Here is a 62,660-nt window from a genome sequence, read left to right on the forward strand (position 1 = left end):
ACCCCCTCAAAAAGTGAAAATTTTAACATGCTATAAATAATATCTGTGGTATTTTGAGCTAAAACTACACACACACACACACACACACTCTGGGGACATCAGAGACTTATTTCACATCTTGTGAAAAGGGCATTATATGAGCCCTTTAAAGTTTTTAGGTAAAAGTAAATCCTCTCCAGCTAGTAGTAATGTACATGACATCTCTAAAATGAGATTTAAATCAGATTTTATTCAAGTCTTCAACATCAGATAAAGCTTTGAGACATGAACATGTCAGATCAAGGCCACAGTCGAGCAAACCCCAAGTAACGTGCTTTAATGATTATAGTGGGTTCTCGGCTTCATCTCCACAAGAGAAAGTCTTCATGGAAGCAAGGATCTGCTCAAACGCATCACAGCTCTGGTTTAGTCAGAAGAGTGTTTTCTTAATCCAGATTGACACTGGGTTTGACTCCAGTTCCGGCTGATTCGAGTGTCTTCACTTCTTCTCTGGTTTGGCCTCCAGCGGCTGCCCGATGTCTTTCCCTCGCAGCTTCAGACCTGGATCAACAAGTCGAGTCTCTGTCATTTATACAGCGCTTTAACAATATAGAGGTTTCACAGCAGCTTTACAGTGATAATAGGAGATTACAGTAATAATTATACTATATTAATATACTTATACTAATATTTATGACATAATTTATACTTTTTATCTCATAATTATGTCTTTGTGTGTCATAAAAAAATTTGTCATAACTTTGACTTGTTTATCATTATTTTGACTCAATTTCAACTGTCATATAATTATGACTTAGTATGTCATGAATTAAGTAATAATTTAGACTCAATTATGAGTCTAAATTATTACTTAATTCATGACATACTAAGTCATAATTATATGACTTAGTATGTCATAATTTTAAAAAATGTGTCACAATTTTGTCTTGGCATGTCAATTTCAACATTTTGTCATAATTTTGACTTTTTATCTCATAATTTATTTCTTTTCCATAATTTTGACTTGCTTATCATTATTTTGACTGTCAATTTTAACTTTATCATATAATTATGACTTAGTCTGTCATTAATGAAGTAATTTCAACTTTGTCATAATTTTGACTTAGAAAGACATAAGTCACTCATGAGTCATGACTTTAAGTATTTATACTTTTTATCTCATAATTATTTTTATATGTCATGTCTACATATAATTATTTTTATGTCATAATTTCAACTTTTTATCATGACTTGGTATATCAATTTTAAAAAAAAATCCAATTTTGATTTGTTTATCATTATTTTGACTGTCAATTTCAACTTTATCATATAATTATGACTTAGAATGTCATGAATTAAGTAATAATTTATACTTTTTATATCAAAATTATGACTTAGTATGTCAAAAGTTTTTAATGAAATTATTTTTTGTCATAATTTTGACTTATCTCATAAAACAGTGTCTGGATGATCTGCTTACCAATGGCTCTCTCGATTTTGCCCATGACTTGGTTATTGGGGATGGCCTTCCCACACTCGTAGTCGGCGATGACCTGAGGCTTCTCACTGATTTTCTGGTGAACAAACACACAGAACATATTTCTGAAGGAGCATTTCTGATCAACTTGATAAAAAAAGGGCAGAATTTTTCAGATTGCGAATTACGCATAACTTTAAGCCTTAATATAATTTAAACGGATGAGTTATAAAAACATTCACCCCCCTCACAGTCGTCATGAAGGGCAACATTAGCGATATAGACCAACAACAGGCTATAAACATGTTTTGTTCTGCTGTAAAGTTGGGCATTTTAACATGAGGGATTATGGGATTGAGTCTCTTCTGCAGCCGGCCTCTAGTGGCCAGTGGAGGAACTGCAGGTTAAGTCTCTTCAGTGTGGATTCGAGAGAGAGAGACTGAAGGTTGCGTTTGCATTAAACACACGAGTCGTGACAGAGACGGCTCGGGTCGCTCAGGCTTACAGTGGCGAGATCTTTCTGCGTCAGACCCTGGTTTTGTCGGCCTTTCTGGATCACTTTCCCCACTTCCAGTGGCACTCGCTGGTGATGGAGCTCCTCCGTCTCGTGGTCCAGTTTGGCCGTGTTCTTGGTCACCAGATGCTGCTTGTTCTGACCCGCCGACCCTGAGACCACAACAAGTCAAATCTGGGAATACTGCATATATTATATATCTGTGCACATCATGATTGTGTTAATAATGTTGAATAAGTTCCATCTCTTCTCTGATGATGTGGGCGGGGCTTTAACCTGTCACTCACATGAGATCAGCCAATAGCAAACCACAACCAGCCAATCAATCCCCCACAGACACAACCAAGCCCCGCCCACATGTGTTCTTGTTCCTGAAGAGTTTCTCTCAGATATACGACACAATAGAGGAGAGAAGACCAGCACAACTTCACTTTCATGAGGTCTTTAAACACGGACACAAGAGAAGACGTCTAACCATGATGATGTTGTTTTCTATATAAGATTAGACATACGCAATATTCTAATGATATGAACTGTCATCTTTATGTCACACAAAATATAATGCCGTTCTGAAAAAGACGACAAAGGGGAAAAACACAGATATATATATATACCTAAACATGTTCACTAAAACCACACTTATAATCTCTGAATGTGTTTGATTCAGTTCACAGCAGAGGAAGCACTTTTTATTTATTTTTATTTATGGGTCAATTTGTATTGAATATACTGTGAAAAGCGCGATATAAATAACTCTGAGCTTTCGGAAACACTGGAGCTTTTGTGACTTTCTCTCACTGAGGATCATGAACATCTACAGAACTGAACCATCATGGATCTGGTCATAAGTCAAGTTTATTTGTATAGCGCTTTTCACAATACAGATTGTATCAAAGCAGCTTCACAGTATTAAATTTAAATAATACAACAAAGTTTGTTTCAAGAGGAATTTATTGATTGATAAAATTAGATTAAATATCCCCAAAATATCCCCAACTGAGCAAGCCAAAGGCAACAGTGGCAAGGAACCGAAAAACTCCAAGTGACCTAATGGTGTCCTAAAACTCCATCAAGTGACCTAATGGTGTCCTAAAACTCCATCAAGTGACCTAATGGTGTCCTAAAACTCCATCAAGTGACCTAATGGTGTCCTAAAACTCCATCAAGTGACCTAATGGTGTCCTAAAACTCCATCAGGTGACCTAATGGTGTCCTAAAACTCCATCAGGTGACCTAATGGTGTCCTAAAACTCCATCAAGTGACCTAATGGTGTCCTAAAACTCCTAAAACTCCATCAGGTGACCTAATGGTGTCCTAAAACTCCATCAAGTGACCTAATGGTGTCCTAAAACTCCTAAAACTCCATCAAGTGACCTAATGGTGTCCTAAAACTCCATCAAGTGACCTAATGGTGTCCTAAAACTCCATCAAGTGACCTAATGGTGTCCTAAAACTCCTAAAACTCCATCAGGTGACCTAATGGTGTCCTAAAACTCCATCAAGTGACCTAATGGTGTCCTAAAACTCCATCAAGTGACCTAATGGTGTCCTAAAACTCCATCAAGTGACCTAATGGTGTCCTAAAACTCCATCAAGTGACCTAATGGTGTCCTAAAACTCCATCAGGTGACCTAATGGTGTCCTAAAACTCCATCAGGTGACCTAATGGTGTCCTAAAACTCCATCAAGTGACCTAATGGTGTCCTAAAACTCCATCAAGTGACCTAATGGTGTCCTAAAACTCCATCAGGTGACCTAATGGTGTCCTAAAACTCCATCAAGTGACCTAATGGTGTCCTAAAACTCCTAAAACTCCATCAGGTGACCTAATGGTGTCCTAAAACTCCTAAAACTCCAAGTGACCTAATGGTGTCCTAAAACTCCTAAAACTCCATCAAGTGACCTAATGGTGTCCTAAAACTCCATCAAGTGACCTAATGGTGTCCTAAAACTCCTAAAACTCCATCAGGTGACCTAATGGTGTCCTAAAACTCCATCAAGTGACCTAATGGTGTCCTAAAACTCCATCAAGTGACCTAATGGTGTCCTAAAACTCCATCAAGTGACCTAATGGTGTCCTAAAACTCCATCAAGTGACCTAATGGTGTCCTAAAACTCCTAAAACTCCATCAGGTGACCTAATGGTGTCCTAAAACTCCATCAAGTGACCTAATGGTGTCCTAAAACTCCATCAAGTGACCTAATGGTGTCCTAAAACTCCATCAAGTGACCTAATGGTGTCCTAAAACTCCATCAAGTGACCTAATGGTGTCCTAAAACTCCATCAAGTGACCTAATGGTGTCCTAAAACTCCATCAGGTGACCTAATGGTGTCCTAAAACTCCATCAGGTGACCTAATGGAGAAAAAAAACCTTGGGAGAACCCAGGCTCAGTCGGGGGCCAGTTCTCCTCTGGCATTTATGAGCTAGAGGCCGGATTGTAGTTTGAACTGTAGGATTATATGAATTTTATAAGAACCTGAAACACATTCTCACACTTTTACTAATGACAACATTACAAACTAAAGCTCATTTCTTGAGATAACCTCAAATTTGGATCAACTCAGTGAAAAAATTTGGACTTTTGAGGGTTAAATGTAAAATAAGTGTCCGAATAGGAAATAGATAAAATACATAAGCATACTAATATGATTAAAGATAAAGATGATTCCTCTGAGTCACAGCAGTTTTACTGTAGATGATGATGATGATGATGATGTGTGAGGTTAAAGGTTAAAGGTTCATTAGTTGTTGTTGTCAAACACACTCCAGTATTAGAAACTGCATATGCATTAAAGTATTATATTTCTTACATTTTTTGGTGGTCTCCACATCATCTCCTCTCCTCTGAGCGGCAGCGACCGCCTGGAACACACACACACACACACACACACACACACACACACACACACAGTCAGTCTATCCCCAGGCTTCACCTTTCCCTGATACTGTACTTCATTATATTTGAAATATATTCCCTTTTTCAATATTATATTGCAAATATACTAACAAAAATGTTTACCATCTTTAAATACATTAAAAGCATCTAAATAGTTACAAGCATTATTAGCTTTTACCCATTTATACACAATACAACTTTTAACACACTTTAAAAATAAAATATGAAAAATATACTTGAAGTGAACATTGTTTATTTTTTAAAAGTGTATTTATTTGCACTTTATTAAAAATATATTTTAGGTATATTTTTAACTGTGCGCTGGAAATGATCACCGTAAGTGTACTTTCAAAATACATTATAGTATACAATAGTATTTTGTACAAAGTAATAATTGTTTGTTAATGTGCATGTGTTATTGAAGACAGAGTGTGCCATGAGTGATATTTGGAGTAAGTCAAAGGTATTATTGAGCATATACTTTTCACTCAAATATAATACACTTATGGTCTATCGCTAGTATGTTTCGAAGACACTCGTAATGAATTTTTAATGTACTTGTAACACAAATAAAGTACACTTTAATATCACTAATCAAGCAAGTAATTAGTCCATACAGGCATATACTTAAAGTATACTAGAAGTTGTTCCAATTTACTTAGTACACAAAAGTACACTAAACACACTTAAAGTTATGCTTTACTACAATGTAATAATCACAACTAAAATATACTTAAATAATACTTAATCATACTATAAAATAAACAGCACACTTCAAGTGAACTAAGTATGGCTGCAAGAAACTTGTACTTGTTTTAAATTTCAGACACTGTTTCTGTTTGTCCAGACATGAAGATGAAGATGAAGATGAAGATGAAACACGTGACTCTATAGAGTTGTTGTGGATCGAGAGAATATTCTATTTTCGGTTATAATTAGTTAACATGAACTAAGAATGAGCAATACTTCTACAGCATTTAATAATCTTAGTTAATATTAATTTCAACATTTACTAATACGTTATTAAAATCAAAGGTTGTGTTTGTTTAACATTAGTACTAACATGAACAAACAATGAACAGCTGGACTTAAATTAACTAACATTAACAAAGATAAAGACTGTAACAAATGTATTGCTCATTGTTAGTTCATACATTAACTAATGAAGCTTATGGTAAAGTGTTAACGTTACGCATATTTCATTAGTCATTTTATTGCCATGCTTCGCATTTGCTTTCAATGCAAATTCAGTTTATTTTGTAAAGCACTTTCCACATTACATCTTGTTTCACAGCACTTGTTTCACATTTCAGACATTGTTTCTGTTTGTCCAAACAACAAGAACAAGAAAAAATGAACATGTAACTTTGTTGTGGATCGAGGGAATATTCTAGATTCCAGCGCGCGCCACGTGTTGGCCAGCCGAACCCGAACCGGAACCCGAACCGTGATCCGGATCATCAGAACACACTCACCTGTCTGGATTTGGACTGAGAGGCAGAGGGGTTCTTCTTCCTCAACACGGTCACTGTGTCCCAGTCGCTCTCGGCCATGCTGTCTCTCTGTGTGTGTGTGTGTGTGTGTGTGTGTGTGTGTGTGTGTGTGAGATTAGAACCAGATCCGCTGGAGCAGAGAGTCTCTGAACGCCAACAGCGACACCAGCAGTTCCAGCCGTCAGTCAGCGTGACATCACAAGACACTTCCTGGAATATTGCAGTAATTATTATAAATGAGGTGTTTTTAATCTGCTTTAAGACAAACCGTGTGTAAGTTCATAAGTCGACAGCATTGCTGAGTATTTCCTCCTTAAAACTGCAGTGAACCAAAGACAGTCTCAAACACACGCTTTGAAATCGCTGGTGTTTCTGACGTCACAAACTACCTTTTAACCAATCAGATCAACGTGTGATCGTCAACCAGTGGATCTCTGAGCTGAGTGAGTGAGTGGAGGCGGGGCTCATTTGCATATTCATACAACCGTCCATACTAAATAAGGCAAGGGTGTTCAAGATATTAATTTTCAAGTAAAAAACATTTAAATATGTAATTTTAGTGATCAAAGATGAGTTTTAAGGGAAAATATTATTGACGACAGGGGGACTTTAATAGAGAGCCTAAAGGGGGTCGCACACCGGACGCGCAGCTCAGCGGCGCGCCGCGCAGCGCCACGTCTTTTAAATTCGAACACACTATTCTCTATGAGAGTACACACACCGGCGGCGCCTTTCGGCGTCTGTCCGCGGCGGCTCAGGACCGTGTTCAAAATCCTGCCGCGCCACAGAGCGCCATTTACATAGTTTTATATTAAATTTACATGTATGTGTCTCAAATCGTAGTTAATATATATACGGACCTCACCCTGTGCTGCAATATACATTTAGTTTTATATTTATTTACAGAAATCAGAAAATTGCTGATGTTATCGGATTTTCAGGTGACAGTTGTCCTAGACGTGGCGCGGCGCGGCGCTGAGCTGCGCGTCCGGTGTGCGGCCGCCTTAAGTCCCTCCCCTCCGCTTCCGGCTCATGGGACCTTTTTTCGGAAAAAATATGTATGGTAGTCAATGGCGAGAGACAACTTATCTTTTTATTCCGTCTGAACTGTGCCCTGAATTACACATATGATGTTTGTCAATTTAAAAGATAATTCCGAAAGTCAAGAAAGTCGCAGTTTGTCATAAAACAGAAGAGTAACATTTAGTTTTGTGTGAAAATCGCTCAATGAACTCCATCTCTCGTCTCGCACTGTGTCCGTATGTGTGCAGTCTGGTACAAAACACTCAGGCATGACGGCTTAACGTTACCATTATAACGTAAGACTCTAAATGACAGACGTTAGCTTCAGTAAAGTTAGCTTCAGTAAAGTTAGCTTCAGTAAAGTCAGCTTCAGTAAAGTTAGCTTCAGTAAAGTCAGCTTCAGTAAAGTTAGCTTCAGTAAAGTTAGCTTCAGTAAAGTTAGCTTCAGTAAAGTTAGCTTCATTCACTGAGAGAAAGGTATGACGTCACATGTGCGCCTTTTGGGTTTGTAGTCTTTGTAATTCTGTATTTTCACAGTCTTATACCTCAACAGTTTTACATCAAACTGCGACTTTCTTGACTTTAAAATGTATCTTTTAAATTGACAAACATCATATGTGTAATTCAGGGCACAATTCAAGCGAGATCAAAATATTTGTTGTCTCTCGCCATTGACTACCATACAATATTTTTCCGAAATAAGGTCCCATGGTGGTCCACCGGAAGGGGAGGGACTTAGGCTCTCTATTCATATGCCTCGTAATCTTGAATCAGAATAAGTTCCTCTTGCAGCATCTCTTCTCTTCTCTGATGAAGGGGGCGGGGCAACCTGTCACTCACATGAGATCAGCCAATGGCAAACCACATTGCACATTGTACAAAAATAAAACAATGCAAATATTATGCAATATGGCATTAAAATGTCTATAAATCACTCCTCTGAGCCCAATGAGTTTTAACAGACCTCCTGAATGGAGTAAAGTCATGTGACAGAAGGCAGTTCCTCCATTGCTATAAATCCCGCCTCTCGTTTAATTTCGTGTTTGCAAATCGGTATTTAAAAACAAACAAACATATAATTAAAAACCTACAAACGTTCGTTCAATTGTTCCAAAAACAAGAGGAATACCTTGTATCGCTTAGTATGTGATCATTTAAGGCCATTAGTATATTTTGTTATTAATTAATCGACACATTAAGTTGTGCATACGATTCCTTAACGCAGCATTGCAAGATGGGAACGATAATAAATACAAACATTTGGTTAAATTAAGGAAAATTCGTAAAGTCGGCATGAAACAAAAGTTGCGTGAAACGCTTCAGGAACAAGAACAAATGTGGGCGGGGCTTGATTGTGTCCGTGGAGAATTGATTGGACAGTTATGGTTTGCTATTGGCTGATTTCATGTGAGTGACAGGTTTCCCCGAGAAGAGATGCTGCAAGAGGAACTTATTCTGATTCAATAATATTAACACAATAATGATGTGCTCAGATACATCATTTAGAATAAACCCTGCAATATTCCACTAAAAAACAAGAATCTTCATTTGTGTTTGAGTCCTGCAGGCGTCGCTGTGGCTCGCTGGTGACGTCATATCCGCTCTGGGCGGCAGCAGCAGCAGCTTCACTCTCAGGCCGGGAAAACCCGATAACAAGCGAACAGAGAAAAACACTGAGAAATCTCCATCCATCCTGCCGAGTTTTTCTCTCCGGTGGAAATATATCGATATATGTGATCTGAAGTGACAGTCATACGTTTAATCGGTGAGTTATTCGCGCGCTCCGTGCGGTTATTCGTGTGTTTCGCGTCGGTTTGTCGCAGGATGTCTGAGTGTTTGTGTCGCTTTGTTCTGAGGAGCAGCCATTTTTAATCGCCTCACACAACAAGTCCACTCAAAACCCTCATTAACGCATTGATCACTCAATATACTGCTCTATTTTAATGAAACACCCGCGACACTGGCGATTCTGCCCATGTTTGAAGCTCGTTTGTCGGTCCTGCTGAAGTTTATACAGCAGAAGCGGCTCGCGGCTAATCTCCGTTAGCATTGCTAAGGCTCTCAGAGAATTTGTCAAAATCTCGCAGATTATATCAAATATCGTTATTAATCAGCGCTCACGTGTATATTTACAGACTGTAGTGTGTGATCGTGTTGGTTAAATGTGTGTGGAATGAGCTGTTAGTTCAGTATTCAGGCTGGAGAGCTTCTGTTTACATCTCATGCTAACTGACGAGTTCGTGTTGTAACCGAGAGATTCGGTGGAAGTGAATATAACGATTCTCTTGATTCACTAACAGCAGATTGTACTTTAAAGAGTGGTTTTATTTAGCCTGGCACCAATTTCATATTTCGCTAATAAATCACTATGAGTCCACAATCATCATCTTGTGTAACTGTAATGTGTGCTTGTTCTCTCGTGAACTCCGTGTATTTCTCATGTCTTGTCTCATGTTTGAGTCTGAGTTTAGCTCTGATGATGATGATGATGATGATGAAGGCCATGTATATAACGCTTTGTGTGTTTGTGTTCACGCGCTTGATTTCTTTTAAAGGTTATGTGTCTTTGTCCAAGTACTGAGTAATATTAATTAATGACATGTATTTACTGTATAATTAGGTTTAGGGTTAGTTACTGTGTGTATAATTGACTGTTATTACCCGAGTAACAAACACTGTAAGATTAAATGGTCCCACTTCATATTAGGCGTCTTTAACCAGTACTTGCATCAAAAACATAATTATGTACAGTGTGTTTATTGTGTTGATGTTGTTGTGAAACGCTTGTGCTGCTGGTGATGTGGGATACAGTAATGTTATAAACAAACAATAAGTGCATTGTATGAAATTATTTATTTAAATGTTATTACAAAAGATACTTAATATAAGGTGGGACCAATACATTTTTGTCTTCATAGCTTCACAATCCAAAATAATTGAAATGCATCTTTTCTGGGGCTTTATTTCGACTGTCTGTGAATCTCCTTTCTCTAATAAACATTTAGATGTCTCTGGATTGTTTTAGTATAAATTGAAGGTTAAAGTTGAAGATTATTTCCTCGTTTCTAAAGGTTTATGGGACAGGAACACAGATGTTTCGCAGATGTTCACGCTGCTCTTTTCCTCAGTTAGAGCAGACGGTGTGTGTGTTACAGAAACACCATTAGTGCACGCTTCGAGATCTGTGGGAATTATTCCTTTAAAGCGTTAGTTCATCCGAAGATGAGCGTTCTGACATCATCCGAAGATGAGCGTTCTGACATCATCCTCATGTTCTCCTAACTCAAGACTTTCATCAACTGAAATCTGACCCTCCATTGAAAGAAAGTCCATGTAACCAAAGAAAAGTCAATCTCCTGAAGTGACAGGACTACTTTATATGTTGAACAGATTTAGTCACATAAAAACTTTGATCAGCGCATCAAATATAGTGACTCAGACACACTGCAAAACATGCTTTTCATCTTGTTTCCAGTCCAAATATCTAAAAATGCTTAAATCAAGATGCATTTACTAAAGTAATAAAATGCCATATGATGTCTTGTTTTCTGGGGAAATAAATCAAAATTAAATGAGTTTTTGCTTAAAAAAAGCAAAATTATCTACTAATGGGGTGAGAAAAATAATCTTGTTTCTATTTGATTTAAGATTATATTTCTGACCCCATTGGCAGATCATTTTGCTTTTTTAAAGCAACAACTCACTTAATTTTTTTATAATTTCCCCAGAAAACAAGACATAATATCAAATGGCATTGTACTCATTTACTCTGGATCTTGCATGTTTGAGCTTCTGCTTACCATGTTTAATTTGTGTACTTTTACAGTGTCTTGTTGTTACAGCTTGTGAAGCATGAAATTGTTAAATCTGTGTTGTTGTGCAACACTTCTGCTGTCTTGAACATGATGTTGCTTTGACCTCACGCCGACATCTCTCGACAGTCCAAGACTCTGGTTTGGATTTAGTTTGTGTTTCCACCTGACCTGGCTGATTATTCTGTCCAAGGTTGTGTTCTGCTGTTGACCAGCTTTGAGATGTGTCTGATCCAGATCCGTCACACAGCACGGTTCAGTCTCGTACAGGTGTTGATTCTTCTTCTTCTTCTGTCGTGTCTTTCCACAGAAACAGACGGTACTGAGGAAGAGGTGCAAAGAAAAATTCCCATACTCGATGACATTACATCGCAATGTCCGATCGTTTGGGGCAAATAACCAAGTCCAAGGATGGGAAAAGCAAGTATTCATCACTCAGCCTATTTGACAAGTACAAAGGGAAGTCAATAGAAACTCAGAAAACCACAGGTGAGACTCGAGAACTCAATATTCAGACATGATATGATGTGTAGTTCTGTCTGGGAGTGATTGATACTCTTATCAGGGTTCGGACGAGATGCTTAAAGTCCTGGGATTTGACTCTTTGAAATTTAAGTTCTGGAAAACATGTACGTGAAAATTTCCTGGAAGTAGCGCTTGAATTATGGAAAGACAATATATGGGAAATTTATTTTTAATTTTATCGATAAAACAATCTTTTCACACAGAATTAAAGCTGCAGTGTGTCAGATATAGATATAGAGGTTAGTGTTGTCACGATACTAGAATTTCTAACTTCGATACGATACCTTGAAAAATATCGATATTCGATACCATTTTCGATACCACGGAGAAAAAAACTGCCACAATATTAAGGTTATTTATTTAAAGCTAAATATTAGGGCTGCAACTAACGATTATTTTGATAATCGATTAATCGGACGATTATTTTTCCGATTAATCGATTAATCGGATAAAAACTTTTTTTTACAATTCAATTAGATTTTTTGCTTATTATAACTAAATAAAACCCTAAATCAGGGTATTTATGTTTAAAAGTGTACTTTAAAAAGTGCAAAAGCCACACATTGAGTTTTACTAATATAATCTTTAATTTTTACATTTTAAACCTTAAAAAACACAAAAGTTTGTCCAGTTTTTAAACAGTAAAACTTATTTAAATATCCAAAATATAAATAAACTAAACAAAATATTGAGTTGTGCTGCTCATATAAACTTCACATTATGAAATTAGGACACAAACATGTTTGTAATAAGATATTAAGCAGCAGATTTTGAATTCCAATGTAGAACGCGATCTGTTATTTCTTGATATCAGACGCTGCGAAGTAACGTTATAACACACCGTTGCCATAATAAACAGAGCGTTGCTATGGACGAAGGATTCTAACCGTAGAGACGGAACGGACTATTTTCTTTAGCGGAAGCAATACAATAATTTTTAAATCAATAAACTAATTTTTAAATCAATATTTTGTGTCAAATTATTGAATTATTTGGTGGGTAGCCATGCAATAAGCGGGATAGAGCGAGGCGGTTGAAATAGCGAATACAACCCCGACAGGCTGATCGGGACCCCGACGCGAAGCTATACATTAACGTTATCCCTTACATAGTAACGTTAATGCTATACAAAGAGAGCGGAATGGAGGTAACGTTAACTTACGCAACAAGCTAATAGGCTTGATTAAAAGGACAAGAAAAATGATGCATTAGTGCACAAGCATTCGCTGAAAACCACTGACTACAGTGACTAAAAAACAATATTTTACTGCTGCTGTTATTAACTGTCTTTATATTTAGTGCTTCACTTTGTAAACACCATTTAATTTAACCTATTTCTGCAGTAGCGCTATTATAATCCATTACTTATGTTCCGAGCGAACTGATTGCGCAACCTGATGCTCGATGCAAAATAGATCTAGTGTGACTGTCCCGAAGTTAGTAAACAAAGCTGTTTACACTGTAGTATTGAATTAAACTAGACTATACAATTTTCACATCTTCATATAATGAGGATACAGTTTTTGCTCGCCGTGCTGATGTTTCACCTTCATCCGTGACACCAAAGTGTTTCCTCTTCATGTGTTCGTCCATCATTGTGGTACTTCCATGCCACACAAGCTCAGCTTTGCATAACTTCCAGATTCCAGATTTAATGTAAAATGCTCCCATGCCTTAGATGACTTTTTCTGCCGCCGACTGAACTGTCATTTCTCTCCGATTACTCTGGCATTCCGCGTGTGACTGTGTTGTCATAAAAGTGACGTCATCATTAACGCTTCCCGTGACGTGAGCAGACCAACTAATCGACAATGACATTCGTTGACAACGATTTTCATAATCGATTATTATCGATTTTATCGATTAGTTGTTGCAGCCCTACTAAATATAACAAGTCTAAAACATGACAATGAGGGATATTTTACATGAACAAAAATGTCCTGAGGTAGTGCACTTGTTCAAAAGCATTAATGCTGGTTAATACATTAACGTTACTTGATGAACAGATTTAAACGCAAACGTGTGTGCATTATACGCGAAAACAATGCTATTAGTGCTTTTAACAATACAGATTGTGTCAAAGCACTTAAAGGGGTGGTTCGGGATTTTTTGACATCGGACCTCATTTTTAAGTCAGCCTGGTTGTTATTCATCAGTGGAGACATTTTTTTATTTTTTATTATCCAGTCCTTATATTTGGATAGTTAGCCGATGCTAGGCTAGCGCGAGTCAATGGTATATGTTAGCCAGCCATTAAAAACCGTTTTACCCACTCCACAGTGCACCAAACGCAAATCAATTATAACACTAGACTATCGATGTATATGTCCGTTGAGAGAATAATGTTAGAAATCAAACTTACCTTTCATCTCAATGATCCCAAAGGAACTAGTTTCTCAGCAGCTGCGGAATTTTACTTTGCTCCGGTTAGTAATGTGGCAAAAAGTAAACACAGAACAGAAGCGCACTACAGTCGTTACATCCAGCTAACGTCATGTGTGTACCGGCTCACTCGGTTGCCTAGGTAATCAATATCACTCCGCTGCTGCTGTAGACAAGGCTTATGATTACAGGGAACAAATTATAACTAATGCATTGAGATGAAAGGTAAGTTTGATTTCTAACATTATTCTCTCAACGGACATATACATCGATAGTCTAGTGTTATAATTGATTTGCGTTTGGTGCACTGTGGAGTGGGTAAAACGGTTTTTAATGGCTGGCTAACACATATACCATTGATTCGCGCTAGCCTAGCATCGGCTAACTATCCAAATATAAGGACTGGATAATAAAAAATAAAAAATGTCTCCACTGATGAATAACAACCAGGCTGACTTAAAAATGAGGTCCGATGTCAAAAATCCCGAACCACCCCTTTAACAGTATCAAATTGGAGGATAGAGTGTCAGTAATGTATAATAATAAGATAAAACATAACATTTTCAGTTAAAGGCATTACAGGGCTCCAGACTGCGACCAATTGGTTGCATTTTGCGACCATTTTCCCTGCCGGTGCGACTAAATATTTATTTAGGTCGCACTGGCGCGACCACAACGTTGCCGAGCAGCGAATCCAAACAAAATGAAAGCGGAACGAAAATGCGCTACTCATTTATGCTTCACGGATCGTTTATTAGTTCGGACCAATAATAGACAGCGCAGCGCCCCGAACTTGCCAGTCGCGGGCCGATCTCGATCACGCGACACTGTTACCTGGAGGTCCAGACTCTGGAGATCCAGTGAAGAAATCCATTGAATTCGCCTCAGAATTAATAACATAATCGCTGCGAGATCCAGTGAGAAACATTCCGATTCGGCGCAGAGTTCTCTGTTATAAACCATAGATATCAGATCAAACAGCGCTGACGTGGAAACCAGGAGAAACACGGGTTTCAGTCCACAAATCAGCAACATTCACCATGGATTTAGGCTAATGTAGGAACTCTAACCATAACTATGGTATTGTGACAGAAATAGTCAAACGCTTACAAGTACTACACATCTTTTTCCAGCACTTCAAAACTATAATATCTTATATAAATGTTATTTTTAATGTGATGACCAACACATTTTTTGTTCATCCTTCAAAGATTGTCCTAAAACAAAAAAATTTAAGATGTAGGAAAACTCTTATTTAAACACTTATTTAAAAAGAAATTATAATAATAAATGACCATTGTAAACAGTAGGATGTTATTGGCTATTTCACTCCCTAATATCATATTTTTTTTCACTCGTTTTTCTTTTTAATTAATATTAAGACATTATGAATGATATAATTAAAGTTAATTTTATCTACAGCCTAAATTAAGCTTAGTGCTTTACTGTCAGCCCCAGTGCTACCAGATATTATCTGTAGAACTCAGTGGCTCCAGTGCTGCTGCCCTCAGATGTTAGTCTGGAGCCCTGTGAACTTAAAATAAAACTGCACATTGTAATATCTGTACGTGAAGTCTATTTATTATTAAAGAATTTGTCATTTACAGATTATTAAAGAATCTGTAAATAACATTACAGTTATTTTGGGGGAAATTTTAATAATTGCATTGCAAGCTGATTTAAAGGTGGTATTAGTGATTTCAGGCCCAAAAATATTTTTATCACATTCATCTAATCTTTCCTAACGATCCGCTAGCTGCCCGCCCCATAAGCATGCCGTCAAAAAAACGCGTCTCTGTTGGCAGCCTAGGCTCTGAGATCTGCACACAAAAACAAATGGTTTAGCCAAACACTCAAAACCAAAACAAATAGTGCTCCAACCAATCACTGACAGGGGGAGGGTGTTGTGAGGTTTTGAGACAGCTTTTTCTTCAGCTCTGACTTCGCGTGCAGCCGTGCACGAGCACAAAACCTCACAGCACCCTCCCCCTGTCAGTGATTGGTTGGAGCACTATTTGTTTTGGTTTTGAGTGTTTGGCTAAACCATTTGTTTTTGTGTGCAGATCTCAGAGCCTAGGCTGCCTACAGAGACGCGTTTTTTTGACGGCATGCTTATGGGGCGGGCAGCTAGCGGATCGTTAGGAAAGATTAGATGAATGTGATAAAAATATTTTTGGGCCTGAAATCACTGATACCACCTTTAAGGTGTGCCCCTAAATTTTCTGCTTGCGCTCCTAAAATTTTCAGTCAGGGGCTACAGCGCTCCTAGTAAAAAAAGTTAGTCTGGAGCCCTGCATTTCATTATTGAATTCAAAGATGTCATTCAATAGCTCAGTTTAGTTTAATTAGTATCTGTGTAATCAAATTGATGATAAGATATGAAGGCAAATTGCAGAATTAAATACTAATTTTTGAATAAAGTTAAATAAGCACAAGTTAATTTTACATTTGACCACAGTTAAAATATTTAACGTTACTTGTCTAAGATTTCTCAGTCAGATTATATTAACTTTAAGAATTACGGTGAAAAAACGAGACGACACACACTCATATCAACAACAGTAGGCCATCTTGGTTAATGTTTCAGAAATGTTAAAATGAGAAGAGTTACCAACCTCTCGAAATTATTTATATAGATCCCGGTGTCGGTCTTTCAGGTGCTTTGCTATATTAGCCCCGATCACACAGGTTCGAAAACGCGAGGTGCACAGCACTTACCAACCCCGATCACACCTGACGGCACACAGCACTCATCACACAGAACGAGCAGTGCGCTGCATTTATGTTGCTAGGCAACCACTGAAACAGCTGTCCTGTCAGTCAAGTACACGTCAAATCAGCCTTTTATTAACTTTATTTACTTTCTGTTAACATTGTGGTAGTTACGATTCGTGAAGTCGTTAAGCTCCTGGTAACCCGCGAGAGCACCACAAGTTTATCCTCCATCATCGCACTCTCCAGGCGTTCAAGCAACTAGCTTTCATAATTAAAATGGAAGGCCCGCGAGGCGCAGCAGCGCATAACCAGCACGCAGAACGCTCACTGGAAACCAATTGAAAAATAGGCGCCTCTCACTGCAAAAAAATGCGTCAGGTGTGATCGGCCCCATTCACTTCACTTTTGCTATTTAACCAGAGCGAATGAGACGAGTGCGCGTGTGGTGTTTGTCAACGCGCCTTTGGAGAGAAGTGAAAGTGACAGCTCGGCTAGTATCGATACTTCAGGAAATTAGTATTGGTACCGATCATGATATTTCAGTATCGATATTTATCGAAATATAGATATTTTTGACAACACTAATAGAGGTATATCTCATGGCTATGAGTGTGATATTGCTCATATAAATGTCCAAGTAAATGATACAGCTTTTATTCTTCAGGTCAATCATATATTCATGGGAGAAAAACATAAGAAAAGTTATATATTTTGTCATAGTATCCTTTCAATGGTTAAAGTTACCGTAGTCATTGCATCTGCTGCACTTTATCTGTACCGTTCTGTTTTATTTGCTTATTTTTATTTATCATTTACCTTTTTAGAATTTAAAAGATAATGAAGAAAGACATTGTTTAAGTGAGATCTCTGATTGCAGTCCTTGAAAAAAACAAAGTATAGATTTTACAGCATCTGTACGAACCCTGTCTTATTCATGCATTCAATTAATCACAAATATTTCAGATAGATGTCGTGTTCCTCAGACTTGGAGTCGTCCCCATGCAGACGTCATGCATTCAAGCTGTCGTTCATTAAAATGTTCACTGATTTCATAAGGCCTTTCCTTAAATGTCAGATTTCTTCATATTCACATGTATCTCATCCACACCATGTTGAGCGGCACCAAGGCGTCTCGTGTGAAATTATATATATGATGATCGCTTTATATTCACATTTACCCCATCTGTCCAACATATCCCATGATATACAGTCAAACCAAAAATTATTCAGACACCAGATTTTTTTAATTATTTGGGATCAAAAATGATTCCTGCACTTTGAGCTGATCATGTTTTGCTGAAGTGTTTTGTCTTTAATTGCTAATGCTCTTTTTACACACAGACTGAACAAAATGAAGCATTGCTTGGTGATTGGTTGAGCTAAACTGGTATTATCTAATTGTGTAGTTAAATTTAACAGCTGACAGATATTCAACATAATTCATGTGTGAGACAGTCTAACAGAAGGACGGACAAAACCAGTCAAATATCAACTGAGTTCTGCTCATATTTTATTACCATTTTCTAAACTATAGCGAATAAACTGATAATGTGGGAAATGTTGAAGGAGTCTGAATACATTTTGGTTTGACTGTATGTGATGTTGGTTTGACTGTATGTGATGTTGGTCTGACTGTATGTGATGTTGGTTTGACTGTATGTGATGTTGGTCTGACTGTATGTGATGTTGGTTTGACTGTATGTGATGTTGATCTGACTGTATGTGATGTTGGTCTGACTGTATGGTGTTTCCCATATGTGTGTCTGTTTTGACCGCCTCTCTCTCCTGTCTCCTGCAGTTGTTGCACGACATGGCTTACAGAGTCTTGGCAAAGTGGCCGCTGCCCGGCGCATGCCTCCTCCCGCTCACCTGCCGAGCCTGAAGTCTGAGAGTAAAGGAAACGATCCCAACGTGTTTATCGTGCCCAAAGACGGTACAGGATGGGCAAACAAGCAGGATCAACCCGATCCAAAGAGGTCAGGCCCGAGTGCTCAGTAAAACATTTCTAATGTGGCCTGTGTGAGGACAGATGGTGAGCGGTAGAGTGTTTTGAGTCGTTTTACAGCAGGTGTGTCTGCGGTGATTGTCATGCAGAGCGGCTTGTGTTAAAGTCCCGCGGTAGTCGATACTCGTATCCCTTAAAACTCATCTTTGATCACCAAAATTACATATTTAAATGTTTTTTTCCTTAAAAATGCCATAAAATATATTGAATGTAACTCAACACCCTCGCCTCATTTAGTATGCGTGGTTCTATGAATATGCAAATGAGCCCCGCCTCCACTCACTCAGCTCAGAGATCCACTGGTTGACGATCACACGTTGATCTGATTGGTTACAAGGTAGTTTGTGACGTCAGAAACACCAGCGATTTCAAAGCGTGTTTTTGAGACTGTCTTTGGTTCACTGCAGTTTTAAGGAGGAAATACTCAGCAATGCTGTCGACTTATGAACTTACACATGGTTTGCCTTAAAGCACATTAAAAACACCACATAGACACAAACTACATTAAAAGCTGGATTTACACCACAGGGGGACTTTTAAGACAGGAATGTGTGTAAAGAGAAAGGGAGATGCTCATTACACAGTGTCAGTCCTGTGTTTTTCAGGGAAGTGTTTTTTCGAAAAAGTATGACCCACACGAGTTGTGTAAATCCAAAAATAAACTGGTTGAGGGTGGGGTCCTGGTTACTGTATGATGAAATCACATAATACAGTTATTTCATGTACGGATTGCTTGTGTCAGCGCTGCACGAGCTCGCGTGTGAGCCAGGGTTACAATGGTGTTACCTGGTAACTCTTATGAATTTTGACAATACCTGGGTCTTAGAACGTGATATGGCTTAGTGTGATCATGAAATCACAACGGTTGTGTAATAACCACGATCAGATGATTAATAATCAATAATTGTGAGCGACGAGGTTGTTAATCGAAAGCATTTGCTTCTTTTGAAGCCGTCAGCCCTTATTATTTCAACTTAGTTTAAAATAATTGTTTAACAGTGGAATTCCTGGTGAAAAACTACATTACCCATGATGCTGTACAGAAATTCCACCAATCAGAGTCGAAACATCAAAACACTTTTTAGCTCCGCCCACTGCCATGAATCACCGTGAATTACGTAATTGATGTCAATCTCTCTACACTCTAAATATTTGAATATATATGCATTTTGTGCAATAAGTCTAAAATATATATTTTATATGTGTATGCATGTTCAAATTGTCCCTTTTTGAGGGTGAGCAAAAACGTGTCGTTTTGTGTGTGTCCCTTTAAATGCAAATGAGCTGCTGCTCCCGGCACAGAAGGCGGAGCTTCAAGAGTTTGTGTGTGTGTGTGTTAGCAGCTCCGATTACCTCTTCTCAACAAGGACTCACCCCCTTTGTTGCGTGTTTCCGGGGGCGGGGTTTATTAGGGCTGGGCGATAAAACGGTATCGGTATTAATCGACGGTACACCATTGTCGGTAACGATATGAAAAATGTTCGATATGGCGCTCAATATTTTCATTCAAATGCACGTGCATCGCTCGCGCGACCACCACAACGTTGCCCAACATCAAATGGCAGGCGTAATGAAAGCGGAACGAAACTGCGTTATTTTGTGCTTTACGGAACGTTTATCAGTTTGGACCATCAATGTCAGTCAGTGCAGCGCAAGCCGATCTTGATCAAGCGACACTGTTACTACACAGCTCTAAGAGATCCGGTAAAGAAAGCATTTGAATTCGCCACTGAAGTAATAACATCGCCGCGAGATCTAGTGAGAAGCATTCACACTTCTCCGTTATTAACGGATCAAACAGCGCTGACGTGGAAACCAGGAGAAACATTGTGCCATGAATGAACTAGTTATAGGCTTTAAGTCCACAGATCAGCAACATTCATTGTATAGGCTATGGTTTTACTGTAGTAACACTCACTGTAACCATGGAAGTTTGACAGGAATAGTAAAATGCTTTCAAGTACGTCACATCTTTTTCCAGCACTTCAAAACTCAAATATTATCATATTTAAATGTTATTTGTAATGTGATGACCAAAACATTATTTGTTCATCCTTCAAATACATTACCCCCATTTATAAAACTAAAAGTTTCAAGATGTAGGGAAAACTCTTTTTAAACTTATTTAAAATAATTTCTCTTTTAATAATTATATATTTTTTAAATCAAGGAAATTTCTTTCTTTTTGTTGTATCAAAAAAATGTACCTAACCGTGACACCACTGTGTCGTATCGATCCGTTACACCCCTACTTATTACAGATGTTGACCTACCTCAAAGTTTCAAGACCTACCTTGATTCTTCTACGTTTACACTTTTACATTGCACACATTTTGCAACATTTTATTTAATTTCAAGAGTTTCTTTAAACGCTTACTTTTTTATCTTAATATTAGACATAAAGAAGATATTTTTGTTTACATTTGTTACATTTGTTGTTTGTCTTAATAATGTGGATTAAAAAACAAACAAAACAAAAAACAGTGGTTTAAATTCAAACTTTTGTACTTGTCTTAAAAAAAGGTTATAAAAAAGTCAATAATTATCGATACCGAACGATATGAAACATTATATCGTGATAATTTTTTTAGCTCTATCGCACAGCCCTAGGGTTTATGTAAATCTTAGGGTTAGTGATGTCACTAACCCGGGAGGAAGCTCATTGTAGTCCCTGTCAGTCGTTTGTTGTAGTCCTTAAAAAAAAAATCTCCCTTTGCTTTGAACTTTGAGCGTTGTGTATTTGCAGATGTTGTTTATGCTCAAACAGCAACATTACACACTAACTAAAGTTAGAAAAGTCAAATCATAATCAACCACCCCTTTAAAATGACTTGGTTCTCAAAATATCCAGCTCTATTTTTGTATGTGAGCGTCTGTCGTCTGATTGGCTGATGGTTTCGTCTCTGGTTTTCCTCCTTTAGTTCCGTTGCATCTTCAGCACAGCTGCCGGAGTCGCAGCCACCGCTGGCTTTACAGAAATCTGTCTCCAATCTTCAGAAGCCCACGCCAATCACCAGCCAGGAGGTACAGACCCTTCAGCTTCTCTTCAGTGGCTGCGGTTACATGCACAACCTTTGTTTCAATCCCACTGAATTCATTCCGATTGATGAATCTGAACGCAGTGTTTATATGAACGCTGAACATGTGATCGAGTTGATGTGCGCGTTTATGTCTCAAGATTCAAATCGGAATATGTTTTTTGACATGCGCTCACTGCACGAATATACAGAGTTTCCCGCTGTTTGCTCATAATAACTGTTCTCCTACACTAGTTCTTTATTTGTTTTAATCAGCAGACTTAATATTTATCCATTTCTGGTCATAATTTGGAGATAATGAGCATGTGAACCGTTGTGCCGCTGCTTATATTGATCACACAGTAAAAATGGGTAAAACCAGTCGTGTGTGGATGAGTCTGAAGCCAGCACTGGTGGGCCGTTGTCCTGCTCCACTTCACACACGCAGAGAAAGGAGGATCATAGGAGGACGAGACACTCGTTTATACAACACTTTATTCAACAGGAGAACAGCTCGTTCAGCGCATCACACGTCATTACACTATTTCTACGTCATTACGCTATTTCTACATCATTACGCTATTTCTACATCATTACGCTATTTCTACATCATTACGCTATTTCTACATCATTACACTATTTCTACATTACACTATTTCTACATCATTACACTATTTCTACATTACGCTAGTTCTGTCATTACGCTATTTCTACATCATTACACTATTTCTACGTCATTACGCTATTTCTACGTCATTACGCTATTTCTACGTCATTACGCTATTTCTACATCATTACGCTATTTCTACATCATTACACTATTTCTACATTACGCTATTTCTACGTCATTACGCTATTTCTACATCATTACACTATTTCTACGTCATTACGCTATTTCTACGTCATTACGCTATTTCTACGTCATTACGCTATTTCTACGTCATTACGCTATTTCTACATTACGCTATTTCTACATCATTATTTCTATGTCATTACGCTATTTCTGTCATTACGCTTTTTCTACGCTATTTCTACGTCATTACGCTATTTCTACGTCATCACGCTATTTCTACGTCATCACGCTATTTCTACGTCATCACGCTATTTCTACGTTACGCTATTTCTACGTCATTACGCTATTTCTACATCATTACGCTATTTCTACATCATTACGCTATTTCTACATCATTATTTCTGTCATTACGCTATTTCTGTCACTACGCTTTTTCTACGCTATTTCTACGTCATTACGCTATTTCTACGTCATTACGCTATTTCAACGTCATTACGCTATTTCTACGTCATCACGCTATTTCTACGTCATCACGCTATTTCTACGTCATTACACTATTTGTACATTACGCTATTTCTACATCGTTACGCTATTTCTACGCTATTTCTACTTCATTGCGCTATTTCTACATCATTACGCTATTTCTACGCTATTTCTACTTCATTGCGCTATTTCTACGTCATTACGCTATTTCTACGCTATTTCTACTTCATTGCGCTATTTCTACGTCATTACGCTATTTCTACATTACGCCATTTCTACGTCATTACGCCATTTCTACGCTATTTGTACGTCATTACACTATTTCTACATTACGCCATTTCTACGTCATTATGCCATTTCTACATTACGCTATTTCTACATCATTATTTCTGTCATTACGCTATTTCTGTCACTACGCTTTTTCTACGCTATTTCTACGTCATTACGCTATTTCTACATCATTACGCTATTTCTACGTCATTACGCTATTTCTACGTCATCACGCTATTTCTACGTCATCACGCTATTTCTACGTCATTACACTATTTGTACATCATTACGCTATTTCTACATCGTTACGCTATTTCTACGCTATTTCTACTTCATTGCGCTATTTCTACGTCATTACGCTATTTCTACGCTATTTCTACGTCATTGCGCTATTTCTACGTCATTACGCTATTTCTACGTCATTACGCTATTTCTACATTACGCCATTTCTACGTCATTACGCCATTTCTACGCTATTTGTACGTCATTACACTATTTCTACATTACACTATTTCTACGTCATTACGCTATTTCTACATCACGCTATTTCTGCGTCCTTGCTCTATTTCTACGTCATTTCTGTTTCGGTTTTCAATCCGATCAAGTGTTTACATGTTCTCTCGATCGGATTAGAAAAGGAATAAACCCCCCCCTTTCAATCCGATCGAAATTTCGGATCGATTAAGGCGTCTACAAACACTCTCTCACACACACTCTCACACACACACTCTCACACACACACTCTCACACACACTCTCACACACACACTCTCACACACTCTCACACACACACTCTCACACACACACTCTCACACACACACTCTCACACACACACTCTCACACACACACTCTCACACACACACTCTCACACACACACTCTCACACACACACTCTCACACACACACTCTCACACACACACACTCTCACACACACACTCTCACACACACACACTCTCACACACACACTCTCACACACACACTCTCACACACACACTCTCACACACACACTCTCACACACACACTCTCACACACACACTCACACACACACTCTCACACACACTCTCACACACACTCTCACACACACTCTCTCACACACACACATTAAGGCGTTTACATGAAGGCTTTTCAGTTCGATTGAGCCGTCAAATTGATTACTAACGGCTTATTTGGTTGTATGTAAACGTTGGCTAGAGATTCGAGTTTCCCCCATGATGACGAGTGTGTTGGTGTGATTTGTTCCTCTAGAGCACAAGTACAGGTGGACCAAAGCAATGGGCACAGGTCAATGGAAAGGCAGTAGATCAAGATGGTAAAAATCAGTTTATTCCTATCTCAAATTATATATTTTTTTGAGTGATCAGATGTGGCTCGTTGCGATGTTTCTCATTGGTCTGTGTGGTGTTCAGGTTTAAAGGTCTCAAGCCGACTGCAGCCCTTCTCTCACGAGGAATTTCCGACGCTGAAAGCAGCAGGAGAACAGGACAAGGTTGGCAAGGAAAGAAGCGTCTTCGATCCGTCGTATGGGCCCGGACCAAGCCTCCGCCCACAGAGTGAGTCCTCTCGACGTTTACATCATTACATGTTCACTAGAACATGAAGGAATAGCCAATCACAGACATATCGGATGAGCGCGTGAACACAGCGGCCAATCAGAGGGGTTTATGATGCCGCTCAAAGCCTCACATTTTTACAATTTCAGTATCGACTTGCTACCGAAGTCAATACTTTTGACAACACTAGTGCCAGTGCATCACTAGTCAATCTCTGTGTTACTATGGGGTTGTTTTTTTGTTTGTCACTTTTTTTCTTTTTGCACTCAGTCGTGTGATAATGCCTGTCTAACGTGCTGGTGTTGTGTGTGTTTGTCAGACGTGTCGAGCTGGAGGGAGGGTGGTGGGAGGAACCTTCAGCCTCCAGCTCTGTGTTCTGCTTCTCCTGCCGACCCGGACACCAGGAGCATCGGCTCAGCTGAGGCCATCACTCCTCTTCCTCTTCCTCCTCTTCCTCCTCCTTCTTCATCATCACCCTCCTCCTCCTCCACTGCTGCTGCTGCCCCGTCTCCTGATGTGAAGGAGCCGTCGCTGAGACCCGTTCAGCCCGTTCAGACCCGCAGACCCGCCCCGTCAGCCCTCCAGTACCAGCACCACACCACCACCACATACCACGACATGCTGCCTGCCTTCGTGAGTCTACACCTCATCATGATAGAGAGCCATTCAAACGCTTTAAAGTCCCACTCCGATCATATTTTGAGCTATTTTTAAACATTCTCAGTGGTCTTTAAATGATGATTATGCCGTTTTTAGCCAAAATCACAAAACCTGTGCCGTTTTCTGGGACTTCGCTTCAGCAGCGCGGCAGTAGCTCATTAGCAATTCGCCTCTGCGTTGTGGGCGGAGCCGTTGGCTGAAGCGAGATACATAGGCAGCAACAGCCTCTTTCTGTCTTTCTTTCTGTCAACACAGAAAACATTTCATCACTGGATAGTTTTTTTCGTTTAATTAAAGTGTTGTTTTATGTCAGCTGAATGTCCGGAACGCTTTTCAGAGAAGATAAGGCAACTTATTTAGCACAATTCACACCCAGCGGCAATTCAGAAAAAGAAAAAAAAAATCTCAGAATGCTCCACATGAAACTTTGGTCTTCCGACCTTTTACCGCAGTGTCGATTTATTCTGATTAATATGTGCGAGGGAGAGAGAGCAAGACAGCGCTTAGTTTGGAGACGGTGAAGTCTTGTTTACATTTTTCGCCTGGCTCCGAAGACAGAGAGTGCACACGTCCGGGTCTCTCTCTCTGCTCGTTCTTTCAGTTATAAACATGTCCTGTCACAAGCGCAGCAGTTCGTCTACATTACTCACCAGTTCATCTACATTACTCACCGATCAAATAAGACTTTGGCGGGACAAAAATTCACTTTGGCGGGCGCTAAAACAAGTTCAATGCAGGAAAATTCATGCGTGAATTTAACTGAGTAGTACATGACCTTGCACTCGCACAAATGCGACCACATAAAATTTTAACTCGCACATTCTCAAAAAATGTTCGCGGTCTGGAACCCTGGAACGTAACGTTAATCCATTCATCTCTCACAGCAACATGTTTTGGTAAAGCATGAAAGCTAATACCAATATCTCTCCTCTTAGCATTGCAACCCGCTACCGCACATAGGTATTGATCCGCCATCGTCTTCTCTCTACTCCTCAGAACCTGAGCGGGCGGGGCGGAGGGGAGTATGAGCTTGTGGCCCCGCCCAGTGGAGTTACTACGTCACAACTCCAGTCTATTTTAGCCGGCATTTTAGCGTCTGCTACTGATTCACAGCCATTTGAATGCAGAAATACTCAGAAATACAACTTTGAGCTTATTTTTCTCAAGATATATCCTCTAACATAAGAAAAATGCCACAAGAACATGTTAACACCTAGAAAAACATGATTTTCATCGGAGTGGGTCTTTAAAGGTGCAGTGTGTGATGTTTAGCGCCATCTAGTGGTGAGGTTGCACCCAACAGAAGTTACGGTGGCCGTCAGGAAGTGATGTCGTCATCTGAGACAGCAGAGAGTAGCCAGTTAAACAATGAGGATTCTATACAAAGATAAATTAAAATTAGGTTTACATAATTATTCAGTAAAACGATGTTATTGCGAATATTATTGTGTCAGTGTTTTACTCGCTGACTTTAGCTCACTTCTTATCACGAAGAACAACATAGTGACGAAACATGTTGATGTAAGGAGACCCGCGGTGTGTGTAGAGAGAAACGCCTCATTCTAAAGTAATAAAAACATAACGGTTCATGAAGTAAGGTATTTGGCCAGCGTATCCGTTATCGACCGTAGTGCAAAAATAATTTCCGACTATATTCTGGATGTGTGTGTTTTGTTTTCTTTGTGTCATGTTTGCTGTTTGTTCATCAGATGTGCCCTAAAGAGACCCGTGATGCCCCGGGCTCCTCGGATCACGGCCCGACCGCAGTGGTGGCTCCCGTGCGCTTTGATTCCCGGTTGATCTTCAGACCAGCGCCAGAACCTGTCAAGTAAGCCTTGCGCTAATCAATAATCCTGTACAGTTGAGGAAAGCTGGCTGTATATCCTCATAGTCACATCCCTACTGTATAAATTCCTGCTTTTTTTGTTCCCGCAGTGGTGATTTAAGGAGAGAAACCCGATTCCCACGAAACCCCCCGCGCCCTTCGACTCGCCCCATCCGACGCCCGGGAGACCGAGCGCCCCGTCCTGCCATCATCAACCCTGATGACCTGAAGGACCTCGATGAACTGGACAACGACTGTGAAGACGGCTGGGCGGGTGAGCGACCGCTAGCTCTCTTTAGCTGAAGCAGAAGATGTGTTTCCAGCTCATGGTTAGAGCTGGGTATCGAGTCCGGTGGTGATTTGATTAAGAGTGCTGCATGTATGATGTCCCCAAATCATGTGTCTGCGCCATTCAGAGACACAGAGACACGCAGAACATGCAGGATTCATATTTAAATAGTCCTTTTGCCGTTTAATATTCTCACTTTGACATTTCATTTGAGAAACTATCATCACATCACAGAAGAAACTACAACCCATCAAAATAAACGTTTGGTTTAACTAAAGAAACTGTGATAGAGATGTATTACTCTTGCACAGTATACTGTACATAATGTTAATGCTACGACCAATACTAATAATAATACAATTATATCTAATACTTATTTTCTTCCATGTTATAACTTTAACAGTAAACCTCGGTGTAGCACTTGTTGGCCAAAAAATTAAAGGGTGTTTTTTTATTTTAATTTAATTTTAAATTGTTGTTAAATTGAATGTTTCATGATTTCAATTAATTACACATGCGGTTTGATTTAATAATATTTGATTTAACCATCCAGAAAAGGAAATCTTGTAAGAAAAGGCATCTTGTGTGCTAATCCTTAAATGTGTCTGCAATAACCGTTTAGCTTTCTTGTTTTGTTTCTTTTCTTATCAGCCTCTGCTATAACATTATATGTTCATAAAATTGGTATCGAATAAAGTATCGTTTAGGAACCGGTATGGAAGTCACTGTATCGGTATATCGAGCACTTTTGTCGGATTCGCAGCCCTACTCACTGTGACTGGTGTTTGTCCTTCAGGCCTCCATGAAGAAGTGGATTATAGCGAGAAGCTCAAGTTCAGTGATGATGAGGAAGATCGCTCCCCGTGTGTGAAGAACAAGATCTGGTGAGTTCTCATTTGTTTTAATTAGTGATGCACCAAATATATTTTGGACAAAAAAAAAGTAGCAGATTAGAAAAGGAAATAAAACCCCCCCTTTCTATCCGATTGAGATGTCATTGGGATCGAGCTCAATCGGATTGATCAAGGCGTTTACATGAAGGCTTTTCAGTCCGATTGAGCCGTCAATCCCATTACTAACGGATTATTTGGTAGCTTGTAGCCAGTGTTAGTGGACCAGCGACTGTAGTTGTTGTGATTGAAGCCGGTTCTGGCTCTTGTGTGTTGCAGGGATGACTGGGACCACCATCATGATCCTCACTCCTCTCAGAGCTCTGGTGATGTGGCGTTCCCTCACGACACTGAGGAGGATCCGTACTCCCGCCAGCCGGAGACGTTATCCTCCAGAAAGGCCAACGGGAGACTCTCCTCTGCAGAGGCACAGGTAACACAGGCCTTCCTCCCCCCGAGATCTCTCATGATAGCCAAGGTTTCTTCCAACTGTAATTTCGTTTTGATGATGAACGTTTTCTCTCTGTCCTTTAGGGATGAGCACGAATATTCGATCTGTAATTATTAGAGTTTTACTCCGTTGCTTTGCTGGCCGTACATGCAGTGAGTCCATGATAAATCCCAGCACTAACTCAGTTATAGTTAAGTGCACTGGGTGGCGCTGTGGAGCGTGTTTAACAAGTTGATTGTATTTGATCACATAATGTCGTCACGAAGTTTGGAATTACTTGCGTTAGAATAGATGAAAATGATATATATTATAGTGACTTCAATGGGGTCCAACGGGTCGAAGGTCCAGATGTGAGTTTCAGTGCAGCTTCAAAGTCTCTTCACGATCCAGCCGAGGAATAAGAGTCTTATCTACACAAACCAGTGGACATTTTATAACAAACAATAAACCTTTATATACTTTTAACCACTAATGCTGGTCTTGCACTAGCTGTGATGCGACACACATTACGTAATCGGGTTGAAAGGTCATGCGTGTTCCGGTTAAAAAAAACGGTTTAGTTGGACAACTGTGAGCCGAGACGTTGAAGACCCCGGCGGATCATGATCTGCTCCCGTGTAAATGAACACAGAGAGAGTTCACAGCTTCACTCTAAAACATGCATTCAGCACTCAGATGTTAATGTTCTCCGGTCCTTTAAATCCCCCCGTTGTTAATAAGTTTATCACTTAAAACTCATCTCTGATCACCAAAATGACACATTTAAACTTTTTGACGTTTAATTCTTCATGCCTTAAAATAGCGGTTCTATGAATATGCAAATGAGCCCCGCCTCCACTCACTCAGCTCAGAGATCCACTGGTTGACGATCACACGTTGATCTGATTGGTTACAAGGTAGTTTGTGACGTCAGAAACACCAGCGATTTCAAAGCGTGTTTTTGAGACTGTCTTTGGTTCACTGCAGTTTTAAGGAGGAAATACTCAGCAATGGTGTCGACTTATGAACTTACACATGCTTTGTCTTAAAGCACATTAAGAACGGTGTGAACAGCGAGTCCGCGGAGGAGCAGGAGGAACCGCAGAGACTGGCTCCTCCTCGAGGGAAGTTCGTCTCCGCCGATCTCTCTGCCGTGGAGCGAGCTCGCAGACGCCGGGAAGAGGAGGAGAGGAGAGCACGTGAGGAGAGACTGGCAGCCTGTGCCGAGAAACTAAAAAAACTGGATGAGAAATTTGGCAAACCTGAGAAACCCTCACGCCCTGCAGAGACGCTGAGAGAAGCCGACAGCAAGGAGATGCTAACGCAGTCGCCAGGTCGGAGGTCATCCAAACCCCACCAGGAGGGCTGGCAGTACGCCACTAAAGGTACACTAGTTCATTACTGTGTGAGACGATGTGGTGCTAAACCGACAGCCAATCGCGTGCTTCGTATTCACGTGCTTTACTTGCGGAAACACGATGCATTCTATATAAACGTCGTTTCAGCGTCTATAGGGGGAAAAGGTCAAATGGTGACATTAAACATGACAACTCATTCTTACCTTTTGGCAGTTTTGTTCTCATCCAATAATATCACTGCAGTCAAATCTATAATATTACTGAATATGAAGTGTCATAAATGACAAAATGCAACAGGAACCCATGTTAACTATTCTCACTGCAAAAATGCTTTTCTTACTGCTTTTTATTTATTTCCCCAGAAAACAAGACATAATATCGTATGACATTTTACTACTTTAGTAAATGCATCTTGATTTAAGACCTTTTAGATATTTGGACTGGAAACAAGACAAAAATATAAAGTAAGAAAAGCATTTTTTGCTGTAAGAGTGTGTTATGCTTTAATCACTTCATCTCCTTGAATGCAGAAGTGTTGGATACTCCAGCCGAGTCCTCCAGTCAGGATTACAAAGATGAAGGTTGTAATTACCACAACGAAGACGATGCTCCTGAGTCCACTTCTCCTCTCCCAGATTATGGCCGGCACCAGAAACCCGTTCCGCCCCGGTTCCAGAAGCAGCACCAGGTGAGCTTTACCCACAATCCTGTGTAGAGTAAGAGTTAAAGGAGCAGTTCACTTCAGAATTACAATTTCCTGATAATTGACTCTCCTCCACGTCATCCAAGATGTTCATGTCTTTCTTCAGTCGAAAAGAAATTAAGATTTGAGGAAAACATTCCAGGATTGTTCTCCATATAGTGACTTCAATGGGGTCCAACGGGTCGACGGTCCAGATGTGAGTTTCAGTGCAGCTTCAATGTCTCGACACGATCCAGCCGAGGAATAAGAGTCTTATCTAGACAAACCAGCCGACATTTTAGAACAAAATAAACATTTGTATACTTTTAACCACAAATGCTGGTCTTGCTCTAGCTGTGATGCGACACACATTACGTGGTTGAAAGGTCAAGCGTGACGTAGGCGCAAGAACAGACCCAGTCTTTATAAAGCGAACATGCAAAGACAGAGTCAAACGCCATTTACATAAAAAATATAAGGTAAAACAACGATGTTGGATGATTTTGAAGTTGGAAATTTGAAAATTTGCTTTTTGAACCGGAACACGCTTGACCTTTCAACCTGATTGCGTAATGTGTGTCGCATCACAGCTAGTGCAAGACCAGCATTAATGGTTTAAAAGTGTTTATTTTGTTCTAAAATGTCGGCTGGTTTGTCTAGATAAGACTCTTATTCCTCGGCTGGATCGTGTCGAGACTTTGAAGCTGCACTGAAACTCACATCTGGACCTTCGACCCGTTGGACCCCATTGAAGTCACTATAGGACACTATGGAGAACAATCCTGGAGTGTTTTCCTCAAATCTTAATTTCTTTTCCACTGAAGACAAACATGAACATCTTGGATGACGTGGAGGAGTCAATTATCAGAATTTTTATTCTAAAGTGAACTGATCCTTTAATGGTTATTAATACACCCACTGTCAGCATCTCAGGGCTCATGACCGGCGAAAGCAACTCTGGATGTTGTGTAAGAGTCCCCTCTCTGGTAAACGCATATTATTGGACTGTCCTGGGTTTAATACTAGTAGAATGCTCTTCTATGAAGTTATTTCACTGAAGGACTTATTTAGTAAGATTATGCCTGAAAAGGTTTTGAATTTTTTAATCATGTTAATTAAAAAGAAAAATTATAATATGACTTTGTTTGTTTGCTTGGTTTTATTGTATTTATATGGTATTTGTATTTTGGTAATTGATTTTTTGCCATGAAAATGGCCTTAGATGCTGACATGACATTAAATACATGAATCCATCCCTCCAGGATCCGGTGTATAAGATGGCCCCGTGGCAGCAGTCGAGCTCAGCGCACACACACACACAGAGAGGCTTTTACCCGCCTCATGTGCTGGGCTTTGACCCGCGCTGGATGATGATGCCTCCTTACATGGACCCCCGCATGGCTCAGGGGTGCTCCCCGGTGGACTTCTACGCTCCTGGGGTTCACTCCTCTGGTAAACATACTCACTCAGAGATATGATCAAACCTAAAAAGCATTAATCTTCACACTCTTGACGAGCGCACACACCCGTTGACATCAGATATTAATTTGAGTTAACCCGCTGTTATTTTTTGCATCTTTGAGATATTAATATAGTCTTTTTTTTTTTTAAACATTTGATCAATTATTTCAGTTTAAGTTATTTTAGTATATCAGTTAAATGAGAAATGTTGCCTTGACAAATATTTGGAAGTTTAAGTTTTTTTAAAATATAAATTATTTTACTGAAAAGTTTTTTTGTGTGGTTTTAGTTTAACAATAAAAACCCTGCCTGAGATTTTGGGTTGATATTTAAATAATTTACAAATGCATTTGCATGTTCGTGATTCTCTGATGTCAGTTAATGCTCACATGACATACAGGTAAACAAATATGCCGTCTTTTTGATCGTTTTCAAATTATTTGGTTATAGTGTAAGGATGCAAGATTTGACAAACTAATCACAATAAGAATTTTTGAACAAATCATTTTGTCATGTCATTGATTTGCGATTACAAACATTTTGTCTCATAAAGTCTCTTATTGCTGCTGCTTAAATGTGTAGGCAAAAAGAATATCCTTCTTTTAACTCTAATTATAAAAAATACTATTATAATACATTTGTACTTTTAAATAAATGAATATATGTTGATAATTTTACACTACAAGTTACAAGTATTTCTCACTTTCAAATAATAACCCACAAGCTTTTATTTTGGTGGAAAACTATAGGGTGACCTTTTAGACGGTTTAGTTGACAACAGGTTTATAAGCTGCTCTTCTCCACAAAAATGTTGTACATTCTGTGTGTGTGATCCTGATGATGATTGTGTGGAACCGATCGAGTCGTCACGAGACACTGGTCATGAGCTGCTCATGTGTAAATGAACACAGCGCTGCGTTCGACTCGGAAGTCAATCGCAGTCTTTTGCGAATTGATCATTTTACTAAAGCCATATCACCATTTCAAACTTATTTTGATTTTATTTATTTTAGTTTGACCATTTTATGATTTAATTTTGTTAACACTTTACATTAAGGTTCATTAGTTAACATTAGTTAATGTATTAACTAACCATGAGCAATACATTTGTTACTGTATTTGTTCATTTTTGTTAACGTTAAATGATAAAAATAAAGCTGGTCATGTTAGTTCACAGTACACAGGCGTTGTTAGGCACGACGCGGAGTAAAACACGGCTTCAAGGGGCTTACTGCTTTAATAAAACGGTTACTCCATTAAAATATTCATTTTAATTTATTTTATGCATAAAATAAACACCAGCAACAAAAAATATAACGTTATAACACATTTATTCCTCCACCAAACAACACAGGCAGCAACAGAGCATCACAAACGGCAGTTGCGCAGTAACACTAATGTAATGCAGTCACAGGTGTGTGTGTTTGAGTCATTTACAACGGCTTCGAGCCAATCAGACCAGTCAGAATCAAGGACCGGAACTATCCGTTTTATAACATGCCTTTTCTTCTGAACATGCTCTTTATATTGCGATTAATAATTTAACTTGTTTAATTTTAAAGGTCTGGTGAAGCCCGTCATTCAGCAGGATCACCTGAACAGCCCTGGTTCCACCTCTGACGAAGGCTGCCATCCCAGCATGCATCAGGAGAGGAGGGCACCATCCACTGAGCCCTACCAAGTGTGGAACCAAGACAGCTACTCGTCAGCGCGCAGTTTCACGCCACCCTACCAGAGACAGCACGAGAACGACGAACGGGACGACCGGTCCTGCTCCCGACACGACTCCTACGAAGACCGAGGTCACGATCGCACGGAGAGTCCAGCGGAGGAACTGAACAATCAAGGTGGAACCCATGAAGGGCCTTTAATTCTTAGTAGAACCCATCCTGGAGATCCCGAACACAGAGACGTGTCCTCCGTTAGACACCAGAAGGAGCCCGCAGAATCCCGTGACGAGGCCTTCGACACCAAGGAGAAGAGCTACGACTCTGATTTCTGGAGAAAAGACGCTAGTGTGAGGAAAGACGGCGGCTGTCAGGCCCAGTGGTCCGATCACGGTTCCAGCAGCAGCAGTAGCATTAGCATTAGCCAGCCGTCGGAGTCCAGTGGGAGAACGCTTAGGAGGACCGGACCCATCAAGAAACCAGTGCTGAAGCCGTTGAAGGTTCGGTTCAATTCACATTTATTTGTATAGTGCTTTTCACAACACACATCGTCTCAAACCAGCTTTACTGAAAGTGCATGAGTCCACATTACAGTTTAGAGTGATATGTTATTAGAGGTAACTAGGTTATGCATTTCAGAAATGTACATATACAAAATCACAGTTAGCTAACAATGTATTAATGTAAACAATGTAATAATTTAATGCAGAAACAATGAGCTCACTGAAGTAATGAATACTTGTTTGTTAACTGATAAAGGTTGAGGACAAGGACAAGGAGAACGAGAAACCCAAATCTGAGCCTGAGGAGAAGCCCGTCCCCTACAGACTAGAGAAGGAAGTGGTCACTAATGTCTACGACCTGAAAAAAGACGCCCCGCTTGTGTCTAACAGGCACTCGGCTCCACCGCCCGCATCTTCTCCCGAGGAAAAACAAGCGGATGCTCCGAAGTTAGAGAAAACTAGCAATCTGCATGAAGAGTTACACAAGGAGAGCTGCTGGGACACCGTCAAGCCTCAGTCTGTGGACTCCTCCGACAGCAGAGACGCTCCACGCCGCAACAACTGGATATTCATCGACGAAGAGCAGGCGTTCGCCGGGGCGAGAGGAACTGGTCGTGGACGTAGCCGCGGGTTTAGAGAGTTTAGCTCTCGCGGTGGCGCTCGTGGCGGACGAGGCGACGCGACCAGAGGAGGCTATAACAATAACAACACGACAGGAGCGCAGAGACCAGCACGTGGACGTGGCTCTCGAGATTTCAGAAGTGAGGATCTTCAACGAGGAAAACCCCGTCGACGCAACGTTAGCGAGACGCACAGCGAAGCCTCGGAGTACGAAGAGCTTCCCAAACGTCCACGGCAAAAGGTCGCAGAGAACGGAGAGGCTTCGTATGCGCCATCCGGAGAGGTTAAAAGAGCCGATCGCGAGTCGTGGAGATCCAACAAGGTGTACACCGACGAGCAAAGCGGGAACGGTGACAAGGCGAAGTCAACAAGAGTGTTTGGAAGGTCGTTACCGCCTCGACTTAACGCGGGATACAACCGTGGATTCGTCTCGCGGGATATTTCAACATGGAGAGGAAGAGGAGCTCAGTTTGGGAGCGGATCCGTGCAGGAGAACGGATACAACTTTGGCACGGACTCCTATTCGAAACGCTCGTCAGAACGCGACCCGCTTAAATACCCGCCTAAATTCACCAGTTCTTTTGTAGAAAATGGCGTCGAGGATAGAGAGGGAGGCTACTATATTGATAACGATAACCCTGATAACCGGCCAATGAGACGCCGGCGTCCGCCTCGTCAAGATAAACCGCCACGGTTCCGCCGACTACGGCAAGAACGTGAAGGAGGCGGGCAATGGAACGGCGAAGAATATGTGAACGGAGACTTTGCTAATCAGTGGCCGGGTCGACCCAAGGAAGAGCACTGGCCGAATCACTATCCTGGAGGACGACCGCAGGAGATCACGGGTCAGAGTCAAGCCGAGGATTGGGAAACCGGCTCTGAGAACAGTGATTTCAGCGACTGGAGGGAGAAACGTGGGCCTCATGGCGACTCGCTCGCTGACGCTGGTCACGGGGAACCCGGCTCTGAGAAGAGAGAGCTCTCCAAACGGAGCTTTTCCAGCCAGAGACCAGTCGTCGAGAGGCAGAACCGGAAGAGTGAAGTGTGTGTAATGGAAAACAATAAGATGACGCGCTCGACAGACACACTGTCTGGATCCTCCGGGAGAAATGAGAGCTGGCAGAACGGTGTTGCTTGCAACAGCAAACGGTACGTTTCTTTAGATCATGTGCTTGGTGAGATATAACCAGTACCACTAATGCTGTGTTGGGGAATGTTTCCTTTAAAGTCTCCCTATTTACTTTCCATAAAAGGTAACTGTTACATTAATTTTTATTAGTCAACGAGAAGAGACTTAATTGTCCAAATTGCAAGGGTAAATGTGAAATGTGTACTTTTAAATAAACCAATTCAAAAACCAATATTCTCAGATAAATAAATCAAATATTAATGTGTAAATTTAAAGTAATGCATTACTTAATTCGTTACATCAAAGCAGTAATCTAATTATGTAATTCATGTAAATTGTAAAGCTTTATTTTACTCGTTATGTAATCTGAGAAGTAATCTTACATAATTCATGTTACTTGTAATGTGTTACTTGTTACATAAAGTAATCTGTTTATGTAATTTGTTACTTGTTACATAATCTATGTAACAAGTAACATGAGTTATGTAAGATTATTTTTTTTGTGTAACGTGAATGACTTAATCAGTTACATAAAGTAATCTGCTTACGTAATTAATGTTACTGGTGATGTGTTACTTGTTACATAAAAAAAGGTAATCTGATAACATAACGCACTGTACTTGTAAAGCGTTAGCTCCAACACTGATGATGAAATTCACACTCTTAATGTCTCTTAATTCACTTCAGAGGTCCAGAAGAATCGGTCCCCGGCCTGAGCTCGGCATCTGTGTACGGTGTGGAGCAGAACGACGACACCAGCACCGCTGAAGCCTCGGGGAAGATCATAGAGAAAGACATGAAACCCAGAAACATGAAGGGGGACATGACAGAACAACTGTCCCAATATGACCTGAACACTTACTCAAGTAAGACACAAAACATTTTTTAATGATAGAAGCGCCTTTCCAATACAGAAGAATTGACGACAATCCATTGAGACAGAATAAAACCTTGGAGACTATATAGCCACAGTGCAAACGTTCAGTAATGTTCAATAACATCAGTGTAGTTAGTAGTGTGTTGAAACCGGTGGTTATGGTAAGTGGCACACTCGAAGTGCTCGACCAATCACAACACACTGCTCCAGTCGACCAATCAGAGCACAGTGTGCTTTTCCGAAGGAGGGGCTTCATAGAGATGTCATTTGTGTTTCTTCTCAGTTGAAAGTGATTCAGGAGCATCTGTACCCAGTCCAGAGGTTTACCAGGACGCTCTGTCCAAAAAACAGCGCCGCCCGCAGGATGAAGATCGCAGGAGGAAAGATCAGGGTCCTCCTCCGGTGAGTAATCGAGAGTGCATCTGAAAGATGATCGCAGCTTAGTTATTTAACGGTGCTGTATGTTACTTTTTTTACTCTACTAAAGCATAAAAATACCATAATATGTTTGCAGATGTTTACAGGGTTCGTACAAGGTGCCTGAAGCACTTTAAGTGCTTGAATTTGACTTTGAAATGTAAGTCCTGGAAAAACCTTGAAAACAGCCATATTTACGAAGAGTTACTTGGAAAAGTGTTTGACTTATTTAAATACAAGATATATGTATATATTAATAAATATGTTGCAAGTTGTATTTTGGATACCTTATATCTAGGGTTGGGTACCGAAACACGGTTCCAATAGGGAACCGGTTCCGACGTAAACGGTAGTATCGAGACCGATAAGAACGAAACTTTCGGTGCCTGATTTCGGTGCCTGACTTTTTTCACCGCCCCCTATAAAACATCTCGTGGCACGAATGATCCAATAACAAAACATATCCAGTTAACCAGCAGAGCATTCATTTAGTTCGTTTGTTAAATAAGAGACGATCTAACGCTGAACTGTGTTTTTTAAATCAAGTGATCAAAGTGCTCGTTGCACTGCGATCAGTGGCGCGGATACAGTGTTTTCTCTTGTGGCTCGCGCACACCGCACTTTCTTCACTCGGACGCGCGCTTCAATACGTTGCAGAGATCGATCTATTCATGAGGCGCCGTCTATATGAGTATGTGTGCGGAGAGTTTGTGTGTGTGTGTGTGTGTGTGTGCTCGTGTCTCAGATGAGTATGTGTGCGGAGAGTTTGTGTGTGTGCTCGCGTCTCAGATGAGTATGTGTGCGGAGAGTTTGTGTGTGTGTGTGTGTGTGCTCGCGTCTCAGATGAGTATGTGCGCGAGTTTGTGTGTGTGTGTGCTCGCGTCTCAGATGAGTATGTGTGCGGAGAGTTTGTGTGTGTGTGCTCGTGTCTCAGATGAGTATGTGTGCGGAGAGTTTGTGTGTGTGCTCGCGTCTCAGATGAGTATGTGTGCGGAGAGTTTGTGTGTGTGTGCTCGCGTCTCAGATGAGTATGTGTGCGGAGAGTTTGTGTGTGTGTGCTCGTGTCTCAGATGAGTATGTGTGCGGAGAGTTTGTGTGTGTGCTCGTGTCTCAGATGAGTATGTGTGCGGAGAGTTTGTGTGTGTGCTCGCGTCTCAGATGAGTATGTGTGCGGAGAGTTTGTGTGTGTGTGCTCGCGTCTCAGATGAGTATGTGTGCGGAGAGTTTGTGTGTGTGTGCTCGCGTCTCAGATGAGTATGTGTGCGGAGAGTTTGTGTGTGTGCTCGCGTCTCAGATGAGTATGTGTGCGGAGAGTGTGTGTGCTCGTGTCTCAGATGAGTATGTGTGCGGAGAGTTTGTGTGTGTGCTCGCGTCTCAGATGAGTATGTGTGCGGAGAGTTTGTGTGTGTGCTCGTGTCTCAGATGAGTATGTGTGCGGAGAGTTTGTGTGTGTGCTCGCGTCTCAGATGAGTATGTGTGCGGAGAGTGTGTGTGCTCGCGTCTCAGATGAGTATGTGTGCGGAGAGTGTGTGTGCTCGCGTCTCAGATGAGTATGTGTGCGGAGAGTTTGTGTGTGTGCTCGCGTCTCAGATGAGTATGTGTGCGGAGAGTTTGTGTGTGTGCTCGCGTCTCAGATGAGTATGTGTGCGGAGAGTTTGTGTGTGTGTGCTCGCGTCTCAGATGAGTATGTGTGCGGAGAGTGTGTGTGCTCGTGTCTCAGATGAGTATGTGTGCGGAGAGTTTGTGTGTGTGCTCGCGTCTCAGATGAGTATGTGTGCGGAGAGTTTGTGTGTGTGTGCTCGCGTCTCAGATGAGTATGTGTGCGGAGAGTTTGTGTGTGCTCGTGTCTCAGATGAGTTTGTGTGCGGAGAGTTTGTGTGTGTGCTCGCGTCTCAGATGAGTATGTGTGCGGAGAGTGTGTGTGCTCGTGTCTCAGATGAGTATGTGTGCGGAGAGTTTGTGTGTGTGCTCGCGTCTCAGATGAGTATGTGTGCGGAGAGTTTGTGTGTGTGCTCGCGTCTCAGATGAGTATGTGTGCGGAGAGTTTGTGTGTGTGTGCTCGTGTCTCAGATGAGTATGTGTGCGGAGAGTTTGTGTGTGTGCTCGTGTCTCAGATGAGTATGTGTGCGGAGAGTTTGTGTGTGTGTGTGCTCGCGTCTCAGATGAGTATGTGTGCGGAGAGTTTGTGTGTGTGCTCGTGTCTCAGATGAGTATGTGTGCGGAGAGTTTGTGTGTGTGTGTGCTCGCGTCTCAGATGAGTATGTGTGCGGAGAGTTTGTGTGTGTGCTCGTGTCTCAGATGAGTATGTGTGCGGAGAGTTTGTGTGTGTGTGTGCTCGCGTCTCAGATGAGTATGTGTGCGGAGAGTTTGTGTGTGTGCTCGTGTCTCAGATGAGTATGTGTGCGGAGAGTTTGTGTGTGTGTGCTCGTGTCTCAGATGAGTATGTGTGCGGAGAGTTTGTGTGTGTGCTCGTGTCTCAGATGAGTATGTGCGCGGAGAGTTTGTGTGTGCTCGTGTCTCAGATGAGTATGTGTGCGGAGAGTTTGTGTGTGTGCTCGCGTCTCAGATGAGTATGTGTGCGGAGAGTGTGTGTGCTCGTGTCTCAGATGAGTATGTGTGCGGAGAGTTTGTGTGTGTGCTCGCGTCTCAGATGAGTATGTGTGCGGAGAGTGTGTGTGTGCTCGTGTCTCAGATGAGTATGTGTGCGGAGAGTTTGTGTGTGCTCGTGTCTCAGATGAGTATGTGTGCGGAGAGTTTGTGTGTGTGCTCGCGTCTCAGATGAGTATGTGTGCGGAGAGTTTGTGTGTGTGTGCTCGTGTCTCAGATGAGTATGTGTGCGGAGAGTTTGTGTGTGTGCTCGCGTCTCAGATGAGTATGTGTGCGGAGAGTTTGTGTGTGTGTGCTCGTGTCTCAGATGAGTGTGTGTGCTCGTGTCTCAGATGAGTATGTGTGCGGAGAGTTTGTGTGTGTGTGCTCGTGTCTCAGATGAGTATGTGTGCGGAGAGTTTGTGTGTGTGCTCGCGTCTCAGATGAGTATGTGTGCGGAGAGTTTGTGTGTGTGTGCTCGTGTCTCAGATGAGTGTGTGTGCTCGTGTCTCAGATGAGTATGTGTGCGGAGAGTTTGTGTGTGTGTGCTCGCGTCTCAGATGAGTATGTGTGCGGAGAGTTTGTGTGTGTGCTCGTGTCTCAGATGAGTATGTGCGCGGAGAGTTTGTGTGTGTGCTCGCGTCTCAGATGAGTATGTGTGCGGAGAGTTTGTGTGTGTGTGCTCGTGTCTCAGATGAGTATGTGTGCGGAGAGTTTGTGTGTGTGTGCTCGCGTCTCAGATGAGTATGTGTGCGGAGAGTTTGTGTGTGTGCTCGCGTCTCAGATGAGTATGTGTGCGGAGAGTTTGTGTGTGTGTGCTCGTGTCTCAGATGAGTGTGTGTGCTCGTGTCTCAGATGAGTATGTGTGCGGAGAGTTTGTGTGTGTGTGCTCGCGTCTCAGATGAGTATGTGTGCGGAGAGTTTGTGTGTGTGCTCGTGTCTCAGATGAGTATGTGCGCGGAGAGTTTGTGTGTGTGTGCTCGTGTCTCAGATGAGTATGTGTGCGGAGAGTTTGTGTGTGCTCGCGTCTCAGATGAGTATGTGTGCGGAGAGTTTGTGTGTGTGCTCGCGTCTCAGATGAGTATGTGTGCGGAGAGTTTGTGTGTGTGCTCGCGTCTCAGATGAGTATGTGTGCGGAGAGTTTGTGTGTGTGCTCGCGTCTCAGATGAGTTTGTGTGCGGAGAGTTTGTGTGTGTGCTCGTGTCTCAGATGAGTATGTGTGCGGAGAGTTTGTGTGTGTGCTCGTGTCTCAGATGAGTATGTGTGCGGAGAGTTTGTGTGTGCTCGCGTCTCAGATGAGTATGTGTGCGGAGAGTTTGTGTGTGTGTGTGTGCTCGTGTCTCAGATGAGTGTGTGTGTGTGCTCGTGTCTCAGATGAGTATGTGTGCGGAGAGTTCCGCGCATCTCGTGTGTGTAGACGTTGTGCATTTCATATAGTTGGAGCATTCCGCAGTATACATGTATGTGTGACTACTTAGTATATGTGTGTGCAAGCGTTTTATGTGTGCGTGAATGAAGTTCGATTTAGGCCCTAGACGGCGCCTCATATCTATTCGTTCTGGTGAAATCACAACATATAATGCACACAAAGTGTCCCTGCTTGATATACAACCACTGATGAGCATTATCGGTTTAAAAAAAACAAAAACAAACAAACAAAAAACTACGAATGCGGATTAGAAGAACCCAAAACCTCTGACACTCTTGACTAAAGTTCAAGTTTTAATGCCAACTGCAAATCTTGCATATCAAGTATGAAGTATATCAAGTATATTTATATGAGGCTATACGATGTGTGTTAAATATTTCTGCTCAGTGTCAGATATTTCTCTGTTTTGTAAAAGTCTATAATATATATGTAATATAAGATTATATATATATATATATATATATATATATATATATGAGAAGACAAAATTTTGATCTTAACTTAAGTGTTTTCGGCTACATCAGCACAATTTTAAATTTTATCAGAAAATCTTTTTCAGAAAACACACACAGGTATTTTTTTTTTTTTTTTATAAAGTGTGTGCGGTTTGGTTTTCTTAAGTACCGGTTTAAGAACCGTTTAAGCACCGGAACCGTTTGAAAAATACCGAGTGGGTACTGGTATCGGATAAAACCCAACCAATACCCAACCCTACTTATATCTGTAATTTGAGTTTTTTTAAAAACTTTTAAAAAACGTAAGATATTGTTTAAGTGCGATCTGTGGTTGTAGACCTTGAAAACCCATAAACGAGTGCTTTATAAGTCCTTAAGTCCTGGAATTTCTTTTTACCGTATCTGTACGAACCCTGTATTTAGGAAACATGCTAAGTTCACATGCTCGTTTCTCTGATAAACACTTCTACAGCCAGTTATTTTACTTATTATTTTACACGTTCCGTGTTGTCAGTCGGTTTTTGTTTTGGTCTGTGTGACTCCGCCCACTGTTCAGCCAATAGTGTTTCGACACCCCGGGATGCCAGTTGGCGGGAAACACAGCGTATTGTAGCTTTGGAAACGAGCGAACACACTGGGTCAGAGATTGCAGATTCCACACAACCTAAAAAGCCTCGATCCATCTAAAAAACGATCTCTGATATTTTGAATTTGGGCTGCAGTACCTATTTTCAACCACTACCTGTCATTCTTACAGACTGCACCTTTAAAACTGCATGAATTACCACTTGACTGGATATTGAAGGTAATTTGTTTGTGCCCCTAAAGGGTTCGGTGAAGAACAGAACAATTGCTTCGAAAATGCCTCCCCGTTTTGCTAAGAAGCAGGGCAGCATGTCCATTGAGCAACCCGAAGATACACTCTCCGCCAACAACTTGGGAACTGAGATCTGGGAGACGAACAGCACAGGTGAAACAGCTGAAAATAGTGTGATACTAATAAAGTTGATGACTAGCTCATATGATTCTTAATGGCTTTGTTTTTCCTCCTGAAGCTCTGACTGTCCAGTCGTCGGGTGGAGACTCGTGGACGAAGCAGGTTTCCTACACGGGAAGCGAACCCAATTCAGAGGTGCAGGTCTTTCTACTTGATGAAAATCTCTGGGTAGTTTTGTAGGGCTGGGTTGTTGATATCGAATCCCAAGAATCGTTTTCAGTTTTCACTAAACATAATTTGTAGCTCCTGCCATCCAATAATTGCAATAAACTTTGTTCTTTGCTTTTGAAATTTAAAAAAATATCTCAGCTTTAGAATTCAAGCAATAAATGTGTGGTTTTGTGGGTCTTTAATGTGTGGTGACCGATCGCTGAAGTGCCTCAGTTTAATCAAATCTGGGCTGGGAATCGAATATAAAATGTTTGATCCTGATACCATGACTTTCGATATCGGTTCCTTTTCGATATACTTTTTTTCTAGACCAATTTTATGAACGGATAAGGTTATAGCAGAGTCTGTAACATTAATTTGAAGAGGGGAACAAAACAAGAAAGCTAAACTGTTAATGCAGCCAAACTTAAGGATTAGCATACAGCATCCCTCATTCGCTGAGCCGATCTCCTGTCCTGCAGGACTCAGACGCCGGGCCCGAGCAGAGCAAAGAACACAAGCCCGGGCCCATCGGCAACGAGCGCTCGCTGAAGAACCGCAAGGGCTCCGAGGGCCTGGAGCGCCTCGAGGGACCCATAACCCCCGTCAACGGAGTGGACCTTCACGTGGACGGTGTTCTTCCAGTGCCGCCCATCGAGTTCGGCGTCAGCGCCAAGGATTCGGACTTCAGCCTCCCTCCCGGATCCACACCGGTTCCCGTGTCCAACCCCGTCACCAAGCTCCAGGACGCGCTCGCTGGGAATGTGCGTACATGAGCTCCTAGTAGGGGGTGTGCGATATACAGTCAAAGCAAACATTTTTCAGACACCGGATATAATTTTTTCACTAGTGTGTGCAGGATGCTATATTTCATATATGTAAGTGAGGAGAGCTAAATAAAGTAAACTGTGACATTTATACCCAAAAATTCTTCATACAGTGAAAATTTGGGACCAAAAATGAATCCGACACTTTGACCTGACCATGTTTTGCTAAAGTGTTTTTTCTTTAATTGCTAATGCGACCTTTTTACACCACAGACTGAACAAAATGAAGCATTGCTTGGTAATTGGTATTATCTAATTGTGTAGTTAAATTTAACAGCTGACAGATATTCAACACAATTCATTTGTGAGACAACAGAAGGATGGACACCCCTAGCTCCTAAAGCAGTGTCTCCCTTGTTGGCCTTGTGTAAAGAAGCGTTGAGCGTTTATACTGTTATTGTTGTGTTCACAGGCGGGCCTGACTCAAGCCATTCCGATGCTCCGGAGAGACCATCTTCAGCAGGGAATAAACCTCAATCCCATCAGCTTCCCGAGCGCAGACCTCACGCTCAAGGTAACGCTGACCGAATACCGTCCTCACGATTGCTCGTGCCCATCCCTAACATGTTCCTCATCAGTGTCTCTCTGTGGCCCTCAGATGGAGTCGGCTCGTAAGGCGTGGGAAAACTCCCAGGCTCTCCCGGAGCAAGGCTCCCCGGGATCGGGATCGGGAGCTCAGCCAGCCTGCAGCGTGGGCTCCTCCGTCAGCTACAGCTCCTTCGGTGGCGTGTCGATGCCACCCATGCCCGTGGCGTCTGTGGCTCCGTCTGTCTCCATGCAAGGTAGTGTTAAAAGTGTTAGTGGTGAAAAATATCGGTTGATGACCTTTTATTCCATGAATAAGACGAGACGATAATGAGACGTTGCTCATTATCACTTAAAGAGGCATGCACTGAAACGGGTTGCTGTGAACAAATCTGATCAAATCTAAAATCAAATCTATGCATATATCGAATTGAAATTTGATTCAAAATCGAGAATCAAACAATCAAAATCAACTTTGAAAAAACAAAAGAAAACTTGACTGAATGTAAACAGGGCAAGGTTGACTAAATATGATATAAACTAAAAAGTACATTTGACACGGGACTAAGACTAAATGTAAAAATAGCTGACAAAACACTGATGCAAGTTCTGCCTTTCTCGTTCGTCTCTCAGACTCTGTCGCGTGCAGTGATTGAGTACGGCTCTAAATACTGTGCTGTTGTTGTGTGTGTGGGTGTGTTACAGGTAGTCACATCCCTCCTCTGTATCTGGATGGTCATGTGTTTTCCAGTCAGCCGCGGCTTGTGCCGCCCTTGACTCAGCAGCCGAGCTACCAGCAGGTACGTGTTGGCACCTCAGATATCAGGCGTCTACAATTACACAAAGCCTTTTACTCACTAAAAGTAATCTGATTACGCAATTCATGTTACTTGTTACATAAAGTAATGATTACGCAATTCATGTTACTTGTAATGTTACTTGTTACATAAAGTAATCTGATTACGTAATTCATGCTACTTGTAACGTTAGTCATGTTATTTGTAATGTTACTTGTTGCATAAAGTAATCTTATTTCGTAATTCATGTTACTTGTAACATTACTTGTTACATAAAGTAATCTGATTACGTAATTCGTTACTTGTAACATTACTTGTTACATAAAATGTAATCTGATTACGTAATTCATGTTACTTGTAACATTACTTGTTACGTAAAGTAATCTGATTACGTAATTCATGTTACTTGTAACGTTAGTCATGTTACTTGTAATGTTACTTGTTACATAAAGTAATCTTATTATGTAATTCATGTTACTTGTAACGTTAGTCATGTTACTTGTAATGTTACTTGTTACATAAAGTAATCTTATTATGTAATTCATGTTACTTGTAACATTACTTGTTACATAAAGTAATCTGATTACGTAATTCATGTTACTTGTAACGTTAGTCATGTTACTTGTAATGTTACTTGTTACATAAAGTAATCTTATTATGTAATTCATGTTACTTGTAACATTACTTGTTACATAAAGTAATCTGATTACGTAATTCATGTTACTTGTAACGTTAGTCATGTTACTTGTAATGTTACTTGTTACATAAAGTAATCTTATTATGTAATTCATGTTACTTGTAACATTACTTGTTACATAAAGTAATCTGATTACGTAATTCATGTTACTTGTAACGTTAGTCATGTTACTTGTAATGTTACTTGTTACATAAAGTAATCTTATTATGTAATTCATGTTACGTGTAACTAGTGTTGTCACGATACTAGAATTTCTAACTTCGATACGATACCTTGAAAAATATCGATATTCGATACCATTTTCGATACCACGGAGAAAAAAACTGCCACAATATTACGTTTTTTTTTATTATTTAAAGCTAAATATAACAAGTCTAGAACATGACAATGAGGGATATTTTACATGAACAAAAATGTCCTGAAGTAGTGCACTTGTTCAAAAGCGTAAATGCTGGTTAATACATTAACGTTATTTGATGAACAGATTTAAACACAAACGTGTGTGCATTATACGCGGAAACAATACTATTAGTGCTTTTAACAATACAGATTGTGTCAAAGCACTTAACAGTATAAAATTGGAGGATATAGTGTCAGTAATGTATAATAATAAGATAAAACATTACATTTTCAGTTAAAGGCATTTCATTATTGAATTCAAAGATGTCATTCAATAGCTCAGTTTAGTTTAATTAGTATCTGTGTAATCAAATTGATGATAAGATATGAAGGCAAATTGCAGAATTAAATACTAATTTTTGAATAAAGTTAAATAAGCACAAGTTAATTTACATTTGACCACAGTTAAAATATTTAACGTTACTTGTCTAAGATTTCTCAGTCAGATTATATTAACTTTAAGAATTACGGTGAAAAAACGAGACAACACACACTCATATCAACAACAAGGCCATCTTGGTTAATGTTTCAGAAATGTTAAAATGAGAAGAGTTACCAACTTCTCGAAATTATTTATATAGATCCCGGTGTCGTTCTTTCAGGTGCTTAGCTATATTAGGCCCCGATCACACTAACGCGTTTTTCAGGTTCGAAAACGCGAGGCACACAGCACTCATCACACAGAACGAGCAGTGCGCGGCGTTTGTTATGTTGCTCGGCAACCACTGAAACAGCTGTCCTGTCAGTCAAGTAAACGTCAAATCAGCCTTTTATTAACTTTATTTACTTTCTGTTAACATTGTGGTAGTTACGGTTCGTGAAGTCGTTAAGCTCCTGGTAAACCGCGAGAGCACCACAAGTTTATCCTCCATCATCGCACTCTCCGGGCGTTCAAGCAACTAGCTTTCATCATTAAAACGGAAAGCCCGCGAGGCGCAGCAGGCACATAAACAGCGCGCAGAACGCTCACTGGAAACCAATTGAAAATAGGCGCCTCTCACTGCAAAAAACGCGCCAAGTGTGATCGGCCCCATTCACTTCACTTTTGCTATTTAACCAGAGCGAATGATACGAGTGCGCGTGTGGTGTTTGTCAACGCGCCTTTGGAGAGAAGTGAAAGTGACAGCTCGGCTAGTATCGATACTTCAGGAAATTAGTATTGGTACCGTTCAGATATTTCAGTATCGATATTTATCGAAATATCGATATTTTTGACAACACTACGTGTAACATTACTTGTTACATAAAGTAATCTGATTACGTAATTCATGTTACTTGTTACATAAAGTAATCTTATTATGTAATTCATGTTACTTGTAACATTACTTGTTACATAAAGTAATCTGATTACGTAATTCATGTTACTTGTAACATTACTTGTTACATAAAATGTAATCTGATTACGTAATTCATTTTACTTGTAACGTTAGTCATGTTACTTGTAATGTTACTTGTTACATAAAGTAATCTTATGTAATTCATGTTACTTGTTACATAAAGTAATCTTATTATGTAATTCATGTTACTTGTAACATTACTTGTTACATAAAGTAATCTGATTACGTAATTCATGTTACTTGTAACATTACTTGTTACATAAAGTAATCTGATTACGTAATTCATTTTACTTGTAACGTTAGTCATGTTACTTGTTACATAAAGTAATCTTATTATGTAATTCATGTTACTTGTAACGTTAGTCATGTTACTTGTAATGTTACTTGTTACATAAAGTAATCTTATGTAATTCATGTTACTTGCAACGTTACTTGTTACATAAAAAAGTCTAAACTATCAATCAGATGACAGAAGGACTGTAGTAGATTGTTACACAGCAATGATTTTGCTTATGTTGATCATTTAGAGGCCTTAGATATGCATCAAATATGATTCAGTAGTCTTTATAGGGTTGATTCATTGTGTGTGTGTGTGTGTTCAGGCCACCGCTCAGCAGATCCCCATCTCTCTGCACACGTCTCTGCAGGCTCAGGCTCAACTGGGTCTACGAGGAGCTCTGCCCGTCTCTCAGTCCCAGGAGATGTTCAGCTCCATGCCTCCCTTCAGGTAATCACTCGCCACAGGAACTACTGCTACTCTTCTTCACTTTAGAGTTGGGAATCGAAAATCAATTACAATTCTGGAATCGAATAGTTAAGGGTCAGGAATCAGATACTTGTAATAAAATTTCGGTTCCTCTTATCGGTTCCTTTGTGAGCATTTCAATATGACTTTCCTATAAACCATTCAAGTCTTCATGTGTGTCAGTATATTGGGCAACTCTTAAAGTGACAGCAGCCTAATATTCCTGCTGCCATCTCTATAATAACACTAATATTCCTGCTGCCATCTCTATAATAATAGGGAAAGAAATTAGGGATCAGTAAGAATCGATAAGCAGAATCGAAATCGGAGTCTTTAAAATTCAAACGATACCCAAACCCACTTTCCCACTTTGTGGACGCAGTCGTCATCATAAAGACTTGGTGAAAACAACTGATAAATTTGACTGCTTGCATCAATAACTGCTGAATATAACATGCACTAACACTGACATCCAGTCTAGACAAAATAAAAGATAAGCACAACTTTTTTTAGTACTGGGCGTTGACAAATTTCACGATTTGATTTCGATTTACAACTGTCAATCATGGCAGTTTTTCATCTGCTGAAATTCCTTGGAAAGATATTTTTGCTTTTTCGTCAACAGAACAATCCAAAAACACATTAAAATAACATCATGCTCACTGAAGAGATGTGTCTATCCCTCACAGCCTTGCTTCAGTTCACATAAAAAATCAAAGATGGCGCTGCTTGAATAGATTCTGAACTCAAACGCCTCTGATTGGCCGTCGTGTTCATTGGTTCCAATCCTGTTCTGTTGAATCTGTTCCAGGTCTCAGGTGTACATGCACCCGAACCTGTCTCAGCCCAGTCCCATGGTGCTCTCTGGCGGAGCGCCCCTCAAAGGCCCGTACTCCGCCTTCCCCGGCATGCAGCCGTCAGAGATGGTGAAGCAGCCGTCAGGATCCCATTACCAGCCCATGAGCGGGAGCCAGCAGCTCGTGTACGACGGCAACATGAACCAGCCGGGCATGAGCACCTCTCAGCTCATGGACTCTCAGCTCATACAGGCAAGAACCCTGCAGCACACACACACACACACACACACACACACACACACACACACACACACTCATACACACTCACACACACTCATGAACCAGCCGGGCATGAGCACCTCTCAGCTCATGGACTCACAGCTCATACAGGCAAGAGCAGTGGTGTAGTCTACGTGATACGCAGGTATACGCCGTATACCCACTAGAAAAGGCCAAGGATTTGCGTATACCCACTTAAAAAAAGCGTGAGGATACGTATCAACTTCGTTTTGTGTCAGAACTTTCACACTTTCATTCATAAATTCACCCCGTCTGTGTTTGCGAAGCGACGGATCGAATCGCGGAATCCAGTCACAAATGGAACTTGCTATATAAAGCAGAACGTCACGGAATTAGGCTATTTTTGAATGAATAAATCAAAAGTAGCTGCTGTACAATGAATCAAATCTCGATATGGACTAGTGTCTATGAATATTAAAGCTAAAAGAGACTGCAATTGTTCTACGCGTCTCTGGGAATAAGCGCTCAGTGTATGCTCCACTACACACACACACACACACACACACACAGAAGCACGCGTGACTCACGCTCGTGGTGTTTTCAGCGTTTCACTGTATTGAGACATGATGTAGGCTACACATGTGTATTTCATCGCAGAGCTGCTATGAGAGTTACTTGATGAGAATTTCACCATTTCATTTGATAAAACTATCGTCATTCATTCGTTTCATATACACAGAAACTGTTATGTCTTTACGACAACCTGTCAAAATAAAAGTTCTGTATAACTTGAAGAAATTATAACAGAAATATATTACTATTGCACAGAGTATACTTCAGGCCTAATAATAATAATAGTTTATTAAAACACACAGTAGTGTTGTCAAAAATATCGATAATTCGATAAATATCGATACTGAAATATCTGAACGGTACCAATACTCATTTCCTGAAGTATCGATACTAGCCGAGCTGTCACTTTCACTTCTCTCCAAAGGCGCGTTGACAAACACCACACACGCACTCGTCTCATTCGCTCTGATTAAATAGCAAAAGTGAAGTGAATGGGGCCGATCACACTTGGCGCGTTTTTTGAAGTGAGAGGCGCCTATTTTAAACTGGTTTCCAGTGAGCGTTCTGCGTGCTGGTTATGCGCTGCTGCGCCTCGCGGGCTTTCCGTTTTAATTATGAAAGCTAGTTGCTTGAACGCCTGGAGAGTGCGATGATGGAGGATAAACTTGTGGTGCTCTCGCGGGTTACCAGGAGCTTAACGACTTCACGAACCGTAACTACCACAATGTTAACAGAAAGTAAATAAAGTTAATAAAAGGGTGATTTGACGTTTACTTGACTGACAGGACAGCTGTTTCAGTGGTTGCCTAGCAACATAAATGCAGCGCACTGCTCGTTCTGTGTGATGAGTGCTGTGTGCCTCGCGTGTTCGAACCTGAAAAACGCGTTAGTGTGATCGGGGCCTAATATAGCAAAGCACCTGAAAGACCGACACCGGGATCTATATAAATAATTTCGAGAGGTTGGTAACTCTTCTCATTTGAACATTTCTGAAACATTAACCAAGATGGCCTAGTATTGTTGTTGATATGAGTGTGTGTTGTCTCGTTTTTACACCGTAATTCTTAAAGTTAATATAATCGGACTGAGAAATCTTAGACAAGTAGGCTAACGTTAAATATTTTAACTGTGGTCAAATGTAAATTAACTTGTGCTTATTTAACTTTATTCAAAAATTAGTATTTAATTCTGCAATTTGCCTTCATATCTTATCATCAATTTGATTACACAGATACTAATTAAACTAAACTGAGCTATTGAATGACATCTTTGAATTCAATAATGAAATGCCTTTAACTGAAAATGTAATGTTTTATCTTATTATTATACATTACTGACACTCTATCCTCCAATTTGATACTGTTAAGTGCTTTGACACAATCTGTATTGTTAAAAGCACTAATAGTATTGTTTCCGCGTATAATGCACACACGTTTGTGTTTAAATCTGTTCATCAAATAACGTTAATGTATTAACCAGCATTAATGCTTTTGAACCAGTGCACTATTTCAGGACATTTTTGTTCATGTAAAATATCCCTCATTGTCATGTTCTAGACTTGTTATATTTAGCTTTAAATAAAAAAATTAAAACGTAATATTGTGGCAGTTTTTTTCTCCGTGGTATCGAAAATGGTATCGAATATCGATAATATAATATATGTTATATTAGAGTATACTCACTACAAAAAACTAGACTACACCACTGGGCAAGAGCCCTGCAGCACACACACACACACACACACACTCATACACACTCACACACACTCATGAACCAGCCGGGCATGAGCACCTCTCAGCTCATGGACTCACAGCTCATACAGGCAAGAACCCTGCAGCACACACACACACACACACACACACACACACACTCATACACACTCACACACACTCATGAACCAGCCGGGCATGAGCACCTCTCAGCTCATGGACTCACAGCTCATACAGGCAAGAACCCTGCAGCACACACACACACACACACACACACACACTCATACACACTCACACACACTCATGAACCAGCCGGGCATGAGCACCTCTCAGCTCATGGACTCACAGCTCATACAGGCAAGAGCCCTGCAGCGCACACACACACACACACACACACACACACACACACACACACACACACACACACACACACACACACACATTCTTGTACATCTATCTTAATGAGGACATTCATTGACACAATGCAATCTCTAGCCGCTTACCCATCACAACTAAGTGCCTAACCCGACCCCTGACCCTAAACCGACTCTTAACCTCATTATAACCTTATCCCTAAAACCAAGTGTTGACCCTCAAACAGGCCTTTAAAGGCTCTCAGAAACTGAGGACAGGCCAAAATGTCCTCACTTTACTCTTTGTCCTCACTCCAAAGGTCTAAAACTCAAACTGGTCTTCACAAAGATAGATGTACAAGTACTCACTCACACACACACACACAATTTTTGGCATAAAATAAAAATGGATAATTTTGACCCATACAATGTATTGTTGGCTATTGCCTAAAATATACCCATGTGACACAGGGTCACAAATGTCCATAAGGTCTCGCAAGAGTTAAGGTCTATTGACTGTGTGTGTGTGTGTTCAGGTGACGATGCCCATGCCTGGGTCTCAGCTGCGCTACGGCTCGGCCCAGCAGCACCTCATTCTGCCCCAGTCCATCCAGCTCCAGCAGAACCAGAACCTGTCCGTAGGAGCTCCCCGTCGCATGATGCCTCCTGGGTCTCAGCAGCCCATCATGAGCAGCAGAGAGGTGAGAGAGTAAGGGCTGCTGGGAATCATCAGGATTCTTTAGTGTGCATGTACTGGAGCTGCACGATTAATCGCCATTTTGAAATCGCAAATGCTGAGATCATTAGTTATGTGCAGCTCGTCAGTGATGATCGGCTCAGGAAACGCTGAGTTTGAGTCGCTTCTAACGTGCATTTGAAAAACGAACATGCGTCAAACATGAGAAGCATTTATGAACCTCTTGTCCAACAAAAGACAATATTTAATAATATGCTTTTACTCCAAACTCGCTTCATGAGGAACCTTTAATGCATGTAAACATCCCTCAGTGTTCGATGTCTTCCTGTGTGTTATTTACACTGTGTTTGTTCTGCAGCCTTCCCAGATGGACATGAAAGGATTTCAGTTTTCTGATAAGCCCAATCACTCGCCTGGAATCCCCAGCGGCTCCTACAGGTGAACACCTCACACACTCCAGCTGCAGTACAACGGCCTGAGGTCACACACCTTCATTAGGCCTCGTACACACTGCTAAATCCTCACCTTTTAGTGCTTAATCCTGTTCTTTACACCCAGAGTTCAGGCGTTTACACCAAAATTAGCTCAAATCATCTTCAGACCATGGTGGCTAAAAGCAATTTGATTAAAGTCCCGTTGTATCAATCATTTTATTTCTTAACTCATCTTTGATCACCAAAATTACATATTTAAATGTTTTTTCCTTAAATGCTTTAAAATATCTTGAATGTAACTCGACACCCTCGCCTCATTTAGTATGCATGGTTCTATGAATATGCAAATGAGCCCCGCCTCCACTCACTCCCTCATCTCCGAGATCCACTGGTTCACGATCACACGTTGATCTGATTGGTTACAAGGTAGTTTGTGACGTCAGAAACACCAGCGATTTATAGACCCACACCTTAAGAAGAACTGGAATAAATCAAAACCAAATTAAAACTACAGTAGTGAACATTTGAAGTGGATCAAAAAAGTTCATCAAAGTTGTCCTAAGACAAGAACGGGTATTGTTCAAAATTCATGTATAATTTTGATGAAAGGTTTTGATCCACTTCACTTGTTGACGACTGTACTTGAGAATGTTTACAATGCTGTGTTTTTGAGTGTGTCATACATGTAATGGTGCATTTCCACTCTGTGTTCGACTCGACTCGGTTTGCTCTTCCATATTATAGACTGTCTCACACATGAATTATCTTGAATATCTGTCAGCTGTTAAATTTAACTACACAATTAGATAGTGTTGTCACGGTACCAAAATTTCAGTATTCGGTACCGATACCAGTGAAAATCCACGGTTCTCGGTACCAATTTCGGTACCAAAGCTTAATTTAGATTAAATTTACATAATTATATTAAAGTGTATATCACAAAGATGGAAACTGTAGTATTAAAAACACTTTACAATAAGATTCCATTTGTTAGATAACATTAGATAAAATGACCTAACAAATAGTTAATTACAATAGTTATACTGTCGCAATTATTCTCCTTTAGGGGTTAATTTAAAAATACATTTTTAAAATCAAAAGTTAACATTATTTCTGTTAACATTATTTAATGCACAATGAATGAAGTGAACAAACATGACCAATCAAGTGTTTTGTATTAAATAACATTCACAAACATTAATTAATGTTGTAAAAATATATTGTTCACTCAATGTGTTATGTTAGATAACGCATTAAGTGATGTTAATGAATGGTATCTTATTGTAGCATTACCAAACTATACAGGAGATAAAATATATTTTATTTGACTTGACTATACTTTTATTTAATCCAAAACTGTATTCATATTTAACTTTAAAAGGGCTTTTTAAACCTGCTAAGAGTTATCCAGCCAAGAATAAGACTAGAACTGCTTTTCTGACGGACTGATATTAATGACGGCTTTTTATTTCTCATCTCCATAAATATATCTAGTAGTAAAGCTAATGCAAGGGCTAGAAATCAATTAATAGGCCTATGTCACACTTCCTCGTCGTCATGAAGAGCGCAGTTCGCACAAGCGTTTGTACTCCCGTGGCGTCTGTCGTTGCTATACATCCATGAACGCACATGGAAAAGCGAGCGCGCCGCTTCTATTATGAGCGCGCTTGCCGCGCGCCATTTGAAATAACGTATCTGCACGCGCAAAAACATCAGCACCACATCAGCAGCAGCACCGCCAATCGCCATCAGCGCTTTTATGAAGAGGACGCAACTGCACGCGCTTCGGGCATGCACGCGCATCAAGTACCGGGTTTGAGAAAACCTGGTACCGTGACGTTTAAAAAAAAATTAGTACCGACTTGGTACCGAAGTACCGGGTCTTTTGACAACACTACAATTAGATAATACCAGTTTAGCTCAACCAATCACCAAGCAATGCTTCATTTAGTTCAGTCTGTGTGTAAAAAGAGCATTAGCAATTACAGACAAAACACTTCAGCAAAACATGATCAGCTCAAAGTGTCCCAATCATTTTTGATCCCAAATTGTCACTGGTAGTCCCTGTATGAAGAATATTTGTGTATAATGTCAGAGGTTACTTTATTTTGCTCTCCTCACTTACATAATGAACTATAGTTCTGGTGTCTGAATCATTTTTGGTTTGACTGAGTATTTTTTCCTCACTGAGTTGTGTGTTTCCCATCAGGCCCGGTTCGGCCAGTCCGAGTGGGAAAGCCTCTGGCCCGGGAGCGCCTGTCGTGTCTCTGCCAGGGACACTACACACAGCAGGTATTCAGCGCTCCGCCTCCAGCGCCGCGTTGCTTTAGTAAAGCTGATGGTTCATGTGGCCGACCGGTGTGTGTTCTGCGGCAGGTGTCGGGCCCTCAGGGCAACATGGTCATGCACATGAGACCCCCCTCGAGCGGGCCCTTCCCCAACCCCATCCAGCGGCCCGTCATGCAGATCAACAAGACCGTGATCATCCGCTCCCCGCCGTACCCCGGGCAGCGCGAGCCCAACCCCGAGCATGCTGGGAAGGGCCCTGAGGACGGGATGAAGGTGAGCCACCCACTGTGATCATCATAGGTAATTACATTTATTGCTCTTCTCCTTTCTTGTTTTCGTGTGTGTGTGTGTGTGTGTGTGTGTGTGTGTGTGTGTGTGTGTGTGTGTTAGGGCTGCACGATTCATCGCAATAGTAGTAGTATATGCTCCATCTGAACACCATCTGAGTGGGCGTCTAATATACACACACCACATATCCCTGTGAACACCAGAGGGCTGCACACACACACACACACACACCACATATCCCTGTGAACACCAGAGGGCTGCACACACACACACACACACACACACCACATATCCCTGTGAACACCAGAGGGCTGCACACACACACACACACACACACACACTCCATCTGAACACCAGAGGGCTGCACACACACACACACACACACACACACACTCCATCTGAACACCAGAGGGCCTTGTATGGGTTTTTTGTCCTATATTTATATTTAGCAACATCATGTTTTTCCCCGAATATCAGCACGATTGCAGATGGGATATAATGTCATACAACAGTTCAATAAACAATTCACGTAGTTACATTTTAGACATTGTCAGTTTTCGCTCAATTTGGCCGGTGTTTCATTACTGAATCTGTGGCGAGCGAGTCATTGATTCAGTGTGCTTGAATGAATCGCTTGAATGAATGATTCAGTGACTCGTTCAAAAGACAGTGCCTTGCTGCCACCTACTGGTGGTTTTAGTTACATATTTAAAGTTAATAATTTTTCATTCATATTCCAGCTCTGAGCTGCTTTACATAATCTGTGTAAATAAACCTAAATGCCACATCTGATGCAGTTTCAGAGAAAAATATGTTACGGCCACATTGTCGCCTTAAACGTTTGTGTAATACATTTTTTTTTATCAAAATATCTTTCTAAATCTACTTTATTATAATTTTATTTTAAAATGATTTTTATAATGTCTATTCAATGCTTTCCTCATCTAACACAATAATGACGTCATTAATGATTTTTTGGGGGTAATTTCTCAGCCAAAATTGCTCTGAGATTTAATTATTTGGAACATCATGTAATTAGAAAAAATCTAGTATAAAAGTTCTATAAGCTGTTCATAACTAAAAATGCAATGTTTTGTTGTAAATTAATGGCTGTATTTTTATTTGATTGTTTTACAATTAAATTGTTAAAGTTTTATGAACTCATTTCATAATACACCACTTTTGATAATAAATGTATATTAAATCCTAAAACACAAAATTAAGGAAATTAAATCTGAGAACAAACAGAAGGTGTTCTACTGTGTGGTGTTTAGTGTTCATTACATCTATCAAACACGTGCAACGCATTTCCTTCCACTTTAATGCCATGAAATGATCAATATTGGAACCGAACGTTATGGAAGAAATATGATCTCGCTCAGCCCTAATCTTTATATTTTACTGTGGTTGTTTTGAATGATATTCAGCACTTATTGAGGGATCTCAACTAACATGCAGTAAAAATAAGTGTGTAATTAAAAACATATGGACGATTATGTCATTATTTTAATGGACTAATATAATGTATAGTGTGAGTGTGACCTTCACTCTGAGGGATTAGAGAAGCCAGTGTAATGATGCGATGCTTAAACTTAACCCTGCTTGATTCATCATGTGGTTGATCGTGTATGTGACCCGGTTCAGTGCTTTCATCAGTGCTTTGACTCGTTGATGTTGATGAAGTGACTGTAAAGGTGTGTGTGTGTGTGTGTGTACAGGCTGCCAGTGATGTCAAGAACTCTTCAGTGATTCCCAGAAGGCCACAGGTCAAAGCTGCTCGAACCAGAGCCATCAAACCACAGCCGGTCCCAGTGGAGGAAGGCAAAGCCTGATTAATGGACCTCGTGATCACATGACCCGGCTCTCTCTCTCTCTCTCTCTCTCTCTCTCTCTCTCTCTCTCTCTCTCTCTCTCTCTCTCTCTCTCTCTCTCTCTCTCTCTCTCTCTCTCTCTCTCTCTCTCTCTCTCTCTCTCTCTCTCTCACCGGACTGACGCACAGGATCACCAAACCCACTAATGAATTGGAACACATTAATAAACATCACATAGAGAGATATGAATATCTATATATAAATGTATACTATATATATATAAATAGACACAATAGTTTTGGACTCTTCTCCGCAGACTTTTCAAGATCAGCTTTATTTATTTACATTTTATTTGTCATTTTTTTCAAGTGAAGAATAACGGTTAAAAAAAGTGGCAAACGAACCGCCGGTTGTCTCTCTCTCTCTCTCTCTCTCTCTCTCTCACTCTCTCTCTCTCTCTCTCTCTCTCTCTCTCACTCTCACTCTCTCTCTCTCTCCATCGAAGTTTGCAAACAGAAAAACGAGAAGTGCATCTCTTCTTCCAGCTCATGCCCCGCCCACATTGCCAAACCGAGCCAGATGATTGGACTCCAGGTTTTGATTGACATGACAGATCAACTTGAGCAGCTGCAGTGCGAGGCTTTAGTCATTTTTTACTGGGTACCATGGAGTTTTAACTTCCTTTAATTAATATATATATATATATATATATATATATATATATATTAGTAATCATGCATATTTGCTTTATTATTATTATTAAAGAACACGTTTTATTCAATAAAAAAAGTTTAAACCCAAATTTGAGGACATTATTGGAGCATCTTTGCTGAACTCTTGTTTTCCTCTGCTTTCATGTGTTGTGGAGCTGCAGAGTAAGTGTTGTTGATGTGTGTGTGTGTGTGTGTGTGTGTGTGTGTGTGTGTGTGTGTGTGTGTGTGTGTGGGGAAGCGCTTGCTCTCGCTCTGAGAGGATCTGTCAGTGTGTGTTCGACTCGTAGAAACCCTTTCTCTTCTGCTTTGAGTTCCAGGTGTTTGGTCTCGTCAGTCACAGCAATAAACAACCTTTCTGTCACAATCAGGGTCCAAAAGAGTTGCTCTGTTGTAGATGTTGCTGTCTCACAGGGATCATGATTGAAATACCAAGTCTTGTTTTGCCAGATCTCCGTCACACTACGGCTGTACAGAACTATGACATCATCAGCACATGTTCATGCATTCATTCGTCTTTGATATTGGAGCATTAATGCGACTCGTCCTTCTCTCTCTGGGTCACTTGTTCTGGGTCACTTGTTGCACATTTGAAATGCCTTTTTAAATGATTTCTCCAGTGCTTATGGTTATTTCAGAGGGTCATTTGCTTGATTGCTGAATATCTGTACAGACTCATTATTGCCCTTTGGCTTTTTTTTGTTAGACTTGTATTTAAAGGGCCAGTGATGGATTTACTCACTTTTATGTTTATTTTTAGGGGTCTGTTTTTTGTTTTTTTTCTCCTGCAGATATTTATCACTCAGTGTTGTTTATCCTATTAAATGTGTGACCATATTTGCCCTTTTATTGGAAAATGATCTCAACAAGAGAGAAATAAAGCAGATTGTGCTTTTTTCAAAGACGGATCGTTGTTTGTATTCCCATCAACCGTGTGCAGTCCCATCTCTTCACTGAATGGATGGCTTTTATAATTCTATATAATTCCAATGCAACTTACTATAGTAAAAATATATGTAGGGAAACATCTATGAACATTTGTAATGGTGATGTAAACAAATACAATTTCATTGATTGAACGTGTTTTAACTGATTCACAGAAATTAATCAAACTTCCCAATTCTAGTTCTGTTAAATCAAGCAGATTCGAGAAGTAAAGGAGTAAAATGAATCAAACAAACTTATTTCATTACTGTATGATTCAGGGTTTTTTGAACGAATCTCTTGAAAGAATGATTCAATGACTCATAAAAAACTTCACTTGTTTTACCACGGGATGAATCCGCGTTTTTGGACAAATCTCTTAAATGACTCACTCATAAAGATTTGTTTCATTATGGGATGAATCTGCGTTAACTAATATCTTGAATGAATGATTCAATGACTCACTTATAAAGATTTGTTTGATTACTGAATGAATCATCAGCTGTGTCTGAAATCGCTTCCTATCCACTATATAGTGCACTGTTTAGGGTGTCGGCCATTTTGTAGTGGTGTCCGAATTCTGAGTGAACGACATCATACCCTACATTCGTTCACTACTTTTACCCACAATCCTCTCTGAATTCGAGTGTACATCCGATGTACACTTGCTGAGACACTATTTCCCACAATCCAACACGATAAGGCGATAGAGGGCGAATGAAAAATAAATATGGCGGGCGGCAACTTTTTATAAATGTAAGTGTAACTTTCTATTAATTAAAAAAAACTTTGTAAAGATATTTTGAAGCGAAATGATACAGGTTTATTTGTTGGTACTCTAATTACTTTTTAGACACTTTTAGTGCTGTAACTCTTAAATTTGCAGTTGTACATAACATAAATTGATCGATTGGTTTACCTCAGGAGTAAGCTGAAGGACACTGACTGGAAACCCCGCGGAAGTAATGTTTAAATAACGGAGTTTTTTTTTTTTTTACAGTTCTATATTTGAATAAACAAATGTGTTGTGTAGTGTTTTGTTCTCTTTTATTTTCACATATAAATGTAAAAAGTAAATAAATATGACAAGCAAGTGTTTTTATTATCTTTTTTTTTTTTTATCAAATAATGCAATGAACGTGAAAAATACATACAATTGTTACATAATTCATACAGCCAAATAAGGAAATATTAAAGATGGGTAGGTAATGTTTAATCGTGATAATTATGTCAGCGTCTGAATTCGCTCACTCATTTTCGTTCACTCTTTGCTGTTGTAGTCACTGCTCTTCACTATGTAGGGATTAGTGAATGAGTGAACGAGTGGGCGGTTTCAGACACACACATCTTGCGTTTTTTAAAATGAATATCTCGAATGAATGATTCAATGACTCACTCATAAAGATTTGTTTGATTACTGAATGAATCTGCGTTTTTTTAATGAATATCTTGAGTGATTCAATGACTCGAAGCGGCGCTGCGCGGGTTCGCGATCTTTAAACGATTAATCACGCAGCTGTATTCAGCAGCCATCTGCCAAATCATTTCAAATCAAACATAAAATTTGATTGGTATTATAAACTTTATTTTGCACAAATAACGATTATAAAAAAACTCGACTCAAGTTTGTTCCCGCCACAGTTCAGTCGCGCATCGGCTGAGTGGAAGTTCCTCGACACCGAACATTTAAAGGGACAGTAACCTGACAACACACAAACCTGCGAGGTTTTCTGTTAAACACAAAGAAGGTATTTTGAAGAATGTTGGTAACCAGACAGTCTTTTTTCCCTACTGTAGTGAACTGGGGGAAAAAATGAATTGAACTGAATCCAAAACTTATTTTTTTAGACAAATCCAAGACCTACAAAATAATGTTGTTTTTTATGCTCATCTTTGTCAGTGACCCGCATTACACATGAGATTTACAGTTTTACAGTTGGCAGATGCTTTTATCCAGAGCAACACACACACACACACACACACACACACACACACACAATTGCAAAGATCTACACACAGTGTGTGTGTGTGTGTGTGTGTGTGTGTGTGTGTGTGTGTGTGTGTGTGTGTGTGTGTGTGTGTGTGTGTGTGTGTGTGTGTGTGTGTGTGTGTGTGTGTGTGTGTGTGTGTGTGTGTGTGTGTGTGTGTGTGTGTGTTGGTGGTCTGGTGATGACGTGGCTCGGTGAGTGTTTTCCCGAGTTTTCCCCGTGAGCTCTGGATCTACAGAAGAGAAGCAGATCTGATCGATGAACAGTGAGTATCTGTATTCAACACGAGTGGACGAGACGAACTTTAGACGCGAGTTCGTGTGTGTGTGTGTGTGTGTGTGTTGTATGTACATTTCTGAAATGCATAACTTACACAGTCTCCTCTGATGACAGATCTCTGTAAACTGTAATGTGGACTCATGCATTTTCTGTAAAGCTGCTTTCGAACGATTTGCATTGTGAAAAGCGCTATACAAATAAAATGTGTGTGTGTGTGTGTGTGTGTGTGTGTGTGTGTGTGTGTGTGTGTGTTGGGCAGGTCTGATCTCGTTATCGTGCGCGTTCGTGAATTCCTCGTGATTCTTTAGTGTGATTTTAGTTTTCTTTGGCGAATCTTCATGTTTTGCGCTTGATTTACTCAGTTATGGACAGTTGTTTCTCCACTGAAGAAAAGTTTTATACGGTTTTCACGCAGAAACTGCCAGAACATTTCGCTAATACGTACAAAGAAACGACAAGTAGCCCAACATGAAGCTTTAAAGTAGAATGACTGAAACTATTTATTAAAACATAGGCTACTAATCTTTACAACTTCGAAATGTTTGTGTTTTCACAGTGTGCTGCTACAGATCGAGTGTAATCTGCTCTTATAAGCCCTGCTGTGATAGGCTAACACTAACACTCTGTTATTCAGAACAAAGGAAGCACACTCATATCGTACAGGTTTAACAGTAGTGTGTGTGTGGAAGCATGAATACAAAATGTGACTTAAAAAAAAAATTCATCTTTTTATCTCAAACAGCAACATGGTGTCGGCCCACATCTGGCACGTTTGCATTCCACGCTGCACACCAGATGTGGGCCGTGAGAGAGAATTTTATTTTTCAAAATTGTGAAATAAAAAGATGCAATTCAATTTTTATTCTGTGGTAAAAACAA

The 62,660-nt window shown here is 40.4% G+C and overlaps 3 protein-coding genes and 1 long non-coding RNA gene across 4 annotated transcripts in view; 2 read left to right on the top strand and 2 right to left on the bottom strand.

Annotated features, from left to right (window-relative positions):
- Positions 1-209: 209 nt before the first annotated feature.
- LOC309498677 (endothelial differentiation-related factor 1 homolog) lies at positions 210-6,506 on the bottom strand. The gene is made up of 5 exons (XM_082169521.1): positions 6,346-6,506; positions 4,785-4,836; positions 1,962-2,122; positions 1,460-1,553; positions 210-540 (listed from the first exon to the last, which is right to left on the bottom strand). The coding sequence occupies exons 1-5, from the start codon at positions 6,421-6,423 to the stop codon at positions 479-481; spliced, it is 447 nt and encodes a 148-aa protein (XP_082025647.1). The 5' UTR covers positions 6,424-6,506; the 3' UTR covers positions 210-478.
- A 2,473-nt stretch (positions 6,507-8,979) lies between these two features.
- Positions 8,980-59,496, top strand: prrc2b (proline-rich coiled-coil 2B). Its single transcript, XM_082169305.1, is given in 32 exon segments — positions 8,980-9,151; positions 11,509-11,687; positions 18,619-18,796; positions 21,747-21,849; positions 24,632-24,695; positions 24,793-24,936; positions 25,256-25,569; positions 27,306-27,424; positions 27,532-27,695; positions 28,507-28,594; positions 28,880-29,033; positions 30,082-30,415; positions 30,919-31,076; positions 32,333-32,522; positions 34,094-34,698; positions 34,958-36,471; positions 37,139-37,317; positions 37,612-37,730; positions 43,044-43,185; positions 43,271-43,347; positions 43,845-44,126; positions 44,602-44,703; positions 44,788-44,971; positions 45,420-45,514; positions 48,547-48,671; positions 49,501-49,738; positions 52,898-53,062; positions 53,417-53,496; positions 55,702-55,771; positions 55,773-55,784; positions 55,869-56,081; positions 57,788-59,496. Coding segments are annotated over 30 exon segments (6,318 nt in total). The 5' UTR covers positions 8,980-9,151; positions 11,509-11,572; the 3' UTR covers positions 56,073-56,081; positions 57,788-59,496.
- LOC309498544 lies at positions 57,931-60,482 on the bottom strand. Its single transcript, XR_014205983.1, has 2 exons — positions 58,059-60,482; positions 57,931-57,990 (listed from the first exon to the last, which is right to left on the bottom strand). It is a non-coding gene; the product is annotated as an uncharacterized lncRNA (long non-coding RNA).
- Positions 60,483-61,614: 1,132 nt separating this feature from the next.
- LOC309498542 (uncharacterized protein) overlaps positions 61,615-62,660 on the top strand; it is a 7,524-nt gene continuing 6,478 nt past the window's right edge. The window contains exon 1 of the mRNA XM_082169312.1: positions 61,615-61,767. Within this exon, the coding sequence (XP_082025438.1) occupies positions 61,761-61,767 (7 nt within the window). The 5' untranslated portion in view covers positions 61,615-61,760. The remainder of the gene's footprint in view (positions 61,768-62,660) is intronic.

The sequence above is a fragment of the Leuciscus leuciscus genome (assembly GCF_965113295.1).
Source record: "Leuciscus leuciscus genome assembly, chromosome: 5".
Lineage (NCBI taxonomy): Eukaryota > Metazoa > Chordata > Actinopteri > Cypriniformes > Leuciscidae > Leuciscus > Leuciscus leuciscus.

Coding starts and splice junctions, on each gene's coding strand:
- LOC309498677 (XM_082169521.1), bottom strand. CDS start 6,423: ATGGCCGAGAGCGACTGGGACACAGTGACCGTGTTGAGGAAGAAGAAC. Junction 4,837..6,345: donor CTCAGTCCAAATCCAGACAG/GTGAGTGTGTTC, acceptor TGTGTGTTCCAG/GCGGTCGCTGCCGCTCAGAG. Junction 1,554..1,961: donor CGCAGAAAGATCTCGCCACT/GTAAGCCTGAGC, acceptor TTTGTTCACCAG/AAAATCAGTGAGAAGCCTCA.